The following is a 72,089-nucleotide window of genomic DNA, read 5'->3' on the forward strand; positions in this document are numbered from 1 at the left end:
TACAAGAAATGCTCAAGGGAGTCCTTCAAGTTGAAACTACAGAATAGTACACAGCAACACAAAAGTGTGTAAATATACAAAACTCTCTGGTAAAGGTAAATATACAGACAAATACAGAATCTTGTAATACTGTAACAGAGGTGCATAAATCACTTTTAATGCTGGTATAGAATTTGGAAAATAAAAGCACAAGAAGTACTATAAGTTTAAAACTATGTTAATGGACACAAACTATTAAAAGGTATAATTTGTGATATTGATAATATAAAGTGGGGGGATGTAGCAAAGACTTTTTGTATCCAATTAAAGTTAAGCTTTATTAGTTTAAGCTAGTTTGCTGTAAGATGTTTTATATAACCCCCATGGTAACCACAAAGATATTTCCATAGAAGATATACAAAAGAAAATGAAAAGAGAATCAAAGCCCTTCACTACAAAAAAAAAAAAAAAAATCAATGAAACACAAAAGAAGGAAGCAAGAGAGGAAAACGGGGACAAAATAACTGGAAGACATACAGAAAACAATTAAGAAAATGGCAATAGTAAGTCCTTCCCCATCAGTAATTACTTTAAATGTAAATAGATTAAACTCCCCCGTGAAAAGACTGAATGAAGTGGCTGAATTGATACAAAACAAAACTCAACTAATATGTTGTCTTTGTAAGACTCACTGTATTTATTTTTTAGCATCTTTATTGAGATAGAATTCATATACATACCATCTACTAATTTAAAGATATAACTCAATGATTTGGGGATATTACATCATTACTTCTTTGCAATTAATTTTTTTTATTGAATAAATTTATGTGTAACATCGTGTAACTTTAAGTTGTACAGTGTGTTACTCTGATACATTTATACGTTGTACTATGATGGCTGATGTAGTGATATTTATTGCATTGTGTAATTATAGAACAATATTATTGTCTATATTCATTATACTGTGCATTAGTTCTCTATGGCTTATTTACTACTCGTTGCAAATTTGTGTCCTGAAACACCATAACTCTTGTTGCCCCATCCCCTGGTAATCAGCATTTTACTCTGTTTTTTACAGGTTTACCTCTTTTAGATTCCACATAAAAGCGATATCATACAGTACTTGTCTTTCTCTCTCTGACTTATCTCGCTTAGCGTAATGTGCTCAAGGTCCATTCACATTGTCACAAATGGGAGAATATCTTCCTTTATCATGACTGAATAATATTTTATTTGTATATATACCACATCTTTTTTATCCGTTTATCCATTGATGAGCATTCAGGTTGTTTCTATATCTTGGCTATTGTGATTAATGCTGCTATAAACATGGGAGTGCATATATTTCATTGAAATCCTGTTTTTGTTTCCTTTGAGTATATGCTCAGAAGTGGAATTGCTGATTGTACGATAGATATATTTTTAATTTTTTGAGGAACCTCCATATTGTTTTCCATAATGGTTGAACCAATTTACCTTCCCATCAGAAATGTAGAACGGTTCCCTTTTCACCAAATCCTCACTAGACCTGTCGTCTCTGGTCTTCTTGATTATGGCCATTCTAACAGGTGTGAGATAATATCTCATTGTGGTTTTGATTTGCATTTCCCTCATGATTAGCGATATTGAACATCTTTTCATGCGTCTGTTGGCCATTTTGATGTCCTCTTTGGACAAACATCTACTTAGTTCTTCTGCCAATTTTTTAGTGAGATTTTTTTGTTATTAAGTTGACTGAGTTCTTTATATATTTTGGATATTAACCCCTTATCCAATATATCATTGCAAAAATTTTCTCCCATTCTATAGATTATCTTTGCATTTTATTCATTGTGTTTTTTTGCTGTGCAGAAACTTTTGAGTTTAATACAGTCCCATTTGTTGATATTTTTCTTTTGTTGTTTGTGTTTTTCACATCATGCCCAAAATATTATTCCCAAGACCGTATTGATAAGCTACTTACCTACATTTTCTCTAGAAGTTTTGTGGTATCAGATCTTATATTTAAGTCTTTGATCCATTTCGAGTTAGTTGTGAGTGGTGTGAGATTTCATTGTTCTGCACGTGCTTCTCCAGTTTTCTCAGAACCATTTGTTGAAGAGATTATCTTTTCTTCATTGGGTATTCTTGGCTCCCTTGTAAAATATTAGTTGACCATATTTTGTTTTTAGTGCCATTGAGTCAATGCTGACTCCTAGTGACACTGTGTACAGCAGAGCAAAATCCTGCCTGGTCTTTTTTGTGCCATGGTCTCATCTTCCAGTGCTAGATCAGGCAATGCTCTGCTGCTATATATATGGTTTTCATGGTCAATTTTCTCAGAAGTAGGTGGCCAAATCCTTCTTCCTCATCTGTCTTAGTCTGGAAGCTCAGATGAAACCTGTCCACTATAGGTAACTTTTCTGGTATTTGAAATACTGGTGGCATAGTTTTCAGCATCACAGCAACATGCAGCTGCCACAGTATGACAACTGACAGATGGGTGGTTTGGTTCCTTCACCAGGAAATAAACCTGGGGTGTGGCAGTGAAAATATCAAATCTTAACCATTATATCATCAGGGCTGGCTTGACCATATATGCTGGTGTTTAATTCTAGGCTCTCTATTCTGTTTTATTGGTGAATGTGTCTATTTTTATGCCAGTACCATACTGTTTTTATTACTACAGTTTTGCAGTATAGTTTGAAATTTGGAAGCATGAAACCTCCAGCTTTGTTCTTTTTTCTCAGGATTTCTTTTGCTCCTGAGAAAAAAGAACAAAGCTGGAGGTTGGTTCCATATAAATTTTAAGATTGTTTCTTCTATTTCTGTGAAGAATGTCTTTGGTATTTTGATGGTAATTGCATTGAATCTGTAGGTGACTTAGGATGGTATGGTTATTTGAACAATATTAATTCTTCCAATCCATGAACATGGGATGTCTTTCCACTTTTTTGTGTCTTCTTTGATTTCTTTCAGCAAAGTTTGGTAGTTTTCATTGTAGAGATCTTTCATTTCCTTGGTTAAATTTATTTCCAAGTATTTTATTGTTTTTGTTGCTATTGTGAATGGGATGGTTTTATTTTTTTCAGATGCTTCATCATTAGTGTAAAAGAAAACAATTGATTTCCGTATGTTGATTTTGTATGCTGCCACTTTACTGAACTTGTTGATTAATTCCAACAGTTTTTTGACGGATTCTTTGGGATTTTCAGTATATAGAACCATATCATGAGCAAATAATGACAATTTTACTTCTTCCTTTCAAATTTGGATGCCTTTTATTTCTTTCGCTCGCCTAATTGCTATAGCTAGGACTTCTAGTACAATATTGAATAGGAGTGGTGAGAGTGGGCATCATTGCCTTGTTCTTGATCTTAGGGGACACACTTTCAAATTCTCTCCATTGAGTATAATGTTAGCTGTGGGTTTGTCGTATATGGCGTGTACTATGTTGAGGTGTGTTTTTTCTATACCCACTCTGTTAAGGACTTTTATCATGAAAGGATGTTGTATTTTGTCAAATGCTTTTTCTGCATCTATTGAGATGATCATGTGATTTTTATCTTTCATTTTATAGATGAAATGTATTACATTTATTGATTTGCATATGTTGAACTATTCTTGTATCCCAGGGATAAATCCACTTGGTAATGGTGTATAATCCTTTTAATGAGTTCTTAAATTTGATTTGCTAATATTTTGTTGAGAATTTTTGCATCCATATTCATCAGGGATATTGGTCTATAATTTTCTTGTGGTATCCTTATCTGGTTTTGGTATCAAAGTAATGTTGACCTCACAGAATGGGTTTAGAAGTGTTCCCTCCTCCTCCATATTCTGGAAGAGTTTGAGAAGGATTGGTGTTAATTATTTAAATATTTGGTAGAATTCTCTGGTGAAGCCATCTGATCCTGGAGTTTTCTGTGTTGGGAGTTTTTTGGTTACTGATACAATCATTTATTGGTCTGTTCAGATTTTCTATGTCTTTCTGATTCAGTCTTGGTAGCTTGTGTGTTTCTAGAAATGTATCCATTTCTTCTAGGTTATGTAATTTGTTGGCATATAATTGTTCATGATAGTTTCTTATGATTCTGTGTATTTCTCTAGTATCAGTTGTAATGTCTCCTCTTATTTTGAGTCTTCTCTCCTTTTTTTCTTAGTATAGCTAAAGGTTTGTCAATTTTGTTTATCTTTTTGAAGAACCAGCTCTTAGTTTCATTGATCCTTTCTTTTGTTTTTCTAGTCTCCATTTCATTTATTTCCAGCCAGATCCTTATTATTTCCTTCCTTCTGCTAACTTTGAGCTTAATTAATCCTTCTTTTTCTAGTTCCTTGAGGTGTAAAGTTAGGTTGTTTATTTGGGATCTTTCTAATTTCTTAATATATGTGCTTATTGCTATAAACTTTCCTCTTAGAACTGTTTTTGTTGCATCCTATAATATTTGGCATGTTATGTTTTAATTTTTATTTGTTTTAAGGTAATGTTTTATTTCTTCTTTGACCCAATGGTTGTTTAGAAGTGTGTAGTTTAGTTTCCACATATTTGTAGATCTTCTCATTTTCCTGTCATTGATTTCTAGTTTCATACCTTTGTGGTCAAAGAAAATAGTTGGTATGATTTCAGCCTTTTTAAATTTGCTAAGATTTGTTTTGTGGCCTATCATATGATCTATCCTGGAGAATGTTTCATGTACACTTGAGAAGAATGTGTATTCTGCTGGTGTTGGATGGAATGTTCTGTATATATCTATTAAGTCCATTTGTTCTAAAGTGTGGTTCAATTCCTATGTTTCCTTGTTGATTTTCTGTCTGGACAATCTATCCAGAGTGATCCAGCTGATAGTGGGGTATTGAAGTTCCCTACAATTAGTGTATTGTTGTATATTTCTCCTTTAAGATCTCTTATTGCTTAGGTCACACATAGTCTGAAAATGAAAAGATGGAAAAAGATATTCCATGTAAATGTAACCAAAAGAGACTAGGAGCGGCCATATATATCAGACAAATAGATTTTAAGTCAAAAACTGTCACAAGAGACAAAGAAGGACATTATATAATGATAAAAGGGTGACTTCACCATAAAAATATAACATTTATAAATATATATGCACCCAACAGCAAGCACCCAAATATATGAAGCAGACATTGATAGAACTGAAGAAAGAAATAGACAGTAACACAGCAATAGAAGGAGATTTCAATATCTAATTTTTAATCATGGATAGAACAACCAGACAGAAGATCAATAAGGAAACAGAGGACTTGAAAAACACTATAGACCAATTGGGCCTAGTAGACATATACAGAACACTCCACTCAACAGGAGAATACACATTCTTCTCAAATATACACAGAACATTCTCCAGAATAGATCACATGTTAGGCCACAAAACAACTCTTACCAAATTTAGGATGATTGAAATCATACCAAATATATTTTCTGACTACAGTGGAATAAAGCTAGAAATCAATAGCAAAAGAAAACTGAAAAATGCACAAATATGGGAAAACTAAACAACACATTCTTGATAAACCAATGGGTGAAAGAAGAAATCACAAGGGAAATTAGAAAATGTCTTAAGACAAGTGAAAATGGTTACACAACATACAAAACTTATAGGATGCAGTGAAAGCAGTTCTGAGAGGAAGATGTACAGCAGTAAATGCCTAAGTTAAAAAAGATCACGGCCAGCCCCATGGCTTAGTGGTTAAGTGCACGCACTCCGCTACTGGCGGCATGGGTTCGGATCCTGGGCATGCACCGATGCACCACTTCTCTGGCCATGCTGAGGCCGCGTCCCACATACGGCAACTAGAAGGACGTGCAACTATGACATACAACTATCTATTGGGGCTTTGGGGGGGAAAAAAAAAAGGAGGAGGATTGGCAATAGATGTTAGCTCAGAGCCGGTCTTCCTCAGCAAAAAGAGGAGGATTAGCATGGATGTTAGCTCAGGGCTGATCTTCCTTACCAAAAAAAAAAAAAGATCGCAAATCAACATCTAACTTGAGAGTTCAAGGAACTAGGAAAAGAAGAAAAAACTAAATCCAAAGTTAGCAGAAGGAAGGAAATAAAAATTGGAGCAGAAATAAATGAAATGGAGAGTATTTTATAAAATTTGATTTGATAAAAATCAATAGAAAAAATTGACAAAAGTAAGAGTTGGTTTTTTGCAAAGATAAACAAAATTTACAAACCCTTAGCTAAATTAAGTAAGAAAGAAGACTCAAATAACAAAAATCAGAAATGAAAGAGGAGACACTACAACCGATGCCACGAAAATACAAAGGATCATGAGACTACTTTGAACAATTAATCACCAACACATGGGATAACCTAAAAGAAATGGATAAATTTCTAGAAGCATACAACTTATCAAACTGAAGTAATAGAAAATCTGAACAGACCTATAACTAGAAAGGAGATAGAATCAATAATCAAAAACCTCCCAGAAAGAAAATATCAGGACTGGATGGCTTCACTGGTGTATTCTACGAAAGATTTAAAGAAGAATTAAAATGAATCTTTCTCAAATTATTTTAAAAACTTTAAGAGGAGGGAACACTTCCAAATTCTTTTTTTTTTTTTTGAGGCCAGCATTACGCTAATACCAAAATCAGACAAAGATATTATAAGAAAAGAAAATTACAGGCCAATATCCCTGATGAACATAGATGCAAATATCCTCAACAAAATACTAGCTAACCAAATTTAGCAACACATTAAAAGGATTATACGCCATGACAAAGTGGGTTTGCTTCCTGGAATGTAAGGATGATTCAACATACGAAAACCATCAATGTAGCACACCATAGTAAAGAATGAAGGACAAAAATCACATGTTCATCTCAATTGATACAGGACAAGCATTTGACAAAATTTAACATCTTTTGATGGTAAAAACACTCAGCAAACTAGGATCAGAAGAAATTGCATCAATATAACAAAAATCACATGTGGAAAGCCCATAGCTAACATTGTACTCAATGGTTAAAAACAGAAATCTGTCCCTCTAAAGTCAAGAACAAGGCAAGGATACCAACTCTCACCACTTCTATTCAACATAGTACTGGCAGTCCAAGCCAGAGGAATTAGGCAAGAAAAATAAATAAAAGTATCTAAATTGAAAAGTAAAATGATCTTGGTTTGCAGATGGCATGGTCTTATGCATAGAAAATCCTAAAGATTGCACAAAAAAACTATTAGAACTAATAAGCAAATACAACAAAATTCCAGGATACCAAGGCAATATGCAAAAATCAGTTGTGTTTTTATCCACTAACAATAAACAGTCTGAAAAGAAAATTAGGAAAACAATCCCATTTACAGTAGCATCAAAAAAGAATAAAATACTTAGGAATAAACTGAACCAAGAGGGGAAGGACTTGTGCCCTGAAAATTGCAAAACATTGGTGAAAGAAAGAAAGTTTAAAAAATGGAAAGACATCCATCCTGTTTTCATGGAATGGAAGACTTTATATTGTTAAAATATCCATTCTGCCCAAAGCCATCTACAGATTCAGGGCAATTTCCATCAAAAGCGCAATGGCATTGTTTGTGTAGAAATAGAAAAATCCATCCTAAAATTCTTATGGAATCTCAAAGGATCCTGAATGGCCAAAACAATTTTGAGTAAGAAAAGCAAAGCCGGAGGTCTCACACTTCCTGATTTCAAAACTTGCTACAAAGCTACAGTAATCAAAGCAGTATGGTACTGGTATAAAGACATAGAGACCAATGAAACAGAATAGAGAACCCAGAAATAAACCTTCACGTATTTAGTTACATGATCTTTGATAAAGTTGCAAAGGTTACACAATGAGGAACAGACAGTCTCTTTAAAAAACGATGTTGGGAAAACTGGATATCCATTTGCAAAAGAATGAAGTTGGACTCTTACCTTATGCCATATACAAAAACTGACTCAAAGTGATTAAAGACCTAAACAGAAGACCGGAAACTATAAAACTCCTAGAAGAAAACATAGGAGAAAAGCTCCATGATATTAGATTTTGCAATGATTTCTTGGATATGACACTAAATTTATAGGCAACAAAAGCAAAAATTGACAAATGAGACTACATCAAATTTAAAAATTTCTGTACAGCAAGAAACAATCAACAGAGTGAAAATGCAACTACAGAATTGGAGGAAAAAAACAGAAAAATATATCTGATAATGGGTTAATATTCAAAATATGTAAACACCTCCTAAAATTCAACACCAAAAAGCAACCTGATTAAAAAATGGGCAAAGGATTTGAATAGACATTTTCCAAAATAGAGATAAAAGTGGCCAATAAGCATGTGAAAAGATTCTCCACATCACTAATAATCAGGGAAACGCAAATCAAAACCACAATGAGATGTCACTTCACCACTGTTAGGGTGACCACTATAAAGAAAACAAAATAACCAGTGATGGTGACGATGTGGAGAAGTTGGAGCCCTGTGCACTGTTGGTGGAATGTAAAATGGTGTAACTACTACGTAAAACTGTATGGAGTTTCCTGAAAAACTTAAAAATAGAATTATATGATTTAGCAATCCCAATTCTGGGTATATATCTAAAAGAATTGAAGACAAGATCTTGAAGACCTATTTGCTCACCGCTGTTCATTGCAGCATTATTCACAATAGCCAAGGGGTAGAAGCAACCTAAATGTCCATTACAGATGAATAAATAAAGGAAATGTGATATATATATATAAGGAATATTATTCAGCCTTGAAAAAGAAGGAAATCCTTCATATGCTACAATGTGGATGAACTTTGAAGATATTATGCTAAGCGAAAAACACCAGTCACCGAAAGATAAAAACTGCATGATTACACTTACAGGAGTTACCTAAAGTAGTCAGACTCTTAGAAACAGAAAGCAGAGTGGTGGTTGCCGGGGCCTGGAGGGGAAAATGGGGCTGCTGTTCATTGGATATAATGTCTCAGTTTTGATGAAAGATGAACAAGTTCTAGTGATCTGTTGCACAAAAATGGGCATATAATTTACACTACTGTACACTTTGAATTTTAAGATCGCAAATTTTATGTTATATATTTTTTACTACAATAAAAAAGTACCAATAAAAAAAAGAAGAAACACTCATGACATATTTTGTCAACAAAATTATTAACCTAAAAGTTGCAAAGAGTTTACAACTTTCTTTTAGGTTGCCAATGTAATTATATCCTTTTAAAAACAGTTTTCTCACCTAAGTTTTGGTTATACTTAACGGAAATTTAAGGAGACATGCGTTTGGATTCTTGTTGTGGGATAAACCATAGTTTGCAAATCTGTGTACATCAAATCAACTTTCTGTTTTGCTGTCTTGTTGGCTCACATGAAGCCAGGATAACATATGTGCCTTAAGTTTGGATGTGTGGTTGGACTGCTCTGACTTAAAATATAGACATTCTGAGAGGCAATTTGGGGCCCCTACAATGGATAGGGGGAATTTCTACAGATGTGGACTTGTGATTTGTGAGGAGGGACTCTGTGGATAGCTGATTGGTTAATAATGTTCTTGAGCAATGCTGGGTAGACTAGTTATTTCCTAAAATTGTTTCAAATATATGATCCAGAAGGAAAAATGTAACTCTTTCCTTCTCAACTTGTTTTTTATGGTTGGAATTTCTTCTTTAAAAGATGCTGTCATGTTTTCTCTTTTTCAACAAATATAAAGCAAAAAATCAACTAAAAGAAATCTCCAAATCCGGTAGGACTCCTGGGGCAAGTCCCCTTTGACTTGAGCCACAGGTAATAATACCATTCTTAGTTTCTTATCTTGTCTGTGGTTCATTCTTCTCAGTAAAGGCAGAGTGCTGGCATCAGTCAGAGAGGAGGCAGAAAAGGGAGAAACGGGATTTGTGTGACTGATCTGGACTTGAGTTGATACTATTCTAGGCCTTGGCCTGTCGTGGCCCATTTCATCAAGCAATGCAATATAGCAGAAAACAGGAATTTTAGTACTGGTTCTGCCATGAAGCACGATGACTGGGTATTTTTTCTGAGTTGAATTCCATAATCTCATATTCTAATGTCAGTTCCAATCAGCTTGCATGTTCATTAGCACTGTCTACTGTAGTTAACTTAATTCAAAGTTATTTAATTGTTTTGCATATGTTATGGCCTCAGAAGATATCTTTCTATAAGTCTTCAAGGCTGAGCTATCTCTGCTTATCAAATTGATCACTTTTGTTGGTAGCCCCAGGAAGACCAGGGTCATAATTGCCTTGTTTGCAGTTACCTCCCCAGAAGTAGCCCTGTGCCTGGAACATAGCCTGTGTTCAATAAAGATTTGTTTACATAAATACATGAATGAATCATAGGTGAATATGGTGAATGCTGCTTCTTTCTACTCTGTTTAAGACTTGTAGATCAGGAATACAGATCTAACAAACCCTATGGGAAGCTGGTAACCAAACAGCAACTGAAATTTTAAAAGTTTGTATCAAAATATTTCTGAATGTCTCTTTATAGCCATTTGTTTTTTCAATTATAAAATGAAGATGTAGAAAAGCTAACAAACGAAAGCTCAAGATCTGAGGGTGGCAGCTGGAGGCTAAATGCAGAGAGCTGACATGGAATGCTGTACCGAGAATGGATGCGAGAAACTTACTACAGAGCGCAGGTCATTAAGGTAATAGTACAAACTGAATAGGCACTGCTGGCTGGCAAAGGTAATTAGTTTCATCTGTAACAGCTCTAGTTCCTTGCTACCAAAGAGCCACAGCAGGGAGAATACAGGTGATGTCAACTTCTTGGATTTGTTATTGTGATATCTCAAATTGGCAAGCTTTCTTGCATTCTGGAAGACCAAGTATGGATTCTTTGTTAGTTTAACCAAATCCAAGTTAAATTATTCAAGGTCTTCATCACCCTTTAAAAAAGAAAGCTGGTATCATCTTACAGGGCCAATGTTGCCCAAAGAGAAAATAATCCTTCTCTACTATTGACCAACTAGAAGGTGCCATGTGCAAGATGCAAATAAATCTTGGAAACACAATTCTTGCCCTGAAAATGTTTAGAATCTAGTAGTCTGATAAAGTTATGTGCATAGAAATGTAACAGTAAAGTGAAGGGGTGAGATTCAAACTAGGATGGTAGACAAGCTTGAACTGTCCTGAAGTCAAAAGACTGGGCTCCAAGTGGTCAGGAAAGGCTTTAGAAAGGAGGAAGAGCTGGTGGTGTTCTGTTAAATGTGGGTAGTTTATGTCTTTGACTAGAGAAGCCTTTGTTTAAAAAATCTCTTCCTTGGGCTGGCCCCGTGGCTTAGAGGTTAAGTGTGCGCGCTCCGCTACTGGCCGCCAGGGGTTCGGATCCCGGGCGCGCACCGATGCACCGCTTCTCTGGCCGTGCTGAGGCCGCGTCCCACATACATCAACTAGAAGGATGTGCAGCTATGACATACAACTATCTACTGGGGCTTTGGGGAAAAAAATAAAAAAAAGAGGAGGATTGGCAATAGATGTTAGCTCAGAGCCGGTCTTCCTCAGCAAAAAGAGGAGGATTAGCATAGATGTTAGCTCAGGGCTGATCTTCCTCACAAAAAAAATAAAAAAAATAAAATAAAAAATCTCTTCCTTGCTTATTTCTCCAACTACTCCTCTATCAGTAAATAAATCAAACCACACCCAAATCATACTACATATATCTCAGCAGAAGTCTTAAAACTAAAAACATATATATTTGTAAAAATATTTTATATTCGTGATATAGAAAACCAAAAATTTACCAAAAATTGCATGTGGTTTGGTTTCTTGGCTAAAATTTACTTTTTTTTTCCAAAGCCATGTGTGGTATTGCGTATTCTAGTCTGTCTTCTGCCAGTGTATGCCTTAATATGTGATCTTCTGCCTTAGGATTGTTCATTAGAATCTTTATCATAATTATGCTGGTGAAGTTCCCCTTTTTTATCACACTGATTAGCAGCATGCAGCTGCCTCATTTTTACTGCTAAAATAATTTTGATCTGTATCATTTTTGATAGAAAAATGCTTTATATTGAAAATGCTACAAAACAGAAAAAGCAAATGGTCCAAGATCCTACTTACCTCTAATTATAATATTTTACTTTGATGGAATGGGAACATGCTTCAATTACTAATAAATTAACGTTAAATAATTTATTGAGGAACAATTATAGAAATCAAGCTGGGGCAATATGAGTTAACAAATACATATCAAATTCCACTGCCCCAAAACCTAAATTTATCAAGAGAAGAAACTAGGACCTTCTTATTGAACTGTTCTAACTGAGCTGTTTAGAGTTAGAATACAGTCCAGGGATGGAACAACAAACAGAATCATCTAAGTGGCACAGATTTCAGCCACTTCAGGGAGCAGGGCAATCCGCAACAAGAGAGGTGGGTCAGCAGGGGAGGAAGGAGCCATTGGTCAGAGCCACCAAGTAGAAGAGGGGATTAGGGCCTTCAAGGAAGGCTTTACCCACCCGATAGCATCTCGGGTTTCTTCCTTCTAATCTAGTTGTGTCATAGGTGATTCTGAGTCCCCAGGCATCTTTCAAGGGTATGTTTCAGGTTTTGTTTAATATTTTAAAAATCCATTCCAAGGAACTAATTCGAATAAACCCTGAGTGTTTAGTTTATTATTAGTTATGGGGTGAAAAATAAGTGACAAAGAAGGGAAGACAGGCCTTTGCTAGCCCACATAGGACCTTTATGAGGGTTAGAAAAAAGTGCCCCTTCCACCTAGACTGGTGAGCAGAGTGTATTAGTCAGATTTTCCAAAGAAACGGGACCAACAGGATGTGAATACGTTGACAGAGAGAGAGCTACTTTCAGGAACTAGCTCATGTGGTTGTAGAGGCCTGGTGAGTCCAAAACCTGATGTGGCAGGCTCGAGGGTTGGAGACCCAGGGAAGCGTTGCAGTTCGAGTCCAAAGACAGAATTTCTTCCTTAGGGCTGGTCAATCTTTGTTCTATTAAGGTCCCAAATAATTGGATGAGACCCATCCACATTATAGAGGGTAATATGCTTTACTTGAAGTCCACCGATTTAAATGCTAATCTTATCCAAGAAAACACCTTCACAGAAACATCCAGAATAATGTTTGACCAAATATCTGGGCACCATGGCTCAGGCGACTTGATGCATAAAATGATGCACCCAGGGCACAGGATTTCACCCCTTCGCCAGGCGCCCACGTGCAGAGCCAAACGGCACAACTACTCCCAGTGGGCTGATTTGGGGCTAGCATCATTTCAGGCCATATGCCAGTACCTGTGGGGACCTCTTCCCTAGTTAGACCAGGACCATTGATGTTTTAAGGTTTAGCTCTTGAACTTCAAAGGAGTTATGAAATAATACTTTCAATTTTTAATATACAATCCATTTGAAGTCACTTTAAAACATAAATAGTAATCAGGAAGAGACATGTTATTTTCTTTTTCCTAATCTGTAGTTCTCTTTTGGAAACCTTCTTCCAGTTTGGGATTCTCCTTGGTCCATTCATACTTTTTGATGATCCTATTACATTTCCTTCTCAAGTTGCTTAAAATGTTTCACAGAAAATAACTATTCATACTCCTGATATTAAGGTTAGATAAACGAAACAGGTATACCATTATGCAACCTCACTAGAATGTGTTATAACATGCTACACACAATGTGAATAACTGTGTGAAAATATTTGGAGTGTTAAGACTTTGTCAAGTATTTCAAAGAATTTTATAATGAGTTAGTCATGGAATTTCAAAAAGATGATGTCCAAAAGGACTTTATAATGTGAGACTTTTTAGAGGGTATATTCTTTGCAAACATACAGCAATGTTAACACCCAAATGTGTGCTGCGCCTTTGAGCACGGGACTTGGGAAGCTGATGCCCTAATTTCTGTAGGGTTGCCACTGCTCGGGGCATTTTTGGAACTCCATTCATGGATTGACTTTAGAGCTAGTTTATGAACCACACAAGGAAATGAGTTTTATTACTTTATTGTGACACCTCACATATCTCCATTTTCACGTTCCTCACAGTTGGGTATCTTCCCCATCTCAGGCAGATTTTTCATTTTCCTCATTTTATGCTACCTTGCAAATACATCTCCCAAAGAATGAATGTTTGCTGTAGATATATTCACAGCTATATGCAAGTGGATAAAACATGGTACAAACTCAGGTACATTACCTGTCAGTACTCTATTATACAAAATAGCTTTTCTAATTGAGGTGGACAGAAAACGTCATTTTTCTAAGTTTAAAACCCAGTGAAGAACTTGCGTATTAACATTGTTTTAACCTGTTGGCTTGGATGTCTGCTCTTGAGAAAATCTAATTTTCTCTAAAACATTAACCAAACATAGATTCAAAACTTTTTGTTGATTCAAAACATCGTAGAAAAGTGTAGCTTTGAATATAAGTATCGTTGTTAAAATGCAGAAGTAAAACACTTTACGCAATTAAGTGAGGAAATACGAGTATGTTTGCAAAAATGTGAGAGAATCTATAGTAATAAAAGGTTTCTTATTCTAACTTTGTCTTTGCCAGTGTCTTTTTCAAAAATCTCTCAGTAGCTTTACAAAGAACAAAAATCATCGGGACAGGGAAATGCTGACTGTTTCAGTTTACACACATCCACATATCCAGGCTGTATATTTCCCTGTCTTTGGTTCATTGAGGCAATATCACAGCATGGCCTCTGGATAAAACAAGCAAGAGATAACACAGAATACACCAAACTAGAGTCGGTCAATTAAAAAAACTTATTAACAAGTAATTAAAGCTCAGCAGTTTTTTCTGTGTGTGAGTTTGTGTAGAGTATTCGGTGGAGAGTTCAGCATGTTGGACCCATTCTTTCCCCAGGTGTTCTTTACTGGAAATGCCTGAGGAACCTTGGAGAAGGATCAGAAGCAACCAAAGAAATTGTTGTGAATTTACCCTGTGTTATAAACGAAGGAATTTTCTCATGGAAACGAGTCCTGATTCTATACTTAGTTAAAAGAAAAAAGCTCCTGATATCAATGCACCAAACCACAAAGCAATGACTCTGAAAACAGCGCATCAAAGGCAGGACCCATTGTAGGAGTGAACAAAGACTAATGCCTTATTAATAATGGGCCAATCGTATGGTGAGCCCGGGTGGGTAAGCTGCTGTCTGGAAGTAGACTGATCACTCATGTGAAGTGAATTAACACTTCCTGGGCATCAGGGTGCTATTAGGTGCATTGAAACAACTGATTTACTATGGGCATCCTGGTGCCCTTGCACACCCGGCATCTCCTTAGGATCAGACAATGAAATTATATGATGCCAAGAAGCCAGACCTTACAAATTTTAGGCAGTAGCCCAGTGAAACAGTAGGAATTTACAGTGGTTAAATCAGGTGGGGTGCTTCTCTAGCCATAGCAGAAATTTCATCTCTAGTCTCTGGAAAGCAAAGACATTAGAGCAAGCAAATCATCCCTGATGACAAGTCACCCAAACCTTTCTTTTCTATGTTATTATGTGATTTTTGCAAGCTCTCTTCTTACTCACTGGGGGAGAGAAAAGAAAAACAACCAAAGGTTTCCTTCATTCCTTCAAGCAAAGAACCAGGAAGGAAGTTGACACATAATAACGATAACCCTTACACATTTTGTTTCTCATCATTGGCTACCTAAAAAAAAAAGAAAAAGAAAATTATTCGTAGCCAGATTTAATAGCTAGGCTACAAAGGAAGCAGGAAAGCTTCAAAAAAATAGAGGATCATAGCCTTAAATCATGACCCAATTGCCCTCCTACAAATGAAGCAGAAAGTGCTCTAACACAGCTGATTGTATTGGGAAATTATTTAGAATAGAGATATATACTTTTTTTTTGTAGGAGTCATGTAGAAATAGGTTAAATTAGTTATGAAAGAAGTAAGCTCTTCTTTAATTGGTAGTTTGGATGGTTGGATAACATTGGTGCCTTTTGTGATTTTTATTATTTTTAAACTAGAATTTAAAATTTATTCATCTATTTATTCCAAAGACTTCCTGAGATGGTATAACTAACTGAAGGTGAACCAAGTTTCATTTAGAATTCTGCTTATAAAACTGGATATATTTAAGTTTTAGGATCCACTATACAGAAACACAAGTACGTGTAATTTTACCCAGCAATTAGGTGGCCCCACAAGAGTAAGAATGGTTCATTGAATCTGGGAAAATTATACTGGTGTTATTTTGCTTTCTAATCTGAGAGGCCTTTGTCCATCTAATTCCATGGTTTAATATATGAATTTTTGTGAATATGGAGCATATATCTCAAGCTAAAGCAGTATTCAAATTTGTCTCTTCGTTAAATCATTTCTTTTTGAACAGGAAAACATATTCATTTATTCTGCTCATCCTTGAAATATAGTAGAAGCCAAACTGTTATAAAATTATGTTGGCTGAAATACAAAATGAACACGTTGGGTTCTTTTAAGCTGGGACACGTTTGGAGTAATCATGTTGATTTTCTGCGAAGCACTAGTCATGCTAATTTCTGCCATCAACAAATTTGATTAAATTTAAAGAGGGTAAACATTTTTTTCCTAACTTGCAACATTCTTAATGTTTAGAAACAGAAAAATTTGTCAACTAGAAATGGGATTTTCTAATATGAAATTGAAACTATATCTTTTAAAAAACCCAAAAAGTAACAAAATGTATTTTCTCACATTTTACTTCCAGGCAAAGAGAGTGTGATGCTGATCATGTGCTTTTCACTTTGCATTTTTTTTGTCAGATAAGACGGCTAGTCTCCTTGCTCCCAGGGATAATTTCATCCCTCCCATCCAAATCATTTTAGAATCTAAGACCAGAGCCAAAACATCTGGCCTGGAAAGTTAAAAAAAAATTCAGTTTATATGGTTGTCGAATCTGAATAAATTGACCCAATCTTTGGTCTTATTTTTGAAAATTAAATTGGTAAGTTAGTTTTGCAACATTTCAGTCTGACCTTTTTCGGTTTTTTGATCCTCAAAACCAAAAATATGTATTACTCGATTAGTGTTCATTTAGACAACAATGTGCTGAAGACACGTATCTGGAATTCCCAAGCCGTGCTGGTGTTCAGTGAGGAGTTGCTGGCAGAGGCTCGCTGAGGTGCTCTTGGAGGCGGGATGTGGAAGACAGTTCCTGGAACTCAAGCATTTGGGATTCCCGGAGCCTTGCTGTCTCCCTATAGTAGACGGAGAAGAAATCTGCCAGTGAAATGTTCTCAAATGACGCCCACAGATAATTTCATTCAGCTTTTCACATCTACCAGTGACACTATAATAAATGTAGACTTCATTATTGACATGTATCCAAATGCAAAAGGCCAGAATTTGGAGTTACAACTGGGGAAAAGATAACAAAAATTATATTTTAAAATCCATCTTGGAGAAATTAATATTGAGGCAATTTTCTAGTTAAGTTTTAAAAATAGTAGTGTATCATTTTAGAATCAACACCAAAACAGATGCCACCATCTCATAAAATAAACATGCAGTGAAAGGGTAACACACGCATTAGCCGCAAACTGAGTCTGTAGCCAATACGGGATGATGAGAAGGAATTCTCAGTGTGGTGCGATGCGCGATCAGAGCCATTAGCCATATGGTGCAGTGTGAAGAGGGCCTCTGTGACTGAATGACAGTTGTATGTTATATGGTTTATTAAATAATTATGCAATGGCAAGCAATGTTTTTCTAATTATTGGCTGTTTTAAAATATTTTTGTTGATCTAGCTGCATTTACCCGGTTGAAGGATGTGTGTTCCATCAGGACTCCATGCTTCATATCTGCTTTGTGTATAGAATGGAAATCGGCTGCCATATTGAAGATTTAGGGTGCATTTCTTGTATCACACTGTGTATCATCAAGGTATGCTACAGGGCATCTAGAAATACAGGGGCACGTTCTTTTTAGAGTTGCCTTCCCACCTGCCACCTGTCAGTGCAGACACTGTATGTGGGATAAAGAATGTGTTTTTATGTAATTTCCACAGAATGAGACAGGAAAACATTAAGACATCCAAATGAAAAGCTAAACCTTCCATAAAATATCGATATTTCGCTATGTGATGTTGTGCCAAAGCCTATTTGGATGACTTTTTTTTTTTAACTGCAGACATTACTCTGACTCATTTCTATTTATAGCAATTTTTCTTCTAAGAAAATTTGTATTGTTTTCATTTGTTTACCTCCAACCTACATGGCTTTGTCAAGTTCTTACAGTTTATTAACCAGTCAGACTACTCTGGCCTACACTAGATAGTTCCTTAGCTGTAGGATGCTGGCTCTGCAAGGTGGGAGCATCGGAGGACTGGCAGCAGTGTTGTGTTAAAGCAGTGAAATGGCTGTGCTTGTGCTGTGCCCGCCATGGGACCGCAGGGCGGCTGCATCTGCCACTGAGAGACATGTTGTGGCTCAATGAAATGCACTGGGGCCATGGCATACTTCTGCTCACGTGAGCCCACTCTCGGCTAAAGGCGTTAAGGTATTTTTGAATAATGGGTGTATACTTTCATGCATGATTATTTTGAAGACATCTTAGAATTTTGAAAATTTAATTTAGAGTTAGTGAGTGATAGTTGCGTGAAAACACTGAAAAGTAAAGCTAATCCATGTACAATATTCACATTGCAAATAATAGCCACAGACCTTATCTCTTCTATAAAAGACTCTATTTTATTATTTTTTGATATGTAATCATTTACATATATACTCACTTATGCTAAGGCCTCCATCATATTCAAAGAAGAAAAATAAAAGGAAATAAAGATTAGTCTTTAGGGCTGTTTGTCAGTATTTCAGTCTCCTCCTGTCAGACACATAGTAGGGTTGCATTTCCTCAGAGCCTTGATGCTCACCATGGCCATGAGACCTCTCTGTCCAGTGAAAGACTTCTTGGGGAGAAGTCTTTACTAATTGACATGCAGTTCACCATGGCATCTTCCTGCTAACACAATGACCAGGGACATTCTAGATGGAAGAACCTCCTTCAGCCTCAGTCCCTGAGTGAGGACAACATGGAGCAGAGGCTCTGGAGAACATTCCAGCCCTCAACAGACGTGCAGTGCAAGTGAGCTTTTAAAATATTTAACACGTTGTTTTAAGTCACTGAGATTCTTAAGGTTCGTTGTTGTTTGCTACTGACTAACAAAAAAAATAGATCATAATATCTGTGATTTCACAGATATTAGTACTTAAGACAAGGTTAAATATAAATATAATATTTAAGGTCATTTTAATAAATAACATTAAGCAAATCAGAGCATTTAGAGCCTCCTGCCCCATTTGTGAGGCTGGTGTGCCACGATGGGTTACCAGGGACCGTCTCAGCTCACCAGGATCCTGGGTGCAGTTGGGATGGTGGTAATTCTCTCTTCCCTCACTTCTGCTCTTGAGCAGCCTCGTGGGTGAACCCAAGTGGGTTGAACAAATATTATATTCATATGGTGGGATAAAGTTGGGAAGCACTGATGTCTGTGCTATGTGGTGTGATAAAAATTATGCAGATGGTGTGGGTAAAGAACAAAAGCTTCGGAAATGCTGATTGAACAAACCATTAGAGGAGAAAATAAAATAATATTTAGGCCTTCCTTTCTATAAATTTATGAAATTTACCAAATAATTGCCAGTTCCCCCCCTTATTTACCTTGTGTACAATTTACTAATCCATCCATTCATACAGGCAGCCAACCAATTGAAAGTCTTTGAGTGCCCACTGTGTGTTTCAGGGACTGTGCAAAATGGTGAGGGTAAAAAAATGAACTGTCTCTTCATCCCTCCAGTAACCAACATTTCCATGGGAAAGGAAGACAACTGCAATAAAATGTAATAAGTGATATTACAAGTAAATGCTATGTTCCAAGCACTGTCCTAGGTATTTAATTTTATTTAATCCTCAAAGCAACTCAATAGGGTAAATAATATTACCTTTACTATATCTAGATAAGGATGCTGGATCTCAGAAAGCTTAAATAATTTTTTTCAAAGTCCTACTACTAAAAAGTATTAAAAAAGGGATTTGAATCCAGTAGTGTTAGAGAAAATATGTGCACATGTATAAAGACTACCTTTGTTTATACCATTATCAAAGATTTCCCATGAAGATGGTGTGTCCTTTGCTTATCATCAGGCTGTTGGCATAATGTTGGACTTCAATCCATTGTTAGGATTCTCTGAGTTTGAGATCATATTCATATCCCATCTCAAATAGTAAATTTCTCCACCCAGTGGGTAGACAAACACACACACACAAAATCTGGAAGGAAATTATTCTGGTGCAGTATTTTTTCTTTGTTATGGGATGGGGTTGAGTTGAGTAAAGGAGATTGAAATTTGAGTTGGTAATTAAAGGGAGTTTAGCCTTGGGTGAAATGCTTTTTGTTTCAATAATAATATATTTAGATATTAATTATGTACTTAAAATTTATGTAAAAAAGAAAGTCATTTTCATTTTCCTAGACATCTTTGTTTAGATGTCAAGCCTGATGCTACAGTTTTTCCAACAGTCATTTTGCGTCAGAGAATCCTTGACCTAGCCTGCTTAGCAACAGCTTTCTCCTGCCTTGCATCATGAATCTTGGTTCTTTATTTCTTTGTTTGTAAAAATGAGAGCAGGGGTTGCGCCAGGTTACATATAAGGTTTTTGTGCCTCAAAGGTTGTATGATTTCTTTAGCTTTTGGAACCAGTGGGGCTGCTAACTAGTCTGATTGTCATTATGTTTTAGGGGCACGTATACATGGAAACTGGTTTTTTAAGTTCAAGATCATTTGGCAATGACAAAAGCACGAGCAGAATTCTGTCTGAGTCTTTCTCTCAGAGGTTTCTTTTGTAATGCATTGGGCAATCTCTCATTTGCCGAAGTACTTGGAAGACACTTGGGTTTACTTCTCCGTGTATGATATATTGTTTCAAGTGATTTGTGTTTGCTGGCATCTGGAAGCAGATATGGCGCTAAATATTTGTATTTCTTACCAGATTATATGCAGTGCTTGATTCCACACTTTTTTCTTAATCTGGTATTTCTGCTTATGTGTGTGTGTGTGTGCGCGCGTGCGAGTGTGCTGAATGACAGAAAAATACTGGATAACAGGTGTCTGTGGTTTCCTCTCTCCCACTCTAAAGAAATAGAAACATCTTAAAATAACATGGCAGCACAACTATATATTTCTCACTTTGGTGAATAAATAGTAATGAAAGATAAAGGAGAATGATAGAGTCGGGGGGTGTTTATGAGAAATTCTGGGGGTAATAAATAAAGATTGTATATACCGCATCTATATTCTTATATTACCTAAGAGTAGTTCTGGATATGAGCACCCAAGAGGGATATTTGGTGTGACACACAGGGAAGGTGTCTTAATTACACAAATGTATGCTTAAATATTAAATATAGAAATAAGAAAAATTTACTTGAGGAAAGAGGCAGAAGAAGTTCACGACAAGTTCTATAAAGCTTCTCATGGTGGCAAACATTTACATTCTAAGCTTTTCTCCCTTATTATAAACAACCTGATTTTCATCAATGAAAGCAGCTGGCAGAGACTGCTGAACCAGTTATTTTATTTTATCAGGCATTGCTAGCAGAGACACCACTTTCATTTTTGCCAGCATTTGTAGTGTAAATGAGGAGCAACCTATCGTAAAATAACGCTAAGCAGATCAAAGGAAGCAATCCCTACCACCAAGTTAAAATCATTCTGGGCAAATGTTTTTGATTATGGTTAATAATGTAATCAAGCCAGAAACCTGCCTGGAAGTTGGAGTTTTAGCAGAATTACTGCTAACGTTACAGGGTACCTAATCGGCAGTAACATGGCACGCAAGTTTGGGACGTATGAAAACAAGGGGCTAATAAAATATTTACAAAGGTTTGATTAGAGCACCATATATATTTTCTCAGAAAAACAAACCGGTGTTGCAACTGAAGATTCACAATTAAGGCAGAAAGAGGAAAGCACAAAAGGCAGAAAACCAAAGGGGTCATTTTTTTAAAAAACATCTTTGATTTCATTCTTTAAAGACCAATTACTTTTCTGTCCCCTGTGGGAGGAAAAAAAAACATTCTTCTTCTTAATAGCAAAATCATTCGAAGACTTTTCTGATTCATTTTATATTTAGCAGATTACAGCTTTAGTCATCAGTGGGAAAGAGCCTCACAAACTGACAGACCTGAAATCATGTCCTTTGATTGTAATTGACAGAAAAAGCATTTAAGGTAAAGAAAAAAAATATTTTATTCATCTTTGATTACACTGTGATGTGATTTGGTGACATAATACAGCTGGGAACTGAGGCAAGAAAGGCAATAATTCCTACTTGAGGGTCTGACACGATGTAGCCCTTTAGTCCTCTTCCTCCCAACGCCTCCAGCTACAATAGAATCCTTGATGGCGGCTAGACAAATAGATATACAGAGGGTTAGGATTTAAAAGGCAAACAGCTCTAAAATAACATTTCTTAAAGCAATGTATTTTAGCATTAAATGCTTGACAACTACACATTTGACTGGACCTAAAATTAAATCTATTCAATTTAAACATTTTACGGTACAAAAAGACCCCCATTTAAGCAACAGTTTCTTAAAATAATGGAAAATAAATGGTTTATACACAATAGCTCTCTAAAGAGATGCAAGTCATTTTTTTTGCTTTTGGATATCAGTGACTGTGAGTGTATATTTCAACCCATCCATATGAATTGAGTTTTATTTTTATACATTATTTGATAGTTCACTCCCTTTCTCTGACTCATTTATTTTTCAGACAGGATGTTGCCATATTTGTTTTGGACATTTAACAAAAGAGGTACTTGCAAATATGACTATAAATAGTGTCAGTTGATAAAGTCACATACAGAGCATCACATCTATTTCCCCGACAAATAGTAACTTCATTAAATAAATTTATATTCTAGGATTTAAATAAAGACCATTAACTTTGATTTGATATCTTTATTTTTTTAGTGCCATAATGAAAATAACTTCTCTGTATTCATTCACATATGACTTCTTACTACTCAGATTTTAAAAGATGTAACACACAAACTAATGAAGAGTGTGTATTTTGTAAAGAAATGAAAAGATATTAGAAAATGTGTAAGAGGAATCTATAAAATTTAGCTTGATAAATTTTTTTTACAGTCAGAGATTTGAAGAGTTTATATTTATATCTTAAAGTCACATAAGATCTGTAAGACTACTAGGCCAGAAAATCTATTGCTTCACAATGTATTTTAGTGATTAAGAAAAGATCTCCTGAATGTCACAAGTGTGTGTGTGTGTGTGTGTGGGTGTGTGTGTAGCCATACAGAGAATTAAATGAATATCCACCAGAGAATGACTTATGATGGAATTACATTTTCCAAAGGAAGATTAAGAATTGTCAGTGCATGATGATATTTATATATGTAAATCAAGTATTTGAATCTGCAAGTTAATTGTGTCTAGAAATGTCAGACTAATTATAAACTCTTAGGCTGTATTTACCTGAATGCCCCCAAAGCTGTTTAAAACTAAAAATTTCAGTTTATAGAAAGTTGTTTCAGTTTTCAGAAATGCACTCTATTAATCACTCCTTTAAGGGTAACGTAGATATCACCTACGGAAGTACAGGTGCAAGCCAGAAAGCTGTTCAACCTCCCGTGAAAAGCATGTCCAGTGTTGTTCTGGTTCAGCTCAGAGTTCTGGATTGCTTTGTTGTCAGTGAGCTCCAAGGGCATATGTCTCATCAGAAGTATCTGAATTATTATCTGAAGAGGCTTATATAAACAAGTTCCAAGACGAGTAATAATTATAGACATTGCTACACATACTATCTCCCCTCCCCTTGGAGGTCAGCTTATATTTCATTCTGTGCCAATATTTGCTCTTAGCACAACATAAATTTTGAGTTGAAACTTTGAATCTTTTTTTTTCCAGTTGGGTTTACTCAAAAGTCTTATTTTGGCCTGTTTTATACTACTGGGACCATATGGAACTTTCAAGACATAACCAACATGAATGTCATATTAGCTCATGTCCAGCATTAGGCTAGATGATGAACTTTTTACATAAAAGAAGAATGCTAGTCTTTTCATTAATGCTCATTTATATACACATGTATATACCTTGTGTGTATTTGCACTTCCAAACGTTATGAAAACAAAAGAAGGAGAAATAGTGGTTTACTTGTTGGAAACCCAACTTTCCATTTTAGCCTAACTTCTTTTTCATTAGGAATGGAAGATTCTGCTAAAACTATTTGAAGTTTCTTTTTTCTTCTTTTAATTTGTGTAGATTTTCAGTTTTCTATTCCACATGGTTACTACCATAAATCATTTATTTGACCAAGAGGGCAATTCAATGTTGGCCCCTTTGCAGAGATTTTCAAATGGCATTTGGGGATTTTTCATACCGTGCACTTACCCTAATTTTATACATCAATTCATCATCCTCAAGGCAGTTATCTATCATGGAAAAACAGTTTGGGGAAAACCAAGGACGCTTAGATTGTTGAATCATTTTCATTATTTAGAAGCATCTTTCACAAAATTGTTTATCTTCATTTTCAAAATTCTCTCATGTAAAATGAGATAGTTTTTATCAAAACATTTTATTTGGTATCACCATTTACATATAGCAAAAATAGCATAGTCTACTCATAGGGACATAGTAAAACTTTATTGAAATACTTGAATAATTCATCATATATTTCTTTAATACTTCTTTAGTATGGATAATACAATGTGGGAAGGAAGAAGAAATTAATCTACTGCATATCTGAAATGCTGAGTCATACACCTTTATTTAATATTTAAGAAACAGAATATAGTCCTAATGCTTTTATTATCTTCATTTTGCTAACTATTTATAGATAGACAGTGTTTTGTCTGAGAAATTCTCTCCAAGCTAGAACTCACAATTTTAATAAGAATGTTTAAAATTTGTTATATATGACAGATGCAATTATATCAGGAAATTAACCCTCCTGTAGATTAGTTAACTCTTTTCCAAAACATTTTTATGCTTCTGAGAATTTAAATGATATATTGCTTTATGAGTATTGCATATTGAAGTTTGATATTTGTTATTGAAATTTTATAATTAAATAGGCCCTTAGACATAATGACTCCTCCCAATTATAAATTGAAAATATTTGATGTTAGTAAACTAAAATCAATTGAATAGAAAAATTTCTCATGATATTTTTATGTTAAATAACTGAGTTGGAAGTATTTTATGTTAAATAATCTCAACAGTAATCATTTAAATTTAGTATATTTGATTTCTTAAGATCAGTCCACATAGACTCAAATGGCATGATTCCCAGAAATGGCAGGTCCTGATTAGTATAGAGACGTTATCTGCTTCACTAAGTATTTCATTCTATTTACTTTCATGCAGTTACATGTAGATTTGGCCAAAGAATCAATAAAACAAATTATTTGAAAAATTAGATGTTCACATTGAAAGCTAGATTATACATTTAAACAGATTGGAATCTATTATATTACTGTTCTCAATGGTTTGCCACCCTAAATAATGATTTAAAAATACATGATATTCTTAATATATTAAATGATGTCTAAACTGTCTTTATGATCAAATTTCAGGAAAAAATAAAGTAGAGAACAAAAATATGTTAAACTAATGCAAAATCATTATTTAAAACACTTTTTGCAACAGGTATGCTACTGCATATGAATATAGTTTGATATTTGAAAAAGTGAAAGAGCATGTGCATAGGAAATAGCCAACTTATTTATCATTTTGGACCTAATATGGATATATTTCAATCTGTCTGGAGAATGATAATGCTATTTTTCTTTGATGTATTCAATTTCTTAGTGATATTTTCTTTGTAAAAATATATGGTACTGCACAAGCTCACTAATGAACCCAGTTCTCAGTAACATTTTGGCAGAAAAGGCAATTTATTCTACCTCTTACAATATCATCTTATATTAACCTAATACTGATAATTAATAGTTGAGTCAAAAAATGATACACTAGCATATGTTTAGGGCCGGCCCTGTGGCTTGGTGGTTAAGTGCGCGCACTGCGATGCTGGTGGCCCGGGTTCGGATCCCGGGTGCGCATCGAGGCACCACTTCTCCGTTCATCCTGAGGCCGAGTCCCGCATACAGCAACTAGAAGGATGTGCAGCTACGACACACAACTGTCCACTGGGGCTTTGGGGGGAAAAATAAAATAAATAAAATCTTAAAAAAAAAAATGATACACTAGCATATGTTTATACATTGAAATTGTTATTAAATTTACTGTCAGGAGTATATTTTTAGGATACATTAAAAATAAGTTCTTAAAAATTAAAAAAGAAAAGTAAGTTATGGCTATAAAAATGAAATCCTTAAAATTAACATTTTAATGATAAGCAATTTTGGGGTTAATTATAGTTCACACTCTACATTCAATGCATTTTGATATATGGATAATTACTCCTAGTAATATCCTTTAGCTGGATTTTTGTAACAACAATAACAATTTATTGCAAAATTAATTCCTTGGCACAATGTAACATTTAGTGATGTGAAGTCAAAGTGAGTTGATTTTACTGCAGACCACTTGTGTTCTGGTTTCCTATGTTCAAGTACTAATTGGTTATTACAGGTCACTTTAGAACTTAGTTTAAAAATAAATTAAGTTGTTGCAATGTGCATTTAGTAGAAATAGCTTGATATTTTCAGCTCATGGGGTTTTATTTAAATAAAAAAATGGTAAAGTAATGCAATCATCTTTGGTTATAAAAGTGATGGATGAATTGAAAACATTTTTGAATCAGGTCAATAGTACTGATGATTAGTACATTGTTAATCAAGTTCTTCAGATTGCTATCAAATGCTTTAGCTCTTTTGCTCAGGCTGGTGAGAAGATCATGAATATTAAAGAGATTCAAATAGATGTGCTCTCATGTAGTATGGAGTACTACAAATGAAAAGACTAAATGAAGGCAGACTGTAACTCTATGTACTGATCTATCTCTTAAATAAGGAGGAATGCTTAATAAATTTTTTTGCTCACATATAGCAACCAAATAGAATTTTTTTTTTTGTAATCTATATCTTAATCATGTTAACAAACCAATGGACAAGGTGCATGAAATAAATTTTTTAAAGAAAAATTTACATAATAGTTAATAAAGTGTGGTTAGTAATAACTAGAATATAAAAGAAGACACCAATTAAAGATTAGGATACAATGCACTTATTTTAAATTGTAGTGTGTTTTAGAGGCAAAGAAAGGAAAAGAATATCTTCTCAAAAAAGAGATAGGATAATACAATACTTTATTTTTTTATTTAGCAACAACCCCCTTATGCTTTTTAGGTCTATGCCATTAGAAACATGATACTATATGTTAGAAAGTTGTTGATTTTACTCATTACTAAAAGCAAAATTTTGTTTTTTAAACCAAAATGGAAGAAAAAGATTTTCCATAGACATTTCTAAATGTTTAATTTAGAGTTTACATCACTCATGAGTTTAGATTTTTTTTCAGTGTGAATAAATAAGTTTGTAAGGAATTATAAAATATATATAATTAAAACATTGCATATTTATGTATAAAATAGAAATAAAATAATACATTTATATATGACTTTTAACAAAATTTAATAAAGTAATGGTATGACATATTTTTAGAGTTTATTAACATCGTTTATGGTTTAAATTGAATATAGACAAATAAATATATTCATCTAATAGAAACATCCTGTTTAGAAAGAGTAACACATTACCTGTAGAACCTACCAACTCAGCACAGGTTGATTTATTTTGTTAGCTGATCATCCATTTGGAAAATGGAAATTTGGATTTATGATAGAGTGAAATTTTAGGAGAATAGGATTCTGAGGGAAAAATGTGTTTTGGGGTGAGAGAAGTTTGCCAATGATGAGCTTATCAAAAAGATCTCGGCTTCATGACAGTATCTGGGTGACTCTGAATAGTTTGAGGATGAATAAAGGGTACAGAGTGTCTGGGGTTTGTGGCTGAAAATGGAGGAGATAAAATGGGGAAGAATAGGGCGATTTTTGCAAGGCACAGATGTCAAATTTTCCTAGGTACAGCCTTATGCATAAAGGCCAGCTCTTAACACACTCCTATTTCATAGTCACAAAAAACTACCAAATATCCCAGTTTTGAGAATGTCAAGTTTTCCTTGGTAGCCAAATGAAGTAAGAAAATGGTCCATTATCTCTTAGAGTTTTAGAATATTCATAGGATCATAGGATGGCAGAATTGTTGAGCCACAACAGAATTTGGGAAGCCACTTTGTCCAAATAAGTCATTTTTTTCAGACGAAAACAGTAAGACCTTGATAAGTTAAGCATCCTGCTCAGGTTAATTAATACTAGTGTCAAGATTAAGGTTAAGTTATTCTGATTTGTAATCCAATCTAAGCTTTTCCTTTAATATTTAACCACCATAATTTTAGAAGAAAGCTAGAAGTTGTAAATATGTAAATATATGGTTACAAACTATTTACATGGTTTGAGGAAAATTGGATTACAGGAGAGAAGATAACAGAAGGACTAATTCTATAAGGATAGTAGTTCCATGATTAGAAAAGACCTCACTAAGGAAGTGATATTTAAGTCAAAGCTTGAAGATGTAATAGGTCACAAGATAGAGGAAAAAGAATGTTGCAGGGTGTGGGAATGGTGTAGTGAAAGATCTGATATGCCTTGAATTTTTGAGAAACTAAAAGGAGTTCAGAATATACTGAGCAAGTCTTAGAAATTGGTGAGAAAAGATGGAAAAATTGGCAGTAGCCAATTCATGGAAATCATGAAAAAGAATTGGAATTTTATTCTACATATATTGGAAAACTATTGAAAGGTTCTGAACCAGGCTTCTTAAGTGTTCTGATATATTTTTTGAAAGTTTAAGCTTGCAGTTGTAGAAAAAAATGGATTGGAAGGTCATAAGAACGCAGAGAGTGAAATCATTTAGCAAGGCTTTTCAGTCCTCCAAATAAGAAATTCTTGTGGTTTGGCCTAAGCTGGTGCCAGGGAAAATGGAGGGAAATAAATGGAATTGTAATATATATTAAAAGTTGAAGCAGTATTTCTTGGTAATTAGTTATGATGGATTGGGAAAAGTGCTAAGGAAAAGGGAAAAGTCAATTACTCCAAGATTTCTGGCATTAAAAAAAAAAGTGAGTGAGTGGAAGTTTAATTTATTGAGAAATCAAAGACATGAGAAGGAACTAATTTGATTAGAAAATCGGGGGTTAGTTTTAGATACACTGTGTTACAAATCATTGAATAGAGATGCTATCCATGTAGGCAGTTGGAAAGAGTAATCTGAAGGCCAGAAGACATAGCTGGATGGAGATACAAATTTGAGATCTTTTCAAGTTTGGGGATAGATGTAATCATCTAGGAAGTGAATATAGAGGGAGAAGAGAAGAGAGCCCAGAGTGTAACTTGGAAGATCTCCGAAATATAACTGTTGGTATAGAGAAAAATGAGCCCATAAATGGGACTAAAGAAGGACATCAGGAGAGTTTAGTGTTCCAGAAACCAAGAAAGAGAAGTCTGATTCAAGAACAGCTTCAAATTCATTGTTGAGATGTTGTAGTGAGTTAAATTGTGTTCTCCAAAAAGATATGTTCAAATTCCAACCTTCCTGTAGCTGTGAATGTAACCTTATTTAGAAATAGGGTCTTTATAGGTATAACCAAGTTAAGACGAGGTCATATAAGATTTGAATGGGCCAATGACTAGCATCCTTACAAGAAGATGGGAGGACACACAAAAACACAGAGGGACATCATGTGAAGACAGAGGCAGGTTGGAGTGCTGCAGCTATAAGCCAAGGAACACCGAGGATTGCTGGGAGCCAGCAGAAGCTAGGAGAGAGACATGGCATGATTTCTCCCTCAGAGCCTCCAGAAGGAACCAGTCTTGTGCCAACACCTTGATTTTGGACTCTTGGCCTCCTGAACTGTGGGAGAATAAATTTCTGTCATTTTCAGCCACCCAGTTTGTGGTAATTGGTTACGGCAGCCCTAAGAATCTAATATAGAAGTCAAATAAGGTGAGGACTCAAAAATATCTCTGGGTTAGGTAACATGTAGGTAATTTTCATCCTTAGCAAAAGCAGAACAGTCTTATGGAGTTTTGGAGGTGGAACCCGCAGTAGAGGGGCTGAAAAATGAATAAAAGGTGATGAGCAGAGATAGTGAGCATAAATAGGGGTTTACCTGGAAAACCCTGCTCTTTAAGATGAGGAGGTAGGAAAACAGCTGGAAAGTGATCAACAGAGTTTTTCATAATGAGGTATACTAAGATATGTGTGGATGCTAACAGTAAGGACACAGAGATACAGCAGAGGAGTGGAAGTTGGAGCTTCTGAGAGGAATGGCTGACCAAAGGAGAATTCTGCAAAGGCAGTAGGGGAAGGGGCTCAGATGACAGGTGCGCTCCATTTTCATTAGAAAGTGGGAGAGAAAGGGTGTAAATTAAGCCAGATTTGTATGGTGGAGAGATGAGGGATGTGATATCTAATGGCTTTTATTGTCTTGATAAAGAATGTTGCAAGATCACCTGTTGAGTATAAGGGGATGAAGGGAAGTTGGATATTCCAGAAAAATGAAGAACGTATGAAATTGTGGTTATGAAGAGAGGAAAAGCACGTTGGTAAGACTGCTAAGCAGTAATGCAGTACTGATGTGAGGGTAGTGGTCATGAATTGATGGGGAAACCGACCTGCCCAGCTCAGGATCATAACCCAAGATTTGAAGAGATTTTTGAGAGTCCGATGTCTACTGCATATATCCCTTTATGTTTAATCAGATGCGTGCTTTGCTTCCCTTTTATTGGTGCTTATCCTGAAGCATCCTGGTTCTCTAAAACAACACAAGTGAAAGATTCTGCAGTCACCAAGGTAAAATGGAGAAGGATAGTCAGTACTTTTGTTCTAGCTCCTCTATTCCCATTCTTTGAGCTCTCAATGACCCAGTTTGTACCTATTAAAATAGTTAATACAGTAATACCCAATAGTTGAAGCTTAAGAGAAAGTGACACAGAGACTAATGAATATTGAATAAAGAGCTATAACCATAATCCAGAGTACAAGCAGTGTAGCGCTTAGGCTATTCTTGCTTTTATTGGTTTTATAGGTAGTTCACTTGATATTGGTGAAGGGATGGTGAAAATCTGGAAGCTGTGAAAGTCTTAAAAATATTTGCAAAATTAATATCTTGAAAATCTTTTAAAAAGATGCAATTGAAAGTTACTTTAAACACTTGATTGAAAAGTATACTACTTTCACAACGTAGTGTAGCCCAACAATAATTTATTTTGAAAGCTGTAATTCATTTTTGACGTTATCATTTGAAGCCTTGGATGCTTTCAACTGTAATGATTGGCTCTGAGCTACAATGGGAGATTTCCGGAGAACATTACTTCTTAATAACAGCAGTCAGAAGAGCACAAAGTAAAATGTGTGGAATCACATAGTTTAAGTCCAAAGCACCCAATGACATAAATCAGAATAGCAATCTATCATTAAACACATTGTACTCCTTGGGTTTCAAATGAATAAGGGAGAAAAAAGAATTTACAATAAAATAACTGTGAGATTTCACTATTTTAAATGGTTTCAAGTGTCATGTGCCTTAGCTAAACACTGTGGAACAAGAAAAGAAAAAAGAAACTGACAATGAGATTTAAATGCTCTGTCTTGAGCCTTTAGACAGCATTTAATAAGGTCTAGGCTGTTTTAACTGAGTCTAGTGTGTAAGTTTGGAATTCAGGATGGGGGATCATTTAACCTGGGGGGGTCACAAAAACAGAGATCTAGAAGATGTTAACGTCTCCTGGTCCTTAACTCACAGGATGATCCTCAAACAGTACTAAAGATTATGTGGGGATAAAGAGATCTATATTTCATTTTCCTATTCTCCACATGGTTATTTCAGTGTAGGATTTTTACTGGAAGGCCTTCAGAATTGCCTATGTACTACTGCGGGGAACAGGAACTGAATACCTAATAGGAGATAAAGCCCCACTTGCACCCCATTTCTAGTGATAGCTGGTTGAATTTAGAATATGTAGAATTAACATATGCTACTTTGCTGGAAGGACTTCTGTCGAAGAAGGTTTTAGAGCAATTCTGCAGACAAAAGGCCTCATTACTTTTCCTAATTAAAATGGGGAAGCAAACAGGAGAAGCTAAAATAGCAGGGTGGTGTCACCTTAGTAGTTCCTTTAACGTTTTTCCAGGTCTCTGGAGAGGAACTCTCCACTACTGAGGCCAGGTTCTAGGAGTTTCCACTCATCTGAGCTGCACCTGGAAAAAGAGCATGTGACTCTAGCATTTACCAGGCTGTGTGTTGGACCATAATCTCCCCCAAATTTTAGCTAAAAGAAAAAATAACTAACTGCTGAGGTGAAAATTGAATATTCTATATGAGGATTAAGGAAACTGGAATTGTTTAAGGGGAAATTTGTGAACTGATAGGAAAAATTGAAATGAGTATTGCTAATGACATCTTTTTCCTTCAGGACAAGGAGGAAGAGAGAAAGAGAGGGAAGGAAACCTGAGGAAGGGATGTAGGGGAGAACACCGCTCAATGCTTGGTCTGTCGACCTCCTGCTTAAAACCTCTTATTCAAATGAACTTTCATCACAAGATCTACAACTGCCTCCAAGCAGGAGAGAAGAGTTTGTTAAAATTTAATATTGCATAGCTTACAAATTCTTCCTTCTGATAAAATAAATGCCTAATATGCCCAGTAAATAGCTCATTTTCATCATCCAGGAATATGTGGCTTTTTCTTGTTAAAAACAATGCACATTTGCTTCCAGATATATCTATATAGTAGATCTACAAAGAAAGCCTCAGTTGATTAATGAGATTAGTCATCAATTTGGGAGGAAAATGTGCTTTGAGAATTTAAAACCTTTTCTAATGAATCTTTGCACATCTTTAATACTGGAAGGTCGTGCGGCCTTCATTATGAAACGTGTGTAGACGGCAGAGAAGCCAACAGAGGGAGCCCTGCGTGATCGTCTCATCGCAAGAGATGAGGACCCGGATTTGATTGCAGCACGCTGTTCTCACTTTCTAATGCTTACTGACTGTCTTCTTTTACTTTAGGCAGTTTAATGATTTAGTAGACGTTATCATGTGAAAGAAATGTCATTTATTGTTTAATTTAGAGAATGCCTTCCTTCTCTCTGACTCGCATATTCTCCTTAGATGAGGTTTCTTTTACTTGTTATACTCAACTTCAAATGTGTTTCATTATAGAAAAGTCCATAAAACTTCAGTGAAATATCATACTTGGGTATATTGTGCTATAGATATTTAAATTATTTAAAAAGTAAATTAGATCTTATAGGGGTCTGTTTTCAAATTGGAGTGGGTACTCTTTTTGCTTTACCCCTTGGGGTAGCCCTGGGTGCTGAAACTGTGGTATAGAAGTGGCATGTTTTCTAGGAACATTTATGTCCCGCTGTGGAAAGTAATTTAAAACATATTAATTATATTAAATAAACTCAAATGTGTTTTGGGAACAGAGTATAATACTAGCTTGCATTTAAAAAATAATATATGAGACTTCAAAGAAATAGTAGGGTTAGGGCAGACATTGGCTCTTCTCTGTTTTAGGGATTCTTGTCCAAAAAAGTAAGATAAGCCCTGTTACAGGGTCTAATAATTATAATTTCTAAGCCCCTTCTAGGCAGCCAAATTATGCTCTGATACTCTGAAAGAGTTGTCCTCATTTACGGACAAACATTTCCCAATCGAAAAAGAAGTTTGCATTTGATTACTCGGATGAGTAGACTTAGAAAACCAAACACGTCCTTGCTAACATAAATAATCCAGGCAGCAGGTACTAGGTTATCTTAACATAGGCGTCTTGAGCTAAAAGCAGTGTTCACGTTGATTATTCTGAATCCAATTCCTCAGTATTTGTCTTCTGTACTCTCTTATTACCAGATGACTCAGGCAGATCATAGAGGGAGCTAAGACACACTAGGTTAAATAGTTTTGATGTTTTTAATCCTTACAGCACACACGATTTTCTAGTATCTTTTTGTTTCGCTGTACACAGATTCAGTATAAACAGCAAAAATTTCATTGGAATTCCTAAAAGGAAATGATAATGATGTATGAAACAGGCAATAGATTTAGATTTTGCAAAGGCAGTAGGCATTCTGTTGATTTTTCTTTTTCTTTCTTTTTTTTTTTTTTTGTAACCTCTGCTATTACATTCCAAGTACATTAATAAGAACAGGGGACAACAACCCTTTAAAATTTATCAAATGCTTGCAAATATTAAAAAACAAATTTTTCACATACCGTTCACTTTCTTAAATTCTTGGGTAAAGATAAAAGTAGTTCTTTTGTTATTTAAATATATTTAAAGCAAGTAGGTCCCTCAGAAAATTAATATTAATTTCCTTTTTCTAAACATTAGGACTTTCTTAATCCCATCAAAAAGAAATGCATTTTAAACCTTCTTAAATTTAACAGCTTTATTATTTTGCATTGTAAGCAACTCATGTAAGTAATCTTCAGCCTGACAGGCTGGCACCATTAGAGACTGGTTAAATCAAATATTTCCGTGACCTATAATTTCAAGAGCAGAAGAATTCTAGTTCTGATTTACAAAGCTTTTCTGTATCTTGTCTTCCAGGTAATTTTCAACTCACAAAACCAATGTCGGTTCCTGTCAAGTCTTCTCTTTCTTATACAATCTCTCAGAATTAATATGTATCCTCTGAACTAGAATCTGCTATTAAAGTGCTTTCTTCTTATTCCAAAGCATTATGTGGATTTTTCTGCTCTTAACCATTGGCGTTTAGGGGAATGTTTAGTCACATGACATACCAATCCTTTCATATCTCCTCCTCTTTTCCTCTGAAGCTGCAGCGGAATGTGAAATGATACACAGCTTACATCTGCTTTCCATGCCTCAGCACCTCTCAGCTTCCCAGACCACAAGCCTTTGTTCTTCCTCCTAATTCATGAGTACTGGAGTTTATAGCATTTTCTCTCACACATTTGTCATTCTATCTCTTTCATATCGATATTTCCATTTTCTCTTCAAACTTCAAAGTTATTCACTTATACTTGGATAACACTAGTCAGAGTAATGTTAAATAAAACTAAATGAGTTTTTCTCTCTGTAAAATAGGTCGAAGGTGTTACTCTGCTTAGAGATGAGACCATTTTCCTTTCTTGTGTTTATGGTCTCAATTTTGAGTCTTTGTTGAAGTAGATAAATGCCTAGCGTATTAGAAGACATTGCATTGTCCTGTGCATTCTTTTCAGTTAAAAATTTTACCACATATCCTGGGGGAACTGTGCTCCAAAACCCAGAAAGCTGTTAGGAGTCAAAGGTGCTGTTTTAGGCTGTGGTATCACTCTATTCAGTGAGATTCTCTAAGCTTATATTTCTCTTATTCAAAAGTGGCCTTTTTTCTTTTACTGAAATTGCTCCAGCAGAAGTTACCGGTGCCCTTTATCTGCAAAGTGAATGGCTTCTCCCTGGGTCATTAACCTGAGGACATTGACATCTGACATTATTGCTCACATTGAAAGTCGCTCTGACTTTCGTTTTCCTGTTCTCTTTTCTTATTCTTTCTCTATTATCTTCTTGGTTCTCTCCTGTCTTCTACCACTTAGTGTAGGAATTTCTCAAGGTTTAATTCTTGCCTTTATTTCTTGTCTCTACACTTTTTCCTTCACTATCTTATCTGCTTTAATCACTTCAACGTGTCTTTATGTAGTGTTTTCCTAAATTATCATTATTCTTGTATGGTTTTCTAATTATATCTCTAATGGCTTGTGACATATTTCTCTACTGATATTATACTGGCATCTTAAACCCAGAATATTTTCAAATAACTCATTTCCTAGTATCTAATTTTTAGAACTCATTCTTATTTATTGTTGCCAGACTAATCTTTATAAAGGAACTTATCTTCTCCAAAACTACTAGCGGCTTCTGAAAGCCTTCTTGCTTTTCCCATAACATAAGTTAGACTTTCCCTCCTTTCTGCTTTGCTTTATTCTAGTTCCCATCACCACAGTGCCTTCTGTCTTTGTAATTGCTTATGAAGTCTCATGATTTCAAAATTCAGTTAATGTTTAATCCATCCTTAATTTTCTCAGTAAGGTGCTTTCTCCCCTAAAACTTGTTTTGTTTACTGCTCTCATGATAGGTATGATAACGTAATATGTGTAGAATCATGGTTGTATAAGCAGATTTCATTTATTCTAATATGCACATTTTTATCATAATTTAATGTCTCTGAAATTAAGATGTAACTTATTGTTGAAGGAAGAAAGATTTGTTAAAATACAGTATTTGCTCTGTGGTAACTTGTCAAGGCCCTTGGGAATAGGAAATCTCTTACTTAACTTTTTAACTCCCATATTTCCTTTTCAGTAAAAATCGGTTTAATTAGCATATGCCACTTGTCTCTATTCTGACAAATCCAAATGAAAGAGTGAAAGCCATCAGGTATTGTTCTCACAAGACAAATTAGCCAAAGGTTGATTTGATTTAGATTCTTGTGTGTTTTTAGGAATAGTGCCATCTTAACAATATTAAATCTTCCCGTCCATAATCATGGGATATCTTTTTATTTGGGTTGTCTTTAATTTCTTTCAACAGTGTTATGTAGTTTTTAGTGTAAAGATCTTGCACTTTTATTGTTAAATTTATCCCCCAGTATTTTATTCTTTTTGATGCTTTTGTAAATGGAATTATTTTCTTAATTTCGTTTTTGGATTGTTCATTACTATTGTATAGAAACACAGTGGTTTTTGTATATTGATCTCATATCCTGTAAACTTGTTGAGCTCATTTGTTAGTTCTAATAGTTTTTTACTGGATCAGTTAGGGTTATATGTAAGATCGTGTCATCTGCAAAGACAGACAGCTTTAGTTCTTCCTTTTCAGTCTGAATGCTTTTCATTTTTATTTATTTTTTGCTTAATTGCCATCTTTAGATATGTCAGCACAATGTTGAATAGAGGTGGTGAAAGTAGACATGCTTGTCTTGTTCCTGATCTTAGGGGGAAAGCATTTAGTCTTTCACCATTAGGTATATTAGTTGTTGGTTTTTCATAGATGTCCTTTGTCAAGTTGAGAAAGTCCCCTTCTATTCTTAGTTTGTTGAGTGCTTTTATCATGAAACAGTGTTGGGGTATTTTCAAATACTTTTTTCTGCATCTATTGAGATGATCATGTGGCTTGTGCGTGATCTGTGTGATCCCAGAATAGCCAAAAGGATCTTGAAAAAACAAAGTTGGAGGACTCACACTTCTTAATTTCAAAACTTAATACAAAACTATAGAAATCAAGAGAGTGTGATATTAGCATATAAATAGATATATATACCAATAAAATAGAACTGAAAGTCCAGAAATAAATCCTTACATATATGATCAATTGATTTTTGACAAGAGTGCCAAGACCTTTCACTGGAGAGAGAACAGTATTTCAACCAACTGGTGTTGGGAAAACTGGATATTCACAAGCAAAAGGATGAAGTGAGAATCCTATCTCACACCATATACAAAATGAACTCAAAATGGATTATAGACCCAAATATAAGAATCAAAACTAGAAAACACTTAGAAGAAAGTATAGAAGTAAATCTCTGTGACCTTTGATTAGGCAATGGTTTCTTAAATATGACACCAAAAAGCACATACAACAAAAGGGAAAAAAATACATAAAGTGGACTTCATCAAATGAAAAACTTTTATTCCTCAAAGGACACCATCAAGAAAATCAAGAGACAAACCACAGAATGGAAACAAAATTTCAAATCATGTTACTGATAGGTGATTTGTATCCAGAATATATAAAGAACCCTTCTAATTCAACAATAAGTCAAATAAACAATTAAAAAATGGGGAAAGGATTTGAATAGACATTTATTCAAAGAAGATATTCAAATGCTCAAAAGCCTGTGCAAAAGATGGCTCAACATCATTAGGCATTAGGGAAATGCAAATCAAAATCACAATGAAATACGACTTTATGTCCATAGGATGGCTAAAATTAAAAAAAAAAAAAACGGTTAATAACAAGTATGGACAAGGATGTGAAGAAATTAGTTAATTGTTGTTGGAAGTGTAAAATGTTGCAGACACTTTGAAAAAACATTTTGGCAGTTCCTCAAATGGTTAGACATAGAGTTACCATACGACCCACTAATTCTACTCCTAGATATACACCCAAGAAAAATGAAAGCATATAGTCACACAAATACTTATACATGAATTTTCATAGAAGCATTATTCATAATAGCCAAAAGTGGAAATAACTCAAATATCCGTCAATTGAGGAATGGATAAACAAAATGTGGTATATTTGTACCATGGAATATTATTCAGCTATAAAAAGAATTATGTCCAGATACATATTACAACATGGATGAATCTTGAAAACATTTTGCTAAGTGAAAGAATCTGGATCTGTATTGGATTTTCTCTATTGGATCATTCCATTGGGCATACAGACATGCCTTAACATCTATTAAACAAAACCCCTTCTTTGATCCCCAAGTCTTCCTTTAGGTGCCCCATCTCAGTTTTCCACATTCACAGCAAAATATTTCAAAATATTTTCTATACTCACTATTTCTGCTTCTTCATCTCCTATTTTCTCACTAACCTACTCTAACTAGTCTCTTAATCTACTAACACTACATTGAATCAGCTCTTTTTAAGGTCATGATCAAATTTGACAGAGACAATGATTACTTTTCTGCTATCTTAACCTCTCAGTAACATTTAATATGGTTAATCACAGCCTCTTTCTTTGAACACTTTATTTTTCAGGCTTTCAAATAACTGTATCAATCTGTTTTTTTCCCTATCTCACTGCTCCTCCTCCATCTCCTTTGCTAGCTCTTCCTTATCTACCAGACGTCTAAAATGTTGATGTGCCAGGATTCCATCTTTGTCCTTCCTTTTTTGTCTTCATGATTCCTGTATGTCTTCTCTAGTCCCATGACTTAATATCATCTGCGCTAGATCAGGGGACTCAATATATACCCCAAACATTTGAGCCTGAGGAGGCTAAAGTCACCCAAGGGTAATCCTCTGAAAAAGATTGCAAATGTGAGCCATTAGTTGAAGCACCTACAACAGCTGGGGGGTGAGAACTCCCAAGTGGGCTGGTGAAACGGATTCCAGCAAATCCAATCAATAGCACCTACCATACCATTCACATGAAATGGCTCCTAATTTTTGTTTTCAGCTGTATCTTTTCTTCTGAGTTCCAAATATATATCCAACATCATATCTAACGTGTCCATTGGATTTCTAATAGATATCTCAAATCGAATTGGCCAAAACAGTATGGCCCATCTCTCCTTCACTCTCTCTATCCTTTCCATTTTCCAACCCAGTGTTCCTCATCCAGTGGCAGCAGCATCTATTTAGTTATTTAGGTCAAAATATTGATGTACTGCTCTCTTTCTCTCAAATTCCACACATCCAATCAATTAATAAGCCCTGTTGCACGTGCATGCACACACACACACACACACACACTCTCAACGAATGTGATCACTTTCCATTATTTTTGTGAGTATAATCCAAACTCTTCATACTCTTGTCTGAATCTGTGTAAAGGCCTCCTAAGTGGTCTCTTTCTGCTGTGGGGGAGGAAGACAATTCCTCTACCCTTTAGGTCCTTCTGGCTGGTCTAAGAATTAAATTGACATGAGATAGAATAGGAGAAAATCAAACAAAGCTTTATAACATAGTATACATGGGAGAAATCCAGGAAAACTGAGCAACTCGCCAGAATGGCCAAAAATTCCACCTTAAATACCATCTTCAGCTAAAGACAGAGGATGGTGGGGGGTAGTGGTTTGGGCCTTCAAGGGAGAGGAAAGCAATTTACATGGAGATGGAAATGCAAATGTTTGTTGAACAAGTGTTTGCTATGACCCAAGAGACACATTTTACATTACACTGCAGTTATCTTATGGTATTAGCTCCTGCCTAGAACAGGCTTTCTATCTTAAATTCTTTTAGGCAGTTAGGGGGATGGTCAAAGTTTCTTTCAGAGTCTTTTGTTCTTAAAAATAATCAAAGCAAAGTGATACATTTTGGAGTGACCAATTCTGATCCCCCGCACTGTACACCTGCCTTTCTTCTGGGGGCAAGCAGTAGTCAGAGTGATCTTTCTAAAGTATAAATAAAGTCAAGCGCTTATTATACCCCAAATTATCATATTTATCTTATTATAAGTTTAACGCTTGCCACTGCTCCCTCCACTCCACAGTGGTTAGAGCACAAAAACATTTAATAAAGTTAGGTTTTATAATCAGTGATAAAGGGCAAAGAATGTCCCTCACAATCTGTGCAAAAGACAGTATTTTTATTGCCAGATGAGAAGAATAAAGAATTGTTTAATTATCATGTCCCAGGTAACACAGTTAATAGGTTTTTTTGAACATAGGCAGACTGGCTGAAGCTGGCTTTTTATAACCAAACACTATGTAATCTCTCATATAAATGTTAGGACCATCTTGGTAAGTCAAAATCCTATATTGACTAAAATTGCAATTATTTTATAATTTAATTTGGGGAAGAAGATTTATATTTTTATAATATAATATTATAATGTATTTAGAATATTAAATGATAATTTCTTATTATCAATGCCATGTATATCTCTTATTTAGGTTTTATTTTGTGTCCTTCAATAAGTTCTTTTTGTACAAATCACTTTTTAATATTTATTACTGAATACTTCTAATATATATTTTTTGCTATTGTTAATTTTAATCATATTTTTTTCATGGCTGTGGCTGTCATGTAATAATCTTCTTGATTTTTGTATAGTTATCTTCAGTCCAATAAATTTGCTGAGCTCTCTTATTAGTTGTAGTATTTGATTATAGATTTTATTCATTCATTCATTGATCCAATAAATATTTAGTGGATACCTAATGTATGTTAGGTATTATTATAGATGATAGAATAAATTGGTAAACAAATGAATCATATTCATGGGTATAAATTGGTTATTTCATCTAATCAATTCCTGTGTACATAATGGCAATTTAGTTTTTTATGCTAATTCACATATCTAATTTCTTTTTCTTGCCTTATTGCATTGGATGAGATTTCCATTCAAATATCAAATCAAAATGGATACAGTGGGCATCTTTGTCTTTTTCTGATTGTAAAAGATTTAATTTAAATTTTCAACGTTAAATATATTTGCTATGGGATTTTGGTAGATATCGTTTATTAGGTTAAGTAGTTTTCCCCCTTATTTTAGTCATGAATCTGTGTTGGATGATATAGAATGCTTTTCTGTATTTATTGAGATATTCATGTGGTTTTTCTTCTTTAATTTTGTAATATGGTAGATTATATTAAACAAGTTTCCTAAGGTAAATCATCTTTGCTTTCCTGGGATATATATATTACCCTATCATAATGCTACATATGTCTTAAGTCATTGCTACATTTATTAATAATTAATTTAGGAATTTTGCATTTATAATAAGTGAGATTAGTCTGTGAGTTTCCTTTCTTTTACTGCCCTTTTTCAGATTTGTTATTAAGATTATACCAGGTTCCTAAAAGAGTTGTAGGTCTTTTGCGCTCTTTATGCTCTCCACAAATATTTGTTACTTGAATATTTAGTAACGCTTGCCTTAAATGTATTATCTACGATATTTAATTCAATGGACACATGGCAACCTAGAGTATATCTACATTCCTGCCTTCCCTACTAGGCTCTGTTTTCACGTGCCCAGCAACCTACTAAGTTTGAGTGTTCCATTAGTGCTCTCAATCCTAACACAGTGTTTGGATGTTCCACTGTTATTTTTAACCCCAATGTATATATTTTTCTCATTTTAGGTTTTTATTATGTTTTTTAATTGAAGTTTAAAATTCAATTATTATTGTATCTTCTTTCCAAAAGCACCATTCATCAACTTCTTTATTTCTCTCTCTCATACCTATCCAGGGACATTTAAAAACCTAGAAACCTCTTTCTCACCACCCTCTTAGATTTGATTTGTTTTCACATTTGGTTGATTCTTTTTAAATAATTCTTCTTGAATCTATTGTTATTTTTGTCCTCAATACAACTAACTTCATCCCTGAGTTGCTGCACTCACTTCAAATTATTGCCCAATTCCACTCCAACATACGAACCATCACAAAATTAGTCTCTGAAGAGCCACAAACTACCATGTCACATCTTTACTCACAGAATTTGAGGGATCTCTATCGTATGTAGGTTAATATTGTTTTTCTTTTTTACTTCCTCCAGTGCTTTTCTTCCCTAATCAGTTGCCTTAGTTGTTTTTATTATTATTGTTGTTGTTTTTTAAGTTTCTGTTGCTGTGCACCTGTAATTAATTTCCCCAAATTGATTGTAAGCGTCTGTAGGGCAGAGACTATGTTTTATCCTTCTTTGTATTCACTACAACTTCTGGCTGAGTGCTTGACATGAGTTGCTATTCAATAACGTACTATTTGCTTGATTGATGAATCACTTGTCTCTGCCTGATTAGCTCACTTGTTAAGTGCAGGGTGCTAATGAGGCAAGGCTCATAAGATCAAGCCCTGTGTGGATCAATTAGCTTTGGCTTGTTTCATAACCCTGGTGTGTGCTTTACCCCAAATCAACATTCCCAGAAAGCCTGTGTTTGGACTCACAGGGGACAGCAAAATAGAGGATGAGCGTTAGACCAGCGTAATTTCATCTCCACTACTAAAGGTAAAGCATCCTAAAAGGAAGTGGTCTTCCTGATGGCGGGTCTGCAGTACATCTTCATGTACAGAAGACAAGCCAGCTCTTAGCTTGTTCCATAGTCGTGGTTCAATTTAACTTTCAGAACATTTTTCTTTTACCATTCAGGTAAAATCAGTAAACTATTTAATTTGTTTAAAAAAAGTAATCTCAAAACCTCATGAGGGAAAGTTATGTGAAGGTTAAGTATTTTGATCATAGAATTTATTTTAAATTATTGCTGCCATATCCCCGTCTATTATTTTATAGCAACCTATTTAATGTTGGACTTGCAAATGTTCAAAAGCAATGTACTTTATCGGCCATTTATTTGACCCTCAAAAAATGATATAAAGTTATTATTTTTTCTAGAATTTCTAAATTTTTGAGTTTAGTAGATATCTATGGTGCAAATTAATTGGCGTCAGTACTATGAGTTGGTTTCACATATGTGTATGTGCAATAATAGTCATTCTTATATTCAGGATAAGAGAAAATCTCAATCTACAGAGACATAACTGTAAGCTGAACTGAGAAACAGTGCAGTTAGGATCAAATGATTAAGGAGAGAAACAAGTAAATGTACATGCAATGTAGGGAAAAATAAAAAAGATAAAAGAAAGTACCAATATGATGTTCTTTTTAAGTCCTATTTGAAAGAATGCAAGTAGAAAAAGAATGCTATTTTTTGCTTGAAAGGAAAACTAATCATAAAGAACAAAGTAATAAAAACATCATGGTTTGAGTAACAAGATTTTACACTTTCATAAGAAAGTATAATCTATAATTGGAATGAAGTAATTGGATAAATGTAAAGTAGATTTGTTTAAATCAACAAAACTTTTCTACAGAATTTGCAGAGTTTTTCAATCATTAAAAGATAGTTTTGGGGGCCGGCCCAGTGGCATAGCAGTTAAGTGTGTGGCCCTGGGTTCACTGGCTCGGATGTTGGGCATGGACCTACACACCACTCATCAAGCCGTGCTGAGGTGGCGTCCCACGTAGAGTAACTAGAAGGATGTATAACTGTGATCTACAACTATCTACTGGGGCTTTGGGGAGAAAAAAGGAAAAAAGGAGGAAGATTGGCAACAGATGTTAGTTCAGGGCCAATATTCCTCAAAAAAAAAAAAGTAAAATAAAAAATAAAACTACATAAAAAAGATAGTTTTTAAGAATCCATAAACATTATAAAAAATCTAAAATTGGTATGGCATAAAGAAGGCCAAAGTAGCACATCAAAGTTTGGTCTTCTGAGTTGATTGGCATTGCCTTTCTTTTGTCTTGTAGGAAAAGGAAAAAGAACACAAAATAGCCACATCCCCTGGGTACCAAGCACGTAGTCCAATGAATTGTCCCTTTGATGTATTATGTTGAGTTTGTACTTATTTTTCTACCTAGTAAGTTGAGTGACTTTCCTGCTTTTGGGTCTAATATAACCAACTCTTATTTAATGTTAGGACTCTGCCTCATAGCCTAAGTTGATCAGAAATTTCTCATGGGAAGATTAAGGTGTTCACAGGAATTTGTTTTGGATTGTCCTCATTTGTTTGAAAAGTACAACATATTGATTAAGAACATAGGCTCTGCCTTGCTGGTTTTCAAACCTGGTTCTGTTGCTCACTGGTGTCTGACTTTGTTATTTAACCTCTCTGTGTGTCATAGTTTTCATCTGTAAAATGAGGCTAAAAATTGTACATACCTCATAGGACTATTCCGTATCTTAAATGAGTTAATATGGGCAAAGGACTTTGAACTATGCCTGACAAATAGCAGATACTCAACAGATATTAGCTATTAGTAACAACATTATTACCCTTGTTGGAAATCACTGAGATGGTCGTCACTCCTCCTGATCCTTGGTCTCAGTGATATTCTCTGTGCTCTGGACTTTAGGGCCTGTCATAGTCCAGTTGTCTTTGAACCCCTACCACAGTGTTCCCAAGTGTATAGGAAACAATTGGCTACTCTCCTGCACATCTCTGGGCTTTGAACAACTAGTGGTATTGATGATATAGTGGTTTAACCAAAATCGATCTTAGATTTATAATACTCTAGATATGGAAAACCAAAATCCTCAGGGGCTACAACACTCCACAGCCACTAATGTTTCTAGAAAGGAAAATAAACACATATTTAGTATATATAATATTAGTTATATTTTAGTGTTTGGTAGAAAGTGCTCTCTGAACTTCATTTTGAGGATACAACAGTGAACAAAACAGATAAAAATCACTGCCCTCAAAAAGCTTATGTTCTAGGGGCTGGCGTGGTAGCGTAGCAGTTAAGTTCACACGTTCCACTTTGGCAGCCCGGGGTTCACTGGTTTGGATCCTGGGCATGGACCTACTCACCACTCATCAAGCCATGCTGAGGTGGCGTCCCACGTAGAAGAGCTACAACTCTACAGCTATGATGCACAGCTATGTACTGGGGCTTTGGGGAGAAAAAAAGAAAAAGAGGAAGATTGGCAACAGATGTTGGCTCAGGGCGAATCTTCCAAATATTCCAAATACAAATAAAACAAAACATGCAGCTGTCATATGACCCAGCAGTTGCATCTCTGGGAATTTATTAAAAAAAAAAAAAAGCTTGTATTCTAGTGGTGGGAAATATGCAACAACAACAAAACACGTAAGAGAAATATTTCTTGTGCTATAAGGGGATGAGAGTAAAGAGAAAAATAAATCAAGAAAGGGAGATAGGGCGTGTCTAGAACAGGGTAGGTGTAGCATTTGCAATGGGAGGAAGATTTCAATCTAATTTTTAGATTGTATTGCCAAGGAGGGAAGTTTTCACTGAAAAGATGAATTTGAGGAAAGATCTGAAGGAGGTGAGAGGGTGAGCTATGAAGATCTTGGGAAAGGAACTTTACTAGCAGAAGGAACATCAAGTTCAAAGCCCATGAAGTTGAATTGTGCTCATGTTTGAGGAACAACAAGGAGACCAGTGTGACTGAAACACAGTGAGCAATTGTTAGGGTAGTAAGATATAAATTCAGAGAGACAATGGAGGCCAGATCATGGAAGGTCTTGGAGAACTTAGAGAGAAATAGGTCATTTCTCTTTATTTTTTCAATTAATCGTTCTAGTATTGACAGTAAGTACACTGACTCTTCACACTTCTACTCCAATTTTAAACGGTTCAAGAGTCCCAAGGAGTTACCCAGTTCTAGCTATATGGTTGCTAGTTTTCTTCTATGCCAGAGGGGGCCAGACTCTTGTTAGTTCATGTCTGTGTTTCATCTTGTTTCCACACTGTCATGTTCTTCCAGTGCAGTCTTCTAAGTTCTGAGGGACACTCTTCAGATATGTCAGATCTCAGCCACTGCCTGCCTGTGGCAGGACTCATGCTTGGACTCAGAAGATACCATGCTGTTAGTCCACAGTCGCACCCTCAGACATAGTTTGTCAAATCACGTCACCTGTGCCAATGTGGCTGGGTCTGGCAGGGTAACTTCTAGCATCAGTCATGGGCTGTGCCCAGTGTGGGCCTCCCCTTGACTCTTAGTCCCTTGGCATGGGCCCTTGTGGCTGGCAGAGACTCCCCTGGCTCATGTGGCACCTTGGTGTGCATTTACAAAGGCATTTCCTCATTGGCTTGGTGATTAAGTGACACCCGTGTGAGAATTAGGGAAAAGTCTTACTTTCTTCTCAGTGTATACAGCCAGGGAGAGCTGACTGAACACGTGCTGGATTTCATTTTTAGTTTTAGTTTTTATTTTAGTTTTTTAGTTTTCCATTTAAATTTATCTATATATTTTGACTATATCTCTTTTTATATATTCTTTAGTGGATGCTCTAGGGATTACAATATACATACTTAACTTTTCACTGCCTACTTAGAATCAATATTTTACCATTTGAGTGGAATGTAGACACCTTACTAAATTAAAGATAAAGTTCTTTATCTTCCCTCCTCTATGTTAAAGTTATTTTATGTATTACATCTATGTACATTAAAAACCTCCTCAGACAAAGATACAATTTTCTTTTGCTTTCAACTTTCACTTATATTTTAAGGAACTCAATAGAAGAATAGTCTATTTACCCAGATATATACCATTTGTTCTTACTTCATTTTTAATGTTATAAATTCTCTTCTAGTTTCATTTCCCTTATGCCTGAAAAATAGTCTTTAGCAATTCTTTTAGAGCAGGTCAGATGGCAACAAAATCTCTTAGTTTTTCTTTTTTCCCATTTATTCCTGAGGGATATTTTTGCTGGATATAGAATTCTGGGTTGACAGTTCTTTTCTTTCAGCACTTTAAAAACATTATTTCACTTTTTTCTGATCACTGCCACTTCTGAAGTGAACTCTGAAGCCACTTGAATCCTATACCCCTGTCATTAATATGTCATTTTTCTTTGATTGCATTTTAGATTTTTTTTGCCTTCAGTTTTCAGTGGTTTAATTATAATGTATGTGCACATGGATTTGTCTTTTGGGTTTATTCTGTTGGGGGGACTAAGATTCTTAAAACTGTAGCTTTATGTCTTTTGCTAAATTTAGAAAGTTTTCGTCATTATTTCTTCAAATTTTTTCTGCATTGTACTCTATCTTGTCTCCTTCTGAGATTTCAGTGACACAAATGTTTTACTTTTTGGTAAGGTCCCACAGTCCCTGAGACTCTGTTCCTTTTGTCCAGTCCTTTTATCTTTGTTGTTTAGACTTAATACTTTCTACTGATCTGTTTTCAAAGTTCACTGACTCTTTCCTACGTCATAGTCATCTGCTATTGAGCCCACCAAGTGAGGGTTTTATGTTATTGTATTTGCAGTTCTAAAATATTCCTTTGTTGTTTCTTTATATCTTTAGTTTCTTTGGTGAGACTCTCTATCTTTCCATTTGTTTAAAGAGTATTCATTCTTACTTCTTGGGTTATGATTATAATAGCTGATTTAGAGTTTGTTAGATTATTTCAACATCTGTCTCATCCCTGTGTTGGTGTCTGTTGATCGACTTTTCTAAAGCAAGTTGAGATTTTCCTGCTCTTTATATGCCATGTTTTTTTTTGTTGTTGTATTTTGGGCATTTTGAATATTATGCCACTAGATTTTAGGTCTTGTTTAAATACTATGTAAAATGTTGACATTTTTGTGTTGCAGGCTATTGACCTGGTTCAGTTCAAGCTACAAGTTCCAATCAGTCTCTGTGGATGGTGGTTTCAATAAAAGTTCTGTTTTGAAAGATTTTGTCATATTATTTGGGTTTATCTTTCATATATGTCACCCATCGGCCACTCTGGAACCTGGGCAGTGGTCTATATGTTCAATTCTCACAGTCTTTGGTGTGCTGAATAGCATCAAATCCACAGGTGTACAGCTCAGGGGTAAGCCTAGTTTGTAAAGAGCTTTTTGGAGCCCCATTCCCCGGGGACTCCCCTTTCTAAAGCTCCGCCCCTGCCACAATCTCCTGGCTTTGTGGTTCTCTGGGACTTTTTTTTTTTTTGATCCTTTCACTAGAAAGCTGGTATTTCATTTCCTCTGCTCTGCTATGCACTTTCCATGACTGTGCCCATATCTTGGAATGATGGAGAAGTGGAAAGGAAGTTTGCTTCACTCACGTTCCTCAGAGAGTAAAAGAAGTTTTCTTTCCATCAGAGGTTTAGGCTACCACAGACCTCCATTTGCACCTCTGTCATTGCTACCACTTCTTAGGTGCCAGAGATGGAGAAAAGAGGGAAAATATAAACAAAAAACATGAGAAATCTTCCTTACCTTCTGTGAGCATTAAGAGATTCCTTTCCTGGAGCCGGCCCTGTGGCATAGTGGTTAAGTTTGCGCACTCGCTTCAGCAGCCCGGGGTTTACGGGTGCACGTCTTGGATGCGGACCTACACACTGTTCATTAAGTCACGCTGTGGTGGTGTCCCACATACAAAGTAGAAGACTGGCACGGATGTTAGCTCAGTGGCAGTCTTCCTCAAGCAAAAAGAGGAAAGTTGGCAATAGATGTTAGCTCAGGGCCAATCTTTCTCACGAAAAAAAAAAATAATAAAGAAAAAGAGACTCCTTTCTTGCTCCTTGCACCAAATTAGATAACTTCATTTAGAGCTCTCTGTCTGTGCTAGTGCCCACTTTATGCTTCAGATTGTGTTGCGTTTGGACTGGTGGATACCAGAAGGGAAAAATATGGTAAATTCACTGCCAGTTTGAAGGTACTTCTAATTTTGGTCTTCTCCGATATGCCTGGTGCTATTTACTTTTCAGAGTCCTGAACTACATGTTCCATGCATTCTGTTCAGGTTTTATAGCTGCATGCAGAGAGAGACAGGATAGCGTGTGTTTACTCCATCTTAACTAGAATTGAAAGTCTCCATTCTATTTAACTAAATTTTGAGAAAAGAACAAAAAATCTTCTAAGAAAAGATACATTGTAGCCATTTTAAAATTAAGTACAACCTATTTAGTCAACCAATTTTACATTATTCTGAATAGAAGTCCAGTCACGCAGGATATACTGCAAGGAGGAAACTTAAATGTAGCCCTTTCCTATTTATCTCCCACCTCTTGTCTTCTATTGATAGAAAGCGCCAGATGGCCTTGCTCTAGAGTATGAGAGTGGACTAAGACAAGGTAATGTCAGAGCCCAAGCACAAATGCTGCTCCAAATAATCAGGATGCTTCTCTGGCCCTGGCATGGAAAACATCCATCCAAAGCTATAGCCATGAGATTATCCCCTATACTAATTCCTCGAAAATCATGCAGCGTCACTGTTGAAGCCCCAGAATTCCCCTAGTGTGTGAAGAGGGTTAGATACTGAGATAGACTCCAAGCTTGCTGTCTATTCCTGCACAAGAATGTTTTCATGTTTCTTTCTTACTCTAGAGCCTATAGTTGCTTCCCACATCACCTTGACTACATATCAAACCCATTTCTTAACTCTCTGTGCTAGGCTCCTTTCTCCCACCTCTTACAGTCCTCCCAGGGGATTTCTTCAGCCTTGCCTTGTGTGTTTTGTTATCTCATACACTGACTTAGCAACCTGATTCTTTAAAGAGATTATCCTATTAAAATTAGTACTTTTGAATATAGTTCAGCTATTTAGTAAAGTGACCATAGCTAAACGCCAAACTTTTTCACATAATTGTCATCCACTTACATGAATAATTTCATTTAATTTGTTGACAAGTCTACAAATAACTCTGATGGTTAACCTCCTCACTTCAAAGCACACAGATACCAGTAAGTATGACTTTCTTTTTCTAAATTCAAATCTGAATATTTATTATGTGTTTTTGAATTTCTTTCCATTTCCTGGTGAGAATGTATTGGGAGGGGGAAACCATCACTACCATATTGGTATACACATTCATTTTTGCCTCCCAACTGCAATTTTAGTGAAAAAGATAGCATTCATCTTCTCCAAGGCTACTTCCTCATCATCAGCTATGAATTCCAGTTCCTCTTAATTCATCAGGTGCCTTAGTTAATCATTTGTTGCCTTTCTCCTACACACTTAATTTCTCTCTTCCTCTGTGTCTCTCCATTGGCTCTATGTGCTCAGATATAGCTCCTGCTTCAAATATCTTCCTTAGACACAGTTACTGTATCCCTGCGGTGACTGATCTGTTTATTTCCTTGAGAATGTTGACAATGTTTGCTGTTTCACATTCTAATTTTCTGTACATTTTTAAATCCATTGTTACCTGGCTTCCTCTACAACCGGGCAATTATAAATGGCTCTTGACAAAATTGATATCAATAGTTACTTCTTCTTTCTCAGTTTTTATACTGATCTTGGTTGGTCACTCCTCACTATTATAAACTCATTTCTCTGAGCTTATATGATACCATAGTCTTGGTTTTCTGTTTTTTCTGACTACTCTTAGCACACATTTTGGACTCCATTTCTCCTATTTTAATAATAGTTTATTCTAGTCTCACAGCTTCAGGTACTATATATGGATGACTCTCAAATCTATATCTGTAGCCGTATTTAGAGAGAGAGAGAGAGGGAGAGGGAGAGAGGGAGAGAGAGAGAGAGAAGAAGGAGGAGAAGAGATTCACTCTTCTACTCCTTGGCTGTAACACAGACACTTCAAATTCAATGTGTTCAGACCCGAGCTCATGCTCACTCTAGTCTGCTTTTTCTCTTTTATTCACTATCTCAGTGAACCACACCTTTACGCCCACACATTGTACAAAATCTGGGTTCTTTCATTCCTCCATGGTTAATCTGTAACCCAATCCTAGAAATTCTATTTTTAATTATCTTTTGACTCTTTTTTTTTCTTAATCTCGTTGCTATTTTCTTTGTTTAGGCCTCTACAATTTCTTCTGTAAATTACAGCATTAGGCTGCTTACTGGTCCTTCTATCTCGTCTTGATCTTCTTCAGTCCATTTGCCACATTGCAGCCTTACTGATTTTTCTGAATTGTAAATAGGATCATGTCACTTCCTTGTTTAAAACCTTTTAATGACATCCCCAAAATTCAGAATAAAATTCAGAATAAAATTATGATTTCTTAGTATAATATACAAGGCCTTCCTGATCTGATTTTTACCACTTTCTTTAGGAATCTCCCTTTGATTTGCCTTCATCCTTACCAACCTCCCTCCCCGCCCCCTCCCCTAACATGGATTAGGTGCTTATATTTTACAATTCGATAGTATCACTCTCTGCACCATCACAACACTCACCATGTGGTATTTTTTGTTGCCATTTAAATAAGGTCCATGTCTAATTAATCTTAATATCTCTGTGTCATTGCCTGGACATCAGTCTTTGGAACACTGGAATGTTTATTGAATGCATGTGTAAAAGAATACTGAAAAGTTTTGAAATCCAAATTGAAGAATTTAGCTTCTTGAGCAGGGAAATGGCAAGAAAATCATTGAAGAACATTAGATAAATAGATAAGGTGAAGATATCTGGAGGTATGTAGAGACTGTGAGAAAACTGATAACCACGAGGCTTTTGTAACAGGTGTGAGGTCAAAAAGACCTAACATGATAGGTTGGATGATATGCAAAATAATGACTCCTTTTAAACTTAAATTATTAAAGCCTTAGAATGGATTATATCATTGGCCCTAGAAAAGATTACCTTGCAATATTCTCTAAGCCATATGTATCCTAAATTTATATGTATTTATTTATAAATTATATATGATAAATTACATATATTATGATATATATATCATAATTAACATTGGGATGTAAAGGAAACCAGTAATACTTTAAGCTATATAAATTTTATGTGATGGTAACTTGTTTATTTATTTATTTATTTATTTATTTTTGTGAGGAAGATCAGCCCTGAGCTAACATCCATGCTAATCCTCCTCTTTTTGCTGAGGAAGACCGGCTCTGAGCTAACATCTATTGCCAATCCTCCTCCTTTTTTTTTTTTGCCCCCCAAAGCCCCAGTGGATAGTTGTATGTCATAGTTGTACATCCTTCTAGTTGCTGTATGTGGGACACGGCCTCAACATGGCCAGAGAAGCGGTACATCGGTGTGCGCCCGGGATCCGAACCGGGGCCGCCAGTAGCGGAGCGTGTACTCTTAACCGCTAAGCCACAGGGCCAGCCCCGATTGTAACTTGTTTAAAACAAACTTCTTTTCTTTTTTTAAAATTATTTTATTGAGGTCATATTGGTTTATAATATTGTGTAAATTTCATGTTTTCATTATTATATTTCAGCTTCTGTATGGACTGCATTGTGTTCACCTCCAATAGTCTAGTTTTTAATCCATCACCATACATATGTGCCCCTTTACCCCTTATGCCCTCCCCCAACCTCCTTCCCCTCTGGTAACCACCAATCTGTTCTCCTTATCTGTGTGTTTATTTGTTTATTTTCCACATATGAGTGAAATCATAGAATATTGGTCTTTCTCTGTCTGACTTATTTTGCCTAGCATAATACGCTCAAGGTCCATCCATGTTGTTGCAAATGGCATGATTTTGTCTTTTTTTATGGCTGAGTAATATTCCATGGTGTATATGTATACCACATCTTCTTTATCCATTTGTCCGTTAATGGGCATTTGGGTTGCTTCCAAGTCTTGGCTGTTGTGAATAATGCTGCAATGAAGATAGGGGCATATATCTTTTTGAATTAATGTTTTCACATTCTTTGGATAGATACCCAGAAGTGGAATAGCTGGATCATACAGTATTTCTATTTTTAATTTCTTGAGAAGTCTCCATACTGTTTTCCATAGTGGCTGCATCAGTTTGCATTCCCACCAGCAGTGTATGAGGGTTCCCTTTTCTCCATATCCTCTCCAACACTTGTTGTTTCTCGTCTTTTTAGTAATCAACCTTCTTTCTTTTATGTTTTAATGTTTCCCCATTAGATCTTCTAGCTAGAAAAGCCTAAAGGGCTTAAAGTTGCCTGTTTGTTTTATCTGTGGTATAAGCTCTATTTTCTTCAAATATGCTTGCCAAATGCTCCCTTGACTGTGCTTTTAAAATAAAACATTTTTCTTATTTAGTTCATATCAATAGAAAGCTTGGAATAACTAGACCACATATGAAGTCAAGTTCAGAAAACTAGTATTTATCTTCTTTAAACAGCCGAGAAGTGCAATATGTCATTTTGTTGCAGATGTTAACACTTGTTAAATTTGAAGAATATATTTATTTTCAAGGTCTATTATGCTTAAAACAATTTAAAATACTTCAAAAACTCTGGATTTAAATATTTTAAATGAAATAAGTATCACTTAAAATTTTTTTTATCAGTATTTGTACCAATAGAAAACAATAAGTATTTCCTTCACTCTTTGATTCTCATTGGTTTGTTTAGAAGCTAGTTTTGGTCTTTGTTTTAGAGATCCTCTGGTATGTGATTTAAAAAATATGTTTAACTCACACAAAAGAACCTTCTTCTATATTAACCTATGCATTTTGCTTTTCAACCGTTAAAGTGTTTTTCCTTGTTCTTAATCCGTATAAAACTATTAAGATTTTTTAAATGGCCCATAATCTATTTGCAGGCTGAACATTTAGTTCAATAAGTAATAAAAAGCATTAACAGCCTCATATAATCCAAAAAGAGCTCCCAAGTAGGCAATGAGGACAACATTCTTGTTAAATGATTGTGACTAACCAGTCTTTATAGCGACGTTGGATTTTGTGGTTACCACTTTATTTTATAAACAATCTCTACATTACTTTTAGAGGCAAATAAGTATTTTAAACTTTATTTTATCTATTACATCATCATGAATTATTTTCTTCTAAGAGATGTAAAATTCTTCTGATTTTTTTTTTTTAGTATTTTGTGTCATTAAACTATAAACTTGCTATTGAATTATCCCACAAAAACTTTTCTTAAAACCCTTTTGTTATAGACAAAGCACAGATACAGAAAAACACACAAATATATGGCTTAACAGATTCTTTTAAGTCTGACATCATTTTAACTACCACCCTGGTCAAGAAACAGAACTTCACCACCCACCTCATAAGCTCTTCAATTGCCAACTCCCAATCATAATCCCCTGTCTCTCCCAAAAGCAACCACTCTTTTGACTTTTACAGTCATCATGTCCTTACAGTTTTATCTCTGAAGTGCTCATCCCTGACACTATCTGGTCCAATTAAAAAAATTAAGTTTTTTATGAAGTCTCTTTTAATCTACAGATTCCTCCTTCATCTTTTTCTTTTCTCTACAATTTATTTTTTGAAGAACCTGGGGGAATGTTGACTGCAATTCAAGTTCTTTTCTCCATATTCCCTGAAACTTGGCAGCTGAACTCAGAGGCTTGATCAGACTCTGGTTTGATTGCTTTGTGTTTTCTTTCATCAGGAGACATTTAATGCTGTTTTTCTCTCTTTTCTGATGTTAGCTGCTGTTGATGCTCAGTGCCTAGATCTGTTGATTCATCGGGAGTTGCAAATAGCAATACTCTAACTGTATTATTTCTTTTTCAAACATTAGGTGGAGAAAATAGATACTTCCCCTTATCTGTCTGGTTACCTGGTAGAACAGTTCATACAGAAAAGTCAGGATAAGTGCTCGATTCTTTCCTTTTAGTTACCAGTTTTCAAGATAATGAGTTAATTCTCTATTACCCTTAGAAGATGACATATTAGTATTTTTTTAAAATATCATTATAAATTCATGATTAAATCATTTTTATTTTAATTGAAATTATTATCTTTGAGGCTTAAATTATTGTATCATTGGCCAGTGGGAACCTCTTGAAGTTGGCTCTTCAGTCCTTTTGACATGGTCCTAATAGTCTTTGATTGTTTCTTCTTTATCCAATATAACAATGTTCCAGGTTCATCTTTTTCCTCAGACCTGGAATGACCCGTTTCTCTAAGAAGTTCTAGTTTCTGCTAGTGGTGAATAATGTTTTAGGACCATTTTCTGGGCACTAGGGAAGCTTGGTTAGTCATTGTTTTTAAGTTTCTTCAGTGAAGAGAGCTGGGATATTTTACACACACACACATACACACACACACTCTCTCTCTACAGCACTGCATATGAATTCGTATTGATATTTCCTATTCAAATTCACGATTACAGATTCTTTTACACAGCTGCCTTTATATTTTACTTCCTTCCTCCAAACTGAGAATCCTCTTTGTCAAGGACACAAGATGTGATAGAATTAGAATCATCTATAATTACTTTGGCCTTTGACATACATTGTTTTGGGAAGAATCTGGGCATAATGGTCTCCCTCTAGGTATATTGCCATTTATGAATGTTCTAAAAAAAAAATTGCACTGAATTTGTCTTACGTTTCTTTGCCAAGTTCCTATAATTTTTATTCTTTTAGAGTTATTTTGTATTTTAGCTCAAGGCAAATTTTGCCATCTTCCTGGAAAGCACCTTCTTTGGTCTTCTCACTTTTCAGTTCCTTCAACGTGTTAGCCCCAAGAGTCTTTTCTATAATTCCATAACGAGCATTTCCTTTATAATGTCATCACCTTAGGGTCTGTTTCCCAAATAAATATTGGATTGGCACCTGTTGTATGCTTTACTGAGTACCAGATGGTCATATAAATTTATTAGAAGTGAGTTCTGTTACTGTGATCAGCAGGTGTTAAACAAGTAGAAGAAGCAAATGATTGTGAAATAAAATTCTTTGTTACAGCACAATTAGTGGCTTTTGTTTAATTCAGGAAAGAAAAATTCCTATTAGTTGATAAATAATAGAATTGTCGTTGAGGAAAAACACTACTGGAATACCCTTTCCCCCCTGCAATGGTGGGCTTTCCTAAATATTTGCATTTCAATATATTTTTTTTAATACTTTAACTCACATGACTTGGTTGTGTTATTCACAAAATAAAAAGAAAGAAAATAAGAAAACTAACAGGATTTTTTCATTTGTTATTACAGTTATCCAGAAGCTTTCTCATCATCAAAATTCTGCATAACAGTTGTGACCAATTGTCTTCTATAGAGGCAGAGTTTATTTCCATTTTTGAATATAAGGATTGTTTTTCTTCATAAAAATCCAATTAAGATCATTTTGACAATTAACTCTGGAATGACTGATTGCTATTATACAATTTAGATCTTCAATATTTTTTATATTGAATTTTCTGTTCTGAATTTAAAATAAAATTTATTTGAAGTTGTCAGAAGATTATACATTTTAACGTAAAAATATCTCAAAGTTCTTTTTAGAGCTTTGGCTAAGTCTTTAAATTAGGAATATAAAATAGCTTTTAATCCTAAAATGTTAAACGTATTTATTACATCAAGTAGAGAGTGACAGGAATTATAATATACTTGCAATTACTGTAGAAATTTGTTTTGAATAATAAAAAGCACCTTAGAAAGAATGTAGAAAAGTGTGTCAAGGGTCTTTTGAGGAGGTATCTTGAGCCTGTCCCTCCCAGTGATTCATTTGCCACCTTCCAACAATGCGCTTTATTATGGTGGCTTGGCATTCTCTGAGCACCAGCAGGAGAGTTAGCACTCTGCAGACTGTGACGCTAAGGATGCCACCAGGAGTCTCTGACCTGTTCTTTGAAATCTCAAAAATTTAAAAGCAAGTTAAAAAAAAGACTTTTAAAAACAGTTTAAAAAGTTTAAAGCAAGTCTAATGCTTCTTCTCATTTAAAGGCTCTCTGTACTTGGAAAAAATCATATCATAAAATTTATTACTGCTGTAGTCAAAGTAACATTACAATTTCAATAAAGCAACTTCCATAATAACAAAACATGATATTATGTCTCTCTCTCTTTTTTAAAGAAAACCCTAGTAGTTTCATTATTTTAAAAGGAAATCTGGGAAATGATAAATGAGTGAGTGATAAAAGGAATTTTTAAATACCACAGTGACTTCAAAAATGTTGGTGATGGATTTTAGATGTTTAAAATATAATAAAAAAAGCTATTGGGAGATATGCCAACACCTGCTTTGTGGTGAGTAGATATTATCAAAGACACATAAAAATGCAATGTTAAGTGTAGAAAAACCTAATTTCTTTCATCTTTTTGGTATTTGTGATAAATTCTAGTTATCACAAAGTATAAAGGATGTAGTGGGGACTTACCCTGAATGTGATGTCAGCAATTAGCTGAGCCTCTAATTTCACAGTTGACATAACTGAGGGTCCAGGAAAATGAGATGACTTCCCCAAGGTCACACAGGTAGGTAGACGCACGATTCACAACCAGGATATCTGACTTTCCCTTTTAGTGCTATTTTTCCAGCACTCATCTGCCTCCTAAAGATGTTTCTGCAGACTCAAAACCCTGTGGGTGAGGCAGGTTGATGTACACACAGCCAGGAATCAAGCCAGGTGTAAGAGAGCAAGGACCAGCAAGCCCTGGGGAGATGTGAGAACACTTCCCCTCTTTGAGATCCAGATTAAGATGCAGATATTTAAAGCATTACGACATCCAACTCAAATATGCTTACAGGCCAGCCAGTTGCTGTTTAACACTCTAAAGGCATTTTTTTAGCCTCTTAGATATATTTGGTATCTAAAATGGGTTCATATAGGTGTGTTTATAAATAGGAATACAATTTCAATTAGAGGTTAGACATTTTATGCTGTGGAATAAATTTCAAATAGAAGGTTTTATGAAGAACACTGACTAGTTGACAGTGTACCCATCATTGATAAGGCTTATTTACTTGTTTATTTTTATTGATAGCTTTGGAGGCATTTTAGGAAGTCTGTTTAATCTATCCAGTAGATCAGGAGTCTAAAGAGTTTCTCACTTTGCTGTAGAGCTGTGCCCTGCCTGGCCGAGCTGTAAAGCTTCCTGTTTTTTGATGCTGCAAAAAAAGGAAGCTCTGACGGTAGAGAACCTGCCTACAGAAAGTAGATGATGGCTCTGAATATGTTTTGCTAGACACTTTTATAAATTGAATGTTCTATTCAAATACAAATACCTTGAAAGTCCAGAGTACAATAATCAAAACCAGCCCTCAATATATTTAAGCCTCATGTCAAAACTTTAGAATCTGTTTAAATCTATTTCCACTATGAGACACGTCCTTATTGTAATATTTAACCTTCGTGTTGATGCAAAATCAGTGTTTCACTAGGACTTTTATTCCAGAGTAAGCAAAAGGAAGGAGAGAGGTAGGATAAAGGTTTAGTGACTTTACTGACAAACATTTACTATATATTTATGTACAAGACCTTGGAGATGCAAAGCAGTATGTTAAGCAGTATGTTAAACGAGTTAAAGAGTTTACTCTTGGTTGGGGAGATGACATGAACTCAGAAAAAACAGCAATAAATGTTAGTGGAAGTGTGAAATATGAGCTGTGGTATTATGGGTATCACTGCAATTGAAAGAATACTTTATCCTGGCAAAAGCTGGGGAAGTTTTAGATAAGAGGAAGAAATTTGGGGTGAGACAGGAAAAGGCATAATCCTGGGAAGCCATTTGAGGTGTCAGGGATACAGAACATCTCTTTATCCAGAGTGTCATGAATCACTAAGGGCATTGTGTAAGAAAGGCAAATATATTTTCTGTATCTACAATGTGCCCGGGAACTTTTTAAACGTTATTTTACTTGAAGTAAATTTCTAAGTGAGTATTAAGACCATTCTCATGTTATTGATTCAGGAAACTGAGTGAGGCTCAAGGGAGGTGAAAAGATGTGTCTTCTAGTTTCTGAGTTCAAGGCTCGTATTCTTTGCATGAAAATGGACTTGTCTGTCTTTGTGTGACTTTGGCCTGGAAATGTAGAATCTGTTGTTTTGATTGCCTCCTATTCACCCTGCTGGGGAGGAGGAATTCACACCCTAGGGTTATAGGGATGGCGGAACACACTACACTAAAGACCAGACAGATGAAATTGACAGGAGTTTATTGTTCACTTAAACTCACAGCCTGGTGGAAGAGGACATCACCCACCAAGCATGGCTACACGGGGGTTGCACTCAGGAGCAGAGCGAACAGGCAGGGGCTGAGGGAGACAGGCTTTGTAGCATTAAGAGGGTGAAGGGTCCCACAGTTCCTGTGAGAAGCTGTGATTGGCTACTTTGAATAATTCTGAGGACTGGCACGGAACTGAAACCCACTGTTCAGAGCTAATCAGGAACTGTATCTGGTCCATTTAATAAGGAGGATTGTTCACCTTTGAGACATTATACACAGAGCAGAGTGGGGAGAGGAACTGAGGTTAGGCCATTTGAGACCGCAGGTTTCAGATGTCAAGGCAGCACATAGTATTAATTTTAGGCCTTTTGCCACACCCTTACGAGACTGTATGCTAGTTTTATCTTTCTAACTTTTTCATGTCCCTCAAAAATAAGTATTTTTTTGTTTTTTATTTTATTTTATTTTTTGTGAAAGTAGGAGCTCCTGACTATTTCTATGTATGTTAGCCTCCTTTTATATTTCTGGTACTTATCATTCTCTTCTTGTCATTTTCTTGTTTATTTTTGGATGCTTTTCTCTTATATGCTACCCCCAAAGAAGGTAAGCTCCATAAAGGCACAAGGGACCTTTTAACCATCTATTTGTTGCCGTGTTTCCAGTGCCTATGGTGGCCCCTGGCACATAATAGATGCTCAACAAATTTTTCAAAGTAGAACAAATAAGCATAGTTATAAATTATAGACCTGAGGTATTTTTATTTGGTGTTGAGGCTTTTCTCAATCAGAAGAATTTGCCAAACATGTATCGAGGCCCTTCCTGTACCAGCTTGTGTTCTTAGAATACAGTTTCTACCATTAAATAACTTATAGTCTTGAAGAGGAGGAAACAAATTAGTGAAAATATAATTGTAATACTTGATGACAATAGCTGTGAGAAAAAAAGCACAGGAATTTGGAGCCTTAAGGTGAGGTTGCACTTGAATAATCAGAAATGAAGCCATGACTTTTATTTTTCAATCCAGATAAAGGAAACCCCAACTTCTTTTAGCTGCATATTCCTGTTTTCTGTACTTCTTAAAGACAAGAAATATCAACCTAGATATATCCTAAATCTTTTGTGATGGAATTTAAGATAAAGGATAAATTGCAAAATTTAGTGTGTTTTTTAGCTTTTATATGAGTTTTGTCCACATAATAAATGAAGTGGGAAATGAAAACAAAACAATTAAAATAAGTAATGAGATGTATGTTTAGCAGATGTAGACACTATATGTGTTACCTATTTCATTTATATCTGTGGACCTTTGTCGGATAGATTTGTTGGTCAGTCAGAATGGATCCTACGGGGTAGATGGCTGGCTAAGTGCCTCCCTCCCATCCCAGAGAGGTGAAAATATTTTTCCCATCTGTCTCTGTGCACTTTACAGATGTCTGTGTTTACAAATAGAATGTGGAGTCTGAGATCCTGTTCAGTATAATTCCAATTCCTTTATGGCCCCTTTAATGCCCTTTAGCAATACAGACAAGTACAGAACCATCACCAAAAGGTGGGTTTATGTTCTCATATGTATCCCTGGTTTCCCCTGTTTGAAAATTTAAGCAGGAAATTTATAGGATTTAAGTCGAAGTGCCCTAGAGGGAGTCTTAACAGTCTTCAGAGTGTGATAGAAACATATTGAGGCTGTGTTCCTTCTGTTTGAAGGCGATCTTGGGATTTTACTGTTTTGTAAATTAAAGAAAGGGATTGATATCGTAAATTTATCCTGGAATTCAGTAAAGGTAAGAGTGTGATTGCCTCAAAGGAGACATCCAATATAAAAGAGGGTTTTATATTGATCTGAACTATAAGCTGTAAATTTTTCCCCCTGAGTTAAACTACGTTGACTAGGTTGGGACCAGCTTCATTAACATTTATTGGAGGGGGGAGATTATGTTCCTAATTGGACATGGATCCATTTATCTTGCAAGTTTTAAGCACGGCATTTATGAATGGAGCACACATTTAAAATCTTTTAAAATATCAAGTGATGTAAAGAATAGGAAGATTTGGTTTATTTTCCTATGTTTGAGATCTATTTTTCTTGTGACTGAGTTTTTGTGGTCGTTGCCCTTATGTAAGAAGGAAGTTGTGTACATAAACCCGAGAGAGGCCGGTTAGGTTGGGGTAGACTTTGAAGCCATGAAATTGATCTTATGCTTTTCAAAGAGAAATATATCTCTGATTTTTTTCTTTCATACTTTTTTTCATGTCATAAGTCAAAATTTGAGATCAGTTTCCTCTCTCACTCTCTCTGTGCTTCTCTCTCCCTTCCCAACCACCCTCTTACTGTCTCTTATTTTTCTACCATGTACCCTAGTGACTGCTAAAGGATAAGGACTAATTTTGAGATTATCAAACTAGACTTCTTAACTTGTTATTTGCCTCTGTCTTTTGTACATAATATAACTATCAGCACCTTCATTTCTTTATAGATGGCTGCTTTCATCAAAGCTCCTTAAATATAAATTATTTCTACTATTCATTTTTTGTAAATTCTTCTTTTGAAACCAAAATTAAATGGTAGCTCTTTCCTTCAGGGTTAATTTTGGGGGCCATATGATTTTGGTCTCCACAATTATTCTTTTATGCCCTCTAATGGCAGCCTGAGGAAACTCCTATTGGACACAATTTCAAGAAAATAAACTTACAAAAATAAACAAGAGATCACTCAAAGATTTTAATATAAATAATTTTTACATACCAGGTATTCTTGCTGCAGGAAAAAGACCACATGATCATTTACTAAACTTTGGAAAGTAGATCTTCTGGTTGCTTCGCCATAGTTTTTAAGGAATTTCTTTGTTTGAATGATTATTTTAAAAACTCCTTCTAGTTGTTTTTAAAATTCATATGTGATTCTATTAGGGTGGTAGATATTTTTCCGAAGTGTGTACTTGCTTTAGAATTAGTAAATATATAGGTATGCATATTCATACGTAGATAGGTACGGCATCTTTACAAATCAGCTTTGTATTTATTATTAGGTATGAACAGGGATGAGGAATGGGAAGATTCGACCTTGTTTCTCTGGAAGCTTTTGGCATTTCTTTCCATGGTGTTACAGAATAAATCTAGACTATGGTGCTAAAATACCATCACTTCTGCTGTTTTAGCCTTGTACCTTTACAGAAGAGCTAGTGAAGGGGGCCTGAGTCTCAGAGATCCTGGGCCCTTCGCAGGAGAGTCACTTCAAGGTTAAAACTGCAAGGAAAAATTTTACTACTTCTTACAAATGTGCTTGTATCAACTGTTTCAGCTATGCATTATAAGCAGGTGGTCTTTATTTATTTTTTATTGATTTCTTTTTTTGCTCCTCATCTTTGCTGTTCTCTTCATCATGTTTCTTCCAAGCTCAGGACTGCTGCCTTATACGCAGTTGCCATTGTTCTGCCTCAGTACCGTTCTAGAAATGCAGCTTTTGTTTCTGATGATGGCAGAAAATAGAATGGAGGCATCTGCCAACTGATTGGAAAATAACTTCTTTCCCTCTGTATGTCTTGCTTTATGAGCCTTTGTTGGTTTCCCCATAAGAATTAGACTTTTCTCAAAATGCTGTTAGAAAATTTTCTTGCCTATAGCATTAACATAGAGTAATACTTATAAACATTAATATAACTAGATGTCATTATGCACATGCCTTAAAAAAGATATATTCATCAAAGTTTTGTCTCCATATAAAAATTTAAAAGTTCTGTGATATGATGATATTACACCAAATGTTGGAGTATTCTCCAGAATTTTGTACAGATGTAAAATAGACTGGACACACAAAAGCTCTTTGAGCCAAGGACTGTAATGCTAATTATAACAGCTCCTCTTCATTGAACGCCTACGATGTGCCAGGCTCTACGTGGCTCACCTCTAGTCTTCACCTCAATTCTACAAAAAGAAGTAACTGTTCTCATTGGACTCACAAGATAACAGGGGCTCAAAGAGCTGGAGTGACTTGATCAGGGTCTCAGTGATGTCAGAAGGCAGAACTGGGTTTCTGACTCCACTGTGACCTTAGTGAGAAGGTTGTAGGTAGGGGCTAGAATAGAGATTCAAGTTTGATTTTTCATTTTCTCCTTATCGTGTTTCATGACTTTCGAATGATCTTCATTTTCAGCTTTGAATTTTTTTAATTAAAAAAATTTCCTTTTCAGTAAGTATATTTGAGATAATAGACAAGTGTTGCAATGGACCTTAATGAATTAGTATTTTACAGTTAGACCAGGGTTCATATTTGGACTAAGAGACTTCCTGTGTGTGAAACATCCAGTGAATTAAATAATCTCTTTCCGTCTTTAGAAAAAGATAATAGTCACCATTTCACAGGAGTTTTGTAAGGATTAAATAAGATACACAGGAGCCGGCCTGCTTGCGTAGTGGTTAAGTTCGCGCACTCCACTTTGGCGGCTGGGGTTCGCAGTTTCAGATCCCCGGCGTGGACTGACGCACCACTTGTCAGGCCATGCTGTGGCGGTGTCCCATATAAAGTAGAGGAAGATGGGCAGAGATGTTAGCCCAGGGCCAATCTTCCTTAGCAAAAAGAGGAGGATTGGCAACAGATATTAGCTCAGGGCTAATCTTCCTCACTGAAAAAAAAAAAGATACACAGCCTACCTAGCTCATGAAAAATTCTTTATAAATAAGGGCTACTATTTTTGAATTCTGTTGTCTTATTTTAAGGATTAATGATTCAGCTTTAAAAGTGGGGAATAAAACAATGCATGCTGTAGGGGCCGGCCCCATGGCATAGTGGTTAAGTTTGGCATCCTCTGCTTTGGCAGCCCAGGCTTGCAGGTTCAGATCCCAGGCATGGACCTACACCACTCATCAGCCATGCTGTGGCAGCATCCCAAATACAAAATAGAGGAAGATTGACACAGATGTTAGCTGAGGGCTAATCTTCCTCAAGGGAAAAAAGAAGAAGTTTGGCAAAACAATGTGAGCTCAGGGCGAATCTTCCCCAGCAAAAAAAAAAAAAAAAAAAAGCATGATGTGTGTAAATATGATTATCTAGATATCTTTTTGTAGCTGTAGGTATTACCACACAGTAACATTTTATTCTATTTCGCCATTGAATAAGTGAAAGCACAAAAATAAAGTTTTGCTCTGTGTTAATAAATGAGACCCAATGTTCTTATTTTAATTCATGACTTTTAGTTAATTACTATTATTTTCAAAAGGTAAAATTCCAATAAGCTACTGCTCACCTCACAAAAATTTTTTAATGCAACTGAATCTCTGGGCCTACAATGAAGTTTCTTCATCTAGCAACTTTAAGGTTTTGTACTGGTTTGAAATGTGTGGAGAGATGGGAGTGTTTTCTGAAATTAATCGAGAAGGGAACCCTGACTGAAGAAGATGGAGGGGCGCTAGATACTGCGTTGAGCACTTTAAATCCATCATCTTATTAGAAACTCACAACAAGTCCTGTTGTGTAGGTATGATTTTTTTTTATCACCCATTTTACAGATGAGAACCTGTGATTTAAGAGTACCTAAATAACTTGGCTAATGTCACGCAGCTGATAAGAGACACAGCTAGATGTTCACCTCCAGAGTCAGTTGTAACTTGCATCCCCGTGCCCTCACTGCTCCATCAAGCCATTTCTGTTTTAAAAGTAACCACTCACAAAAACTAGCATGAAATAGAGGGCATGTGGAAAACTGCCTCAGCGAGGCTCATTGGAATGAACAAAGGAAGAACACTGAAAATTAAATTTTCTAATATTGGGAACACAGCTAACCACCTTCCTACACACGTGCTTCCTGAAGAATCATTCCTTTAAAGGACTTGTCTTATTAAATTAACAGTCATTAAGTGACAGAGAATTGACAAACTGCATGGTGAATTATTTTCTTCTTTTGCTGGATCCTGGGGGCACTCAGAATGATAATGCTGTTATTCTAAGTGGGCTTGGATGTTGCTTATGGTAGGTTACCATATTATTGCGCCCCTCAACTTGAATAAATTACGTTTTTCTTCATTTTATGTCTGAAAAGAGGAGTAATAGATAGTTATTGCTATCTATTATAAGTATGCAGCTGTCTTATTGATTCCTCTTGGAGGAACCTGCTGGCTTCAATAGGTGATATAAGAATAAAAGAATTTAGCTGTTCACATTCCTGAAGGCAAGAGAAGCATACGTCGTCTTTATCCTCCAGCCCTGCAGACCGCTAAGCATTTTTCATAATGCATCTGGTTTCTCTATTTGAGTCATTCTCCTATCTTCAAATACCTTGTAGCACTTCCCCAATGGGGCTGCAGTTTGCTGCCTCAGCAAGTTAACTGTAAAACTAAAAACTTTTCTATTTAATAATGTGAGGCCACTTGGGTCTTTCTCCTAAGTGATGAATATGATAAAACATGGCATTTTGTTAATTTCTGGTACTACTTAAAGGTTTTTTGATTAGAACAAAAAATAAGTCTTAAAAGTAAGAAAGCTCAGATCTTAGAATATAAGCTTTTAAGTTTCTATCTGAAACTTGAAGAATGAGCTCATTTACATTTTAATCTGGGTGTTAGAAGCATCTTTATTAGCTTTGGGGCTCTTAAGTAATCAAGGGGCAAAGGAAAGAGCCACGAATGTGGAGTTAGAAGTGCTAGTTTCCAGTCCTGGTTCTGCCATTTGATAGCTTTGGGAAGCAATTTCTCCTTCCAAATCTTAGCTTCTTCATTTATAAAATTGCAGTAATAACGCGTATCTTATTATCTCCCAAGATTCTAGTGACGGTCAAATGGTCAAATGACATAGCGCATCAAAACTTTACAAATCACAGTTCTATAAAAGTATAAAGTATTTTTATTTTTTTCTGACAGCCATATATATCTGATTTTAGAAAATCCAGCAGCTTTATTATTCCTGGTTAACAAGAAGAGTTTGCAAACACGCACTGAACCCAAATTAAAAGAGCAGCATAATGCTAAATACCTAGGAGAGTTTCCCAACTTCCATGTTTGGAGTAACTTGCATGTTTGGAGCTGACTTGCACGCAGGTCCTGGGGTAGTCAGAAGCCTGACCAGGAGCAACCACATACACTTGTGTGCTCTGCAAATTCTATGAGTTTCTGTGCATGCCATGATGTGAGAAAGTTGGGAGGCCCTGCCAGGATGATTAAAAACCAAAAACACATATATCTCCTGTTTCTTTGAAGGTTATAATCTGATAGAGTGGCAGACTGGGTACTTCACATGACTTAAGAACAATTACAAAGCACAGTACTGAGTTTAAAACCCTAAAGTACTGTTTGGATACCAGTGTAATGGGAAAGATTCGAATTAGTGGAATAAAATCAATTTAGAGATCTGGCTTTAAGCAGACCTTGGACATGAATTGCATAAGGAGATGGTTCATGGCCAGATTGGGGATAGGAAAGGAAAGATGCAGAAGGCAAGAAGAGGATGGCGCTGATTATATTGCTGTTTTAAATGGGGCAAGTTAGGCTGCCATGAGAGATAAGACTAGAGTTGCATTATGATCATTTGAAAGACAGCTGTGAATGTTATACTGAAGAGTTTGGATTTATTAGCTGTGTTAATTTCCTGTTGCTACTGTAACAAATTTAGTGGCTTAAAACAATTCAAATTTATCTTACAGTTTTGGAGGTCTGAAATCTAAAATGAGTAGACGGGGCTGCATTTCTCCAGGAAGCTCTAGGGGAGAATCCATTTCCTCGCCTTTTAAAACTTCTAGGTGCCACTTGCGTTCTCTGACTCATGGTCACTTCTGTGTATCACTTTGCCCTTAGCTTCTGTTATCACATTGCCTTTTCTCTGGCTATGACCCTCCTGTGTGATTACATTGGGTCCACACAGATAATCCAGGGCGATCTCCCAACCTCAAATCCATAACTTAATCACACTGCAAAGTCCCTTTTGCCATTTAAAGTAACATATTTATAGGTTCCGGTGAATAGCACGTGGACATCTTTGGGGCAGGGCATTATTCAGCCTATCGCACCAGCGTAGTTAATATGGAGTTACAGGTTTTGAGAAGGAAGTTGAGATGATTTCGTTTCTTATATATATTTCATTTCTTTATAGTAATGTATGTGTATGTGTGTGAGTACCACTCATGTGCATATGCCCAGGCCCAGGCATTATCTTCAAAAAAGGTGTTTTACATCTGACTAGATATATTATAAACTACGTGAATACAAGGATTGTGTGAATGGGTTGTATCTATTTTATTCTCCACTTATTCAGTATCCCCATTGCCTACTGAAATGTTGGGTACATAGTAGATTCACAGTAATTCAATGAAGCAATATTGGGCAAGTAATTAGCTTCTCTAGGGCAAGAAAAATGGTACTTATCTACCAGCGAGGATAAGTCCATTCTATCATATGGATGATTTAGATGAATTATTTCAGGGAATAAAAACCTGTATAGACAGCAAAGATGGTGGATAGATGGCCATGACAGATGGAGCTCACTGTCATGCCCTCTGTCTCATATCTTATCACACTGTGATGTTATCATTGATTTGCTTGACAGCTTCACCCATCTAAACTGCAAGCACCTTGAATTAGCACTTCCTCCTCCTCCTCCATTTTCTGTCTCCAGTGCCTAATATAATTCTTAGTCCATAGTGGGAACTTCAGATAGTTTTCCTATAGATTTTCAACAACCAATTATAAAATATAGTGATGAAAAAAATCCCATATTTATTAGCAAAAACATCTGTAAATAAACTTAGCTGTGTATCTAAAAACTTTTTATAGACTATAAAAGATGAAAAAATTCCTAATTGAGAAGTTTCAATAAAGTTGAGATTCTAGTCCTGAATTTGATTCTAGTCCTTAAATTTGATATAAAAATGTAAGGCATTTCCAAGCAAATTTTCAGTGGGATTATTTTTATAATTTGACAAAATGATTAAAAAGTTTATATGAGAGAATAAAGATACGAGAAGAACAAATTTTGCTTATGAAAATAGAAACAGATATTTGTATTATAAGATATTAATGTTTTAATGATATTAAAACAGTGTGGTTCTGGTATAATTAATAAAGATGGGACAAAAATGAGATTCCTAAAACAAATGTGTATGAGTGTATATGTGTGTGTTCATGTTATAGATATTATGTCAAATTAGTATAGACAGGCTAGGTCATTCAGAAAACTGTTTTGTGACAGCTGGCTAATTGTACAGGACAAAAATTAGACCATAAAAAAAATGCAAATCATATTTTGGAAATTAAAACACATGAACTAGTGAATAATTAAATAAGCCTGTAGTGGGAAAAGCCCTTATAAGCAGACCATTTTTGCAGAAAATCACATTATAAAAGGGTAATACATTTGATTGTGGAACAGGATAGGACAAAATGATTAATTTGGGAGTACGTTTAGTTCAAGCATCCTAGCTTTTCCAGATCATCAAAAAGGACCTTGTAATTGTGAGCCCAATTTAATCCGCCATCCCTTTTTCTTTTAGAGAAGTTGCATGTTTCTTGTTAGAAATAGTCAATGTGCATAATGAACTTGAGAGAGAGAGCACACATATGAGCACACACGTACTTGAATGGGTGGGGAGGAAAGAAGGAGGGAAGAGAAGGGGAAGAGGCCAGGGGTAAGGGAGAGGAGTGGAGGAGGAAAGAAGAGCCTAACCCCAAAGATCCCAGCTGTGAAGGAGTATGTTCTGGAAGGTTTGTAGGGGATGTCACTAAGGCAGCTGCCAAGTTTGAATTTTATTTATTAGGCAAAAGAACTAACTCTGAAGTATGGCTATCCAGAGCCACATGCTTTAGTGCAGGGGTGCAGGTACCTCAAGATATGCATTATCTCAGGGTGTGAGGAAGAGAGAGGAGTATGGAAGCAATGTGTCACCCTCTGCACTCCCACTGTCATCCAAGTGACCCAGTCTCCTGGCAGCTCTATATTTGGCATGTTCCCTCTCACGCAGCTCTTGATAGTCATTTCAAACACTTTTCACTTGGGTGAAAATCCTATGGTAGTGTGGAATGACTTGCCCACAGGCCCATATTATTTTGGAGATGGCCCTATAGGTGAATTCTTCCTCTTAGGTAGAATTAACCCCAGATACAGCAAAACAAGTCCTAGAGGGCTTACTAAACTAATGAGTTCCCCAGAGTTTGCTCTTTCTGTGAACATGATATACCAAATGAATCCCAAAGGCTGAAGTCTCATCTCAATGGAATCTGTGGTTTTGGATTCATGAAACTTATTTGGGTGAAACTTGGGTTTCCCACAGCCGTGCCTGAAACTTCCCATGGCAAGGATCTTTACATCACTGCAGACAGCTTAGTGAACACATCTGCTTAATTTATTGCTATGGTCAGTTTGTCAGCAGAGGAAAGAATTAAGATAAACCTATTAGACTATATGATAATAAATCAAAACGATGATGTTAAAGGCTGAATTTTAAAACATAGATGAATATGAATAAGTGTGATGACGCAAAGTTTAGTGAATATTTAGAGGGAAGAATACCGAGGAAATAGATTCTTTACAAAATGATTCTTTAATTATGGCCACTACTGAAGTAATAGCAATATCATCCCATCATGTCTCATGTTTAAAGAAAAATTTTACAAAGAGCCTGCCTGTCGAGAAAGGTGATATGCAAGTGATAGTCAAATAGAATTAGTGCTAAATCAGTGGATTTAAGAATTCATAATACTACTGTTTAATAGAGTATTAGAGATTTGTTTTAGTCATCAATACTTAATGTAAAGTATCATTTTGCTATGGGTTATTTCAATTGCTGGAGCTAATAGATTATTAAAAACAAGCCTAAGTCGTCTTAGACATTTTATGATTGCCACATGATGTCACAGAATTGGGTCTTTGAACAAGTCACCTCACTTCCCTGAGCCTCAGTTTTTGTTTTTATTGCATTAGGGTATGGGCTAGATTATCTCTTTATTCTCACCTCTAAGCAGGAACAATTCCAATGGTCTTTGAGGACATAAAGCACATTGTGTATCTTAGCTCTGTTGTTACCAACCGAGGAAAACAAAGCAAAACCGAAGTCTAGACTTTCTGTGAGGACACTTATGGTATGTGGTTCATTTAACACAAATTTATGGGATTCCTACTGCCAGAGTACAATTCTAAGAGGCACCTTTTCATGACATTTTAACATTTATAAAATTAGGATTAGTTTTACGTGTGATAGAGTGCCATAACTCAATCTTTAACAGCAATTTTTCCTTATAGGTACATAAAATAAGGGCTCAATTTATTCTCCATGGAGTCTTAGGGTTGATGAAATTCGGAATATATCAGGCGACATGCTGTGTGCTGAGGATACCTGGTCCCTGCTCTGATAAAGCTTCATTCTGCACATATGACCGCGGAAAGAATTGTTCAAGCTGCAGCAGTGTTATATATGCCATGAGATCACATCACTACATGTCCTCACCCGGCACCAGCCTCACTGCCACCATTAGCCCTTTCCACTTCTACGTGTAGAATGTTCCTTCCACATCATAAATAATCTCTTTGCTAAACTGTGTGTGCTTCAAGACAACAGAATAATTTTAATACATTATTTCTGGAATAATATTCTCAACTGATGAGGTACTCACGTGGCCTGGATAAGGGAAAAATTTTGAGTGCTTTCTGTACAAGGATATTTGCCAATAATTTAATACTTATTTTCCTGCTTCTGCCTCAAATTTAGTGTCCATTTTATGGACCAATTAAATCCTCATCTGACTTTTTAAGAATGTTCACAATTTATGCTATTCATTGTCTCAAACTGTAAATAATTATCACTCTATAACATTTTTCTAATTTTTTAAAATCATGACTTTGGATATGGGTTTTTTCACTGCAGACTAGTATTCAGAAATGAGATGTGCTGCATCATGAGGCTAGAGGTAAACTCAATTATACTTTTCTCTTCTTTGAGAACCAGAGCCGTAGCATGAGTTCTATGCCAGTTCCCGGTAGAGCCCCCCTGCCTCGCATAATCAAGATGATTTGCTCTTGTTATTGAAAGTGCTGGGAGATGCAGAATAGATGAACATGAATGAGGGAGGAGGGGGGAAGGAAAAGTAGAGAGGAAGTGGTAGGTGAATGAAGCAGTAGGCAATCAAAGCTTAGTACTCGGAGTGGAGAAGAGAAGGAGATGGCCCTCAGGCTGGGCTGTCAACGTGGGGTCAAAGGCACTAGGCAGAATCACCCAGGTACACATCTGTCTTTGGTTCTATTTAGAGAAGAAAAATATGAGAGCAAATTTGTAAACAAAAATAATAACTTTTTATATTCATCAATTCTTTCCCTTCTGCCCACATATTTTTTTCACAGTAGCCAACTTACAGATATATTTCTGGATTTACTTTTCTGCTAAACTTTGCATCAGAAGCATTTTTGCCATTTAATTACATAGTGTTCCAAATTATAATGCCAATGGTTGCATCATTCATTCGTTCAACAGATATATTTTGAGTGCCTACTGTACACCAGGGTTTGCTACTTATACCGAATAAAACAGATAGAACTTGCATAACGTTTTATTAAGTGGAACACTAGCTTAATTAACTATTCCTACACTCTTAGGCATTTAGGTTGTTTCCAACTTCCCCTTAAGGGAAGCTCTTTGAGATGTCTATATCTATATCTATTTATCTGTATCTATATCTATATCTTTTCCTTCCCTTGTATTATTTCCTTAGGATAAATTACCAGAAATAGAATTGCCTTCCAAAGATGTGAGCATTTTGAGGGAAGGGGATAAGTGGGCTCTTGATTTATAATTAAACATTTTAGTGTTTTGACATCAAAATGATTATTTGCTCACAAACAATGATAAAAAGCTATATGCCATTGTTTGGCTAGTAAGATTTAAGATTGAGATATAGAGACTTTTTATAACTATTTATGGGCTTTTTGTAAATAATTTGTTTGAATTATTTACATTATATTCACTATTAATTGTGTTTAAGGTCTTCTAATTAAAAATATAGCTTTAGTTCTTAAAAAAGAAATTAAAGGATATGAGTTTCACTTGTGAATACCTAGAACCAATAAGTAGGAAATGATCAAATAAAAATGTAACATGATTTTTAGAAATGCTACTTAACCAAAGTCAGTGACATTATGGGAAATGGAGAAATGTTCACTGCCAAAGGAAACTAAACTTTGA

This window comes from Ceratotherium simum, chromosome 5, assembly GCF_057802395.1.
Source record: "Ceratotherium simum simum isolate JZ-2026a chromosome 5, ASM5780239v1, whole genome shotgun sequence".
NCBI classification, from domain to species: domain Eukaryota; kingdom Metazoa; phylum Chordata; class Mammalia; order Perissodactyla; family Rhinocerotidae; genus Ceratotherium; species Ceratotherium simum.